Source organism: Ranitomeya variabilis, chromosome 3 (genome assembly GCF_051348905.1).
Source record: "Ranitomeya variabilis isolate aRanVar5 chromosome 3, aRanVar5.hap1, whole genome shotgun sequence".
In the NCBI taxonomy this organism is placed as follows: Eukaryota; Metazoa; Chordata; class Amphibia; order Anura; family Dendrobatidae; genus Ranitomeya; species Ranitomeya variabilis.
In genome coordinates, this window is record NC_135234.1 from 280,234,258 (window position 1) to 280,306,346 (window position 72,089).

The window sequence follows — 72,089 nt, forward strand, 5'->3', positions numbered from 1 at the left end:
TCTGCGCGGTATACTGCGCGGCTCTGCTCTTTATACTGTGCGGCTCTGCGCTCTGTACTGCGCGGCTCTGCGCTGTGTACTGCCCGGCTCTGCGCTGTGTACTGCGCGGCTCTGCGCTGTGTACTGCGCGGCTCTGCGCTGTGTACTGCGCGGCTCTGCGCTGTGTACTGCACGGCTCTGCGCGGCTCTGCGCTGTGTACTGCGCGGCTCTGCGCGGTATACTGCGCGGCTCTGCGCTGTGTACTGCACGGCTCTGCGCTTTATACTGCGCGGCTCTGCGCTGTGTACTGCGCGGCTCTGCGCTGTGTACTGCGCGGCTCTGCGCTTTGTACTGCGCGGCTCTGCGCTGTGTACTGCGCGGCTCTGCGCTGTGTACTGCGCGGCTCTGCGCTGTGTACTGCGCGGCTCTGCGCTGTATACTGCGTGGCTCTGCACTGTATACTGCGTGGCTGTGCAATATACTACGTGGACATGCATATTCTAGAATACCCGATGAGTTAGAATCGGGCCACAGTCTAATAATCATAAGACTACGGATAGTGGTTTGGAATTGTGCTGTACTGTCACTTTAAGAGCTGATATTATCTGACAAAACTTGTGACCTGGTGAGCTGATGTAGATTTCATAGGCGTTGGCATAGTAACTGTGTCTGACTGCGCATATCAATGAGCTAATCAGCCAGGTGGCAGTTATTTTTAGAAATTGCCTCAGAAACCAGCCCATTATAAACGTATTGGAAAATTTCTCTATTGAAATGCATTGAAACACTTTTTTCAAACACAAATTGCGCAAAAACTACAAATCCGATCGGCACGAAAAATACTTAGCACACCTCTCAGGAACGCTGGCTTCGAAATGACACCTCACTGGAGTCTGTGAGTGAAGCGGTTCGGGCCGCATTACGTGCGGACTGAATAATAATAATAATAAGAAGAAGAAGTTTACCACGGTGGAATAACAGTATAGTGCTTTGTTCCAAAGCACTATAACTAGATGGGTATTTCCTGAAGGAACTACAGATAGTGCTTTGGAATGGTGCCCGGGCTGCCCCTGCAAGACTTTCACACTTGGGTGCCCCTCAGGCGCTGGTTTGGTAGTTGTAGCCCCTCAGGGTTGAGGCCACTCTGGGTCCGATTTGGTGGGCCGGGTCACTCTGGGTCCGATTTGGTGGTCCGGGTCACTCTGGGTCCGATTTGGTGGCCCAAATACAATGAGGGGAAAAAACATTTTCAAACGCAAATTGCGCCAAAACTACAAATCCGATCGACACGAAAAATACTTAGCACACCTCTTGGGGACGCTGGCTTCGAAATGACACCTCACTGGAGTCTGTGAGTGAAGCGGTTCGGGCCGCATTACGTGCGGACTGAATAATAATAAGAATAAGAATAATAAGAAGAAGAAGTTATCCACGGTGGAATAACAGTATAGTGCTTTGTTCCAAAGCACTATAACTAGATGGGTATTTCCTGAAGGAACTACAGATAGTGCTTTGGAATGGTGCCCGGGCTGCCCCTGCAAGACTTTCACACTTGGGTGCCCCTCAGACGCTGGTTTGGTAGTTGAGGATTTGGTGGGCGGGGCCACCACCGGGGCACTCTGGGTCCGATTTGGTGGCCCGGGTCACTCTGGGTCCGATTTGGTGGCCCGGGTCACTCTGGGTCCGATTTGGTGGCCCGGGTCACTCTGGGTCCGATTTGGTGGCCCGGGTCACTCTGGGTCCGATTTGGTGGCCCGGGTCACTCTGGGTCCGATTTGGTGGCCCGGGTCACTCTGGGTCCGATTTGGTGGGCCGGGTCACTCTGGGTCCGATTTGGTGGCCCGGGTCACTCTGGGTCCGATTTGGTGGCCCGGGTCACTCTGGGTCCGATGTGGTGGCCCGGGTCACTCTGGGTCCGATGTGGTGGCCCGGGTCACTCTGGGTCCGATTTGGTGGCCCGGGTCACTCTGGGTCCGATTTGGTGGCCCGGGTCACTCTGGGTCCGATTTGGTGGCCCGGGTCACTCTGGGTCCGATTTGATGGCCCGGGTCACTCTGGGTCCGATTTGGTGGCCCGGGTCACTCTGGGTCCGATTTGGTGGGCCGGGTCACTCTGGGTCCGATTTGGTGGGCCGGGTCACTCTGGGTCCGATTTGATGGCCCGGGTCACTCTGGGTCCGATTTGGTGGCCCGGGTCACTCTGGGTCCGATTTGGTGGGCCGGGTCACTCTGGGTCCGATTTGGTGGGCCGGGTCACTCTGGGTCCGATTTGGTGGGCCGGGTCACTCTGGGTCCGATTTGGTGTCCCGGGTCACTCTGGGTCCGATTTGGTGGCCCGGGTCACTCTGGGTCCGATTTGGTGGCCCGGGTCACTCTGGGTCCGATTTGGTGGCCCGGGTCACTCTGGGTCCGATTTGGTGGCCCGGGTCACTCTGACTGACAGCAGGATAAGGGAATGGCTGATAACAGAGAATAAACTGACAGCAGGACAAGGGAATGGCTGATAACAGAGAGAATAGACTGACAGCACGACAGGGGAATAGCTGATAACAGAGAGAAATAGACTGACAGCAGGACAGGGGAATGGCTGATAACAGAGAAATAGACTGACAGCAGGACAGGGGAATGGCTGATAACAGAGAAAAAGACTGACATCAGGATGGGGGAATGGCTGATAACAGAGAGAATAGACTGACAGCAGGACGGGGAATGGCTGATAACAGGGAGAATAGACTGACAGCAGGACAGGGGAATGGCTGATAACAGAGAGAAATAGATGGGTATTTCCTGAATGAACTATAGATAGTGCTTTGGAATGGTGCCTGGGCTGCCCCTGCAAGACTTTCACACTTGGGTGCCCCTCAGGCGCTGGTTTGGTAGTTGTAGCCTCTCAGGGTTGAGGCCACTCTGGGTCCGATTTGGCGGGCGGCGCCGCTCTGGGTCCGATTTGGCGGGCGGCGCCGCTCTGGGTCCGATTTGGCGGGCGGCGCCGCTCTGGGTCCGTTTTGGCGGGCGGCGCCCCTCTGGGTCCGATTTTCGGGCGGCGCCACTCTGGGTCCGATTTGGCGGGCGGCGCCACTCTGGGTCCGATTTGGCAGGCGGTGCCACTCTGGGTCCGATTTGGCGGGCGGCGCCACTCTGGGTCCGATTTGGCGGGCGGCGCCACTCTGGGTCCGATTTGGCGGGCGGCGCCACACTGGGTCCGATTTGGCGGGCGGCGCCACTCTGGGTCCGATTTGGCGGGCGGCGCCACTCTGGGTCCGATTTGGCGGGCGGCGCCACTCTGGGTCCGATTTGGCGGCCGGCGCCACTCTGGGTCCGATTTGGCGGCCGGCGCCACTCTGGGTCCGATTTGGCGGCCGGCGCCACTCTGGGTCCGATTTGGCGGCCGGCGCCACTCTGGGTCCGATTTGGCGGGCGGCGCCACTCTGGGTCCGATTTGGCGGGCGGCGCCACTCTGGGTCCGATTTGGCGGGCGGCGCCACACTGGGTCCGATTTGGCGGGCGGCGCCACTCTGGGTCCGATTTGGCGGGCGGCGCCACTCTGGGTCCGATTTGGCGGGCGGCGCCACTCTGGGTCCGATTTGGCGGCCGGCGCCACTCTGGGTCCGATTTGGCGGCCGGCGCCACTCTGGGTCCGATTTGGCGGCCGGCGCCACTCTGGGTCCGATTTGGCGGCCGGCGCCACTCTGGGTCCGATTTGGCGGCCGGCGCCACTCTGGGTCCGATTTGGCGGGCTGGGTCCGATTTGGTGTGCGGGGCAATAATTATAAGACTACAGATAGTGTTTTGGAATTGTGCTCTACTGTCACTTTAAGAGCGGACATTATCTGACAAAACTTGTGACCTGGTGGGCTGATGTAGAGTTTATAGGCGTTGGCATAGTAACTGGGTCTCACTGCGCATATCAATGAGCTAATCAGCCAGGTGGCAGTTATTTTTAGAAATTGCCTCAGAAATCAGGCCCATTATAAACGTATTGGAAAATTTCCCTATTGAAACGCATTGAGACACTTTTTTCAAACGCAAATTGCGGCAAAACTACAAATCCGATCGACACGAAAAATACTTAGCACACCTCTCAGGAACGCTGGCTTCGAAATGACACCTCACTGGAGTCTGTGAGTTTAGCGGTTCGGGCCGCATTACGTGCGGACTGAATAATAAGAAGAATAATAAGAAGAAGAAGTTTACCACGGTGGAATAACAGTATAGTGCTTTGTTCCAAAGCACTATAATAATAAGAATAAGAAGAAGTTATCCACGATGGAATAACAGTATAGTGCTTTGTTCCAAAGCACTATAACTAGATGGGTATTTCCTGAAGGAACTACAGATAGTGCTTTGGAATGGTGCACGGGCTGCCCCTGCAAGACTATCACACTTGGGTGCCCCTCAGGCGGTCTGATTTGGTGGGTTGGGTCAATCTGGGTCTGATTTTGTGGGCGCGGTCACTCTGGGTCCGATTCGGTGGGCGGGGTCACTCTGGGTCCGATTCGGTGGGCGGGGCACCTCAGGGACCAATTTGGTGGGCTGGGCACCTCAGGGTCCGATTTGGTGGGTGGGGCCACTCGGGGTCCGATTTGGTGGGTGGGGCCACTCGGGGTCCGAATTGGTGAGCGGGGTAATCTACTATATAATTGCCTAAGGGCACTTCCGTCTTTCTGTCACCGTTATTCGTTCGCTGATTGGTCTCGGCAGCTGCCTGTCATAGCTGCCGCGACCAATCAGCGACGCGCACAGTACGGAAGAAAATGGCCGCTCCTTACTCCCCGCACTCACTGCCCGGCGCCCGCATACTCCCCCCCGGTCAGCGCTCACACAGGGTTAATGGCAGCGTTGACCGCGGTGTAACGCACTCAGTTAACGCTGCTATTAACCCTGTGTGACCACCTTTTTACTATTGATGCTGCTTATGCAGCATGAATAGTAAAAATATCTAATGTTAAAAATAATAAAAAAAATAAAAAATAGTTACATACTCATCCTCCGGTGGACCCTCCGGATCAGGAACCGGCTTTTCCCGCTCCGCGCGACGCCCCGGTCACCGCTGCATGCATTGCGGTCTCGCGAGATGATGACGTGTGGTCTCACGACACCGCTACGTCATCATCTCGTGAGACCGCAATGCACTCTTGGGACCGGAGCGAGCAACAAACATCGGGTACCGGCCGCTCCAGGAGGTGCAACAAGCATCGTGTACCGGCCGCTCTAGGAGGTGCAACAAGCATCAGGTACCGGCCGCTCCAGGAGGTGAGTATGTAACTATTTTTTATTTTAATTCTTTTTTTTTTTTAACAGGGATATGCAGTATACTATGTGACTGGACAATATACTACGTGACTGGGCAGTATATCTACGTGGCTCTGCGCTGTATACTGCGTGGCTCTGCGCTGTATACTGCGTGGCTCTGCGCTGTATACTGCGTGGCTCTGCGCTGTATACTGCGTGGCTCTGCGCTGTATAATGCGCGGCTCTGCGCTGTATGCTGCTCGGCTCTGCGCTATATGCTGCCCGGCTCTGCGCTGTATGCTGCGGGGCTCTGCGCTGTATACTGCGCGGCTCTGCGCTGTATACTCTGCGGCTCTGCGCTGTATACGCGCGGCTCTGCGCTGTATACTGGGCGGCTCTGCGATGTATACTGGGCGGCTCTGCGCTGTATAATGCGCGGCTCTGCGCTGTATAATGCGCGGCTCTGCGCTGTATGCTGCGCGGCTCTGCGCTGTATGCTGCGCGGCTCTACGCTGTATGCTGCGCGGCTCTGCGCTGTATGCTACGCGGCTCTGCGCTGTATGCTGCGCGGCTCTGCGCTGTATGCTACGCGGCTCTGCGCTGTATGCTGCGCGGCTCTGCGCTGTATGCTACGCGGCTCTTCGCTGTATGCTGCGCGGCTCTGCGCTGTATGCTACGTGGCTCTGCGCTGTATGCTGCGCGGCTCTGCGCTGTATGCTACGCGGCTCTGCGGTGTATGCTGCGTGGCTCTGCGCTGTATGCTACGCGGCTCTGCGCTGTATGCTGCGCGGCTCTGCGCTGTATGCTACGCGGCTCTGCGCTGTATGCTACGTGGCTCTGCGCTGTATGCTGCGCGGCTCTGCGCTGTATGCTGCGCGGCTCTGCGCTGTAGCGCGGCTCTGCGCTGTATGCTGCGCGGCTCTGCGCTGTATGCTGCGCGGCTCCGCGCTGTATGCTGCGCGGCTCCGCGCTGTATACTATGTGGCTGTGCAATATACTACGTGAACATGCATATTCTAGAATACCCAATGAGTTAGAATCGGGCCACCATCTAGTAATAATAATAAGACTACAGATAGTGCTTTGGAATTGTGCTGTCACTTTAAGAGCTGATATTATCTGACAAAACTGTGTCTTGGTACAGTTCGTAGGCGTTGGCATAGTAACTGTGTCTGACTGCGCATATCAATGAGCTAATCAGCCAGGTGGCAGTTGGCAGTTATTTTTAGAAATTGCCTCAGAAATCAGGCCCATTATAAACGTATGGGGAAATTTCCCTATTGAAATGCATTGAGACACTTTTTTCAAACGCAAGTTGCGCCAAAACTGCAAATCCGATCAACACGAAAAATACTTAGGCTGCTTTCACACTTGCGTTTTTGTCTGCAGCGTTTTTTGCACAAAAAACGCATGCGTTTTTTTTTCCTATATTTAACATTGAAAACGCATGCGTTTTTTTGCACATGCGTTTGGTCGCGTTTTCAAACGCATGCGTTTTTTGACTGCATGCGTTCATTTTCAAAAATGCTACCTGCAGTATTTTCTTGCGCGTTTTTTTGCCGCGAAAAAACGCATGCGTTTTTTCGCGGCAAAAAAATGCATTGCTGTCTATGTAAATGCATGCGTTTTTAAGCACATGCGTTTGTTTGCGCTAAAAACGCATGCGTTTTTATAGAAAAAAACCAGAAAACACATTAAAAAGTCACCCACCACCATCAAGGTGATAAAGGGATCCAAACCCTAACCCTAACTCTACCCCTAACCTCACCCCTAACTGTTTAATGAACATTTTCTGACAGTCATATTGCCACGTATTTAAGTGCCACGTATCACGTATTTCAGTGCCACGTATGCCACGTGCCACGTATTTAAGTGCCACGTGCCACATATATAAGTGCCACATATATAAGTGCCACGTGCCACATATATAAGTGCCACGTATTAAAGTGCCACGTGCCACGTATTTAAGTGCCACGTATCACGTATTTCAGTGCCACGTATGCCACGTGCCACGTATTTAAGTGCCACGTGCCACATATATAAGTGCCACATATATAAGTGCCACGTGCCACATATATAAGTGCCACGTGCCACGTATTAAAGTGCCACGTGCCACGTATTTAAGTGCCACGTGCCACGTATTTAAGTGCCACGTGCCACGTATTTAAGTGCCACGTGCCACATATATAAGTGCCACGTGCCACATATATAAGTGCCACGTGCCACATATATAAGTGCCACGTGCCACATATATAAGTGCCACGTGCCACATATATAAGTGCCACGTGCCACGTATTAAAGTGCCACGTGCCACGTATTTAAGTGCCACGTGCCACATATTTAAGTGCCACGTGCCACGTATTAAAGTGCCACGTATTTAAGTACCACGTATTTCAGTTGCACGTATTTCATTGCCACGTATTTCAGTCACGTTTAGGGTTAGGGTTAGGGGTAGGGTTAGGGTTAGGGTTTTCTTGTTTATTCTTGTGTTTTCTTGTGTTTTCTTGTGTTTTTCTATAAAAACGCATGCGTCTAAAAAACGCATGCGTTTTACCGCGTTTACATGCGTTTTTCACACATGCGTTTTTTTTAAAAAACGCATGCAGACAAAAACGCAAGTGTGAAACTAGCCTTAGCACACCTCTTGGGGACGCTGGCTTCGAAATGACACCTCACTGGAGTCTGTGAGTGAAGCGGTTCGGGCCGCATTAACTGCGGACTGAATAATAAGAAGAAGTTTACCACGATGGAATAACAATATAGTGCTTTGTGCCAAAGCACTATAATAAGAAGAAGTTATCCACGATGGAATAACAGTATAGTGCTTTGTTCCAAAGCACTATAATAAGAATAAGAAGTTATCCACGTTCGGATTACAATATAGTGCTTTGTTCCAAAGCACTATAATGATAATTGCAATTAGCTATTGCCACTGGGAAAAGTATAAGTACATATATAGCCTCAGTAAGGCGGATAAGTATATATATTGTAAAATAAAATAAATATGTATTGAAAATTTAAAATACTTTGCTGTTACGGTATTTATTTTAAATTTTAATTAGAATCAACTATGGTGGCATAAAAACATCAGAAAGCCACATTTATCCCACAAGGCAGAGTCATGATCAAGAAAAGAATTATTAACCATAACAGATGCATCAGATTGGCCCAAACACAAGTATATTATATGAAATAAGATAAATATATGTTGGAAAGTTCAAGTACTTTGCTATTATTTATTTCTCTTTTGGTTGAAATCCACAATGGTAAGATACAGACGTCAGAAAGCCACATTTATCCCATAAGGCAGAGTCCTGATCGAAGGAAAAATTGACCATTACAGATAGATGACTAAGCAAGAACTAATTTAAACAATATCTTTATTTCAAACTAGGATAAACAAACCAACACAACCCCTTAAAAAACCCTTCTATATGAGACAGGGTTAACTAACTGGCCTGCATGTTAATGGGCAGAAAAAAGTGGGATACCCGTCTAAAAACTGACACCTACACGTCCCTAGGGTAACCGCTACCTAACTGCGGAGGTTGGCACCCTCTTGAACGCAGTATGGCGCCCCCGCTCCTCGACGGCTGACCCTAAATGCCCTGTGGATCCCTAGTAAATGATTATTCGTGGACACCTCACACTTGCCCACACCTAGGGCCCAAACTTAACAAAACAGATGCCAGATGAAATTTCCACCAAAGTGCCATAATGACAACAAACAAACACGCTGCCTCTCAAGGCTCAGTTGGATAACATATGGCACATCTAGCCGTCTGCATAAAGCCTCCTTCACTGGCTATTACACCCTCATGCGTCCCTGCCCGGACTGCCCTGCCTGACAGCGGAGGTTGGCACCCTCTTGAACGCAAAGTGGAGCCCCCGCTCCTCGGCGGCTGTCCCTCGGATGCCCTAGGCAAGTCCCTACAGACAATTGAACCTGCTAAAGGAGAGTGCCTATGGGGCTATACTAGTGGGCTGCAGTATAAGCATAAGGTAGTGTTAAAAAATGCACAGTGAGTCAGACCCAGTATCCATATGACATATATCGACTCTGTTTGTGAACTTATCACAAAAAACAAAGGAGATACAATACTCTCTATATACTAAAGGCAAATAACTACAGTAGCAATATTAGCTTAGAGTATATACATGGTGGAAAAATCAAAGAAATAAATGGATAAAAATCTGGTGCACTTATCTGTGCCCAGATCTCGCCTCTACGCGTTTCCCCCCCATGATATGGTTCCTCAGGAGGCACATGGGAAAAAGAACCATGTGTTACAACATCGGTGATATGCTGTGCCTCTTTGCAACCTAGGGCATCCGAGGGACAGCCGCCGAGGAGCGGGGGCGCCACTTTGCGTTCAAGAGGGTGCCAACCTCCGCTGTCAGGCAGGGCTGTCTGGGCAGGGACGCATGAGGGTGTAATAGCCAGTGAAGGAGGCTTAGAGCAGACGGCTAGATGTGCCATATGTTATCCAACTGAGCCTTGAGAGGCAGCGTGTTTGTTTGTTGTCATTATGGCACTTTGGTGGAAATTTCATCTGGCATCTGTTTTGTTAAGTTTGGGCCCTAGGTGTGGGCAAGTGTGAGGTGTCCACGAATAATCATTTACTAGGGATCCACAGGGCAATTAGGGTCAGCCGTCGAGGAGCGGGGGCGCCATACTGCGTTCAAGAGGGTGCCAACCTCCGCAGTTAGGTAGGGGTTACCCTAGGGACGTGTAGGTGTCAGTTTTTAGACGGGTATGCCACTTTTTTCTGCCCATTAACATGCAGGCCAGTTAGTTAACCCTGTGTCATATAGAAGGGTTTTTTAAGGGGTTGTGTTGGTTTGTTTATCCTAGTTTGAAATAAAGATATTGTTTAAATTAGTTCTTGCTTAGTTTTCTGATAAATACTAATTTGGGTTATCATTTATTATATTTCCATTACAGATAGATCCAGTTAGCCCGAACACATATGTGAATACACCACAATACATAAGGTAACTCAATATTATGGGGGCCAAAAGTAGTCCCTCAAAATGGATTCAATATACTAGGGCTATGCACCAAGAATTGACTCAATGAATGGATGGTATGTCAGGTTCTTCAACGAAAAAAGGGAGAAGAATATGTCCAGAATATTTAAAAAAGAGATACCAAATATTTCTGGTGATTAACACATCAGAAAATCCCATAAACAGGGACACATCCATCTCATATATTAATTGTTTAAATTGCCGAGAAAAAGGGAACCTAGCTAAAGTATCCCTTTAGTGCATCAAGTCTGCGGCCATACACAATACAGCACCTGGTGAATCATCATGCCATATGTATAGAATACCTTAAAGAGGAGCCCCTTAAAGAGAGCCCCTTGGTATGTGAGCCAAGAGCCCGATTGTTCATTTAGTCCATGTCCATATTGGCATAAAGAGATGGTCCATTGAGAGGTCCAATCAATTGGATCAGACAGCTTGTCCAGTAATGATATAGAAGGAAATATTTGGATATAGGGGCGGATCAGTGGAAGCGCGGGTGCGCGCGAAACAGCTGTCATCCTACATGGACACGTTCTCCCTGATTTTACTGCATATGTTCTAATAAAGACTATTACTGTTCATCGGGCCTGGTGAGTGCAAGCCGTTTTCTTTTCTTTTTTTCATTGGATTTGGATATAGGGGCCCCTTGTTCTTGGTATGTAGATCCATTCATTATCCTTATCCATGTCCGTGTTGTCCTCAAAAGATGATATGCTGATGTACCCCATCAGATAAGACCAAAGCCATGCCCCATAATGAAGAAATTAGCACAGTCCCAAGAGATGATGAGTAGTCTTGGAATGGAATCCTAATAGAATCAAATCCAGTGTCATCTATTTTCAAAGGAGAGGGGACTTTGTTAAAGTCATATAGATCCAATATAGACAATCAACCCAAAAAGCCAGTAAAAAGGAGCTCCTCATTTAGTCCAGATGGTGCCACCGATTGTAGTTCAAAGATCCACCTAGACTCAATCTGCAATAAACGATTTGTCCCATAAGGGACTTTTTGTAATCCAATTATCTTGGTATTCGCAGTCGAACCCCCATGCACTGCTAGAAAATGAGCAGCTACAGGAGTAAAGGCCCCTTCTCACATAGCGAGATCGCTAGCGAGATCGCTGCTGAGTCACAAGTTTTGTGACGCAACAGCGACCTCAGTAGCGATCTCGCTATGTTTGACACGTACCAGCGATCAGGCCCCTGCTGTGAGATCGCTGGTCGTGTCAGAATGGCCTGGACCTTTTTTTGGTCGTTGAGGTCCCGCTGACATCGCTGAATCGGTGTGTGTGACACCAATCCAGCGATGTCTTCACTGGTAACCAGGGTAAACATCGGGTTACTAAGCGCAGGGCCGCGCTTAGTAACCCGATGTTTACCCAGGTTACCAGCGTAAATGTAAAAAAAAAAAAACAGTACATACTCACCATCTGTTGCCCGTCAGGTCCCCCGGCGTCTGCTTCCTGCTCTGACTGCCGCCGTAAAGTGAGAGCACAGCAGTGACGTCACCGCTGCGCTCTGCTCTCAGCTCTCACTGTACGGCGGCTCAGTCAGAGCAGGAAGCAGACGCCAAGGGACCTGACGGGCAACAGATGGTGAGTATGTACTGTTTGTTTTTTTTTACATTTACGCTGGTAACCAGGGTAAACATCGGGTTACTAAGCGCGGCCCTGCGCTTAGTAACCCGATGTTTACCCTGGTTACCCGGGTGCTGCAGGGGGACTTCGGCATCGTTGAAGACAGTTTCAACGATGCCGAAGTCGTTCCCCTGATCGTTGGTCGCTGGAGAGAGCTGTCTGTGTGACAGCTCCCCAGCGACCACACAGCGACGCTGCAGCGATCAGCATCGTTGTCTGTATCGCTGCAGCGTCGCTGTGTGAGACGGGGCCTTAAGGGGTTTGCCCTTCCTCTGGTCTGCTGCTGCCAGATGAATTGTTGATATATGCTTCTGGGCCCTCTTTCTCAATTCTTGGGATGTTTGTCCCAAATATAATTTATTACATGGACAGATTATAAGATATATCACATCTCTAGATTTACAGTTAATGTAAGTTTTTAGTAGGTGACTAATAAGGTCACCTGGGTTAACAAAAGTGTCACTTCTGGGTACCATAAAGGGGCAGATATTACAATCCCCACAGGGAAAAGACTCCTTGAGGACAATGCCCCTGTTCAATCTAATGGTAGGTCTAGAAAAGTGACTTAGTTAAGAGGTCACGTACACTTGGAGCTCCTCTCGCCGTGAGGAGTGGCCTGTCACTCATGACTTCAGCCGTCTGAGCATCGGTTCTGAGAACTGGCCAATGTCTAGATATGATAGCCCTCACCTGATGCCAACTGTTGTTAAAGTCTGTGATAAATCTAGTATGTTGACTTGAGCCCTGTGGTATAGAGGATAGGAGTGTCTGATCCTGCTGCGTGCGGTCCGTAAGTCCACGGGCCTGTGACAAAAAAAAATCGGCATCATGGGTACAGTTACATCTGACACGTAGAAACTGACTTATTGGCACACCCACCTTTGTATGTGTTGGGTGAAATCGGTTATATTCCAGTAGTGAGTTGGTTGCAGTTGATTTATGAAAGAGGTCAGTAGCCAGTTGATGATCTTGTACATATATCCTCAAGTCCAGGTAGGTGACGGAACTGGTGGAGATAAAGTGCGTGAGGAAAATGTTGTAGGAGTTAATATACAGATGGTTCAAAAATTTTATGCAATCAGCCTCCGTACCCATCCATAAAAAGAATATGTTATCAATATAACAATGCCAATGGCAAACCTTTTCTTGGGAAGCCATGGATGGGTACACAACTTTCTCCTCCCACCAGCCTAAAAAGATATTAGCATAGGCTGGTGCACATTTCACCCCATCGCCACTCCCGACACCTGAATATAAAATGTCCTGTCAAAGAGAAAAAAGTTGTGATGTTGAACAAACTTCAAGAGTTCAAGCAAAAAAGCATGACGGCCCCCCTGTTTGTTTTTGTCTAAGAAAAAAGATACCGCATTGATCACATCTGTGTGACTGATATTGGAATAAAGCGATCCTACGTCGCACGTTACCAGAAGGAATTCTGTAGGTAACATAATGCCCTGACAGATTTCAATAAAATGGGCAGAATCCCTGACAAACGAGGGTAGGGCCAATACAATCGGCTGCAAGAAAAAGTCAAGGTAGTCACTGGCCCTCTCACACAGGCTTCTTATGCTTGAGAATATAGGTCAACCAGGGGGCTTTTTGTCATCTTTGGCAGCATGTAAAATGTGGCAATAATAGGATGTTCCACCCACACGTATTTGTTCTCATTACTGGTGGTGATAATACCGTACTGATTGGCTTTACACAAAAGTGTGTGTAGTTTAGACAGAAATATTTGTGTAGGGTCTGATGGTAATTTATGATAAAACCGGGAGTTACTTAGCTGTCTGTTTGCCTCTTCTAGATACATGTGGGTGGGCCACAAGACGACATTGCCCCCTTGTCGGCCTCCTTGATTAGAAAGGCATTGTTGTTTTTCAAATCCATAATGGCTCGACTCTCTGCCAAGGAAATATTGGGTGATGTGCCCACCTGGGGGGACATGGCAATAATGTTCTGTTTTGCCAGTTCGAAGAAGATTTTTATTGCCAACACCAATGAGAATGAAGGAGCTCTCAATGATTTATTTCTGTGTGGAAATTTCCTTCTATTTGTAGCAGATTAATTTTCTTCCAGAAGATCCAATAGTAACAGAGTAACATAGTCATTATGGTTGAAGGAATACTTTAAGTCCATCTAGTTCAACCCATAGCCTAACCTAACATGCCCTAACATGTTGATCCAGAGGAAGGCAAAAAAAACCCATGTGGCAAAGGGTAAGCTCCACATTGGGGAAAGATGAAAAACCTGAAGTTCATCCAAGGGGATAGTCTGTATTATGTCAGGTTTCTTATAGATAACTTGGAAGGTGAGGTTTCTGCAAAAAAGATAAAGGTCTTTAATTGGGGTAAGTTTATCCACCTTATATGTAGGCACAAAGGTCAGACCCTTCTGGAGGACAGATAATTCAGCCTGGGATAAAGAATAATCAGAAAGGTTAATCACTTGAAAAGTGTCAGCCCGTACCTCCGAATCCGATGTATTTGGACCAGAGATTTCCTCACCACTTATTTCCATCTGGTTGGGTACTTGTTTCGGCATGGAGATACTTGGCCCCTGTAGTATGTTGGACATCTTTTTGCGGTTCTTGTTTCCTCTACCTCGTCTGGTCCACGATCTAGTTCGCTTCCCGTTGAAGATAAAAAAATCACTTGAACTAACTTCCCTCAGTGAGGGTTTGGTGGTAACAGGGGGAGCAATATTTCTATTGGGTTTGTTGGCCCGGGCATTGCCCTTGTGTTTCCATCTACACACCACAAATTTTTTTACGTTTACTCAATGTTATCTATGCTTCATATTTATCTAGAGTATCTTTAAGTTTGACCTTAAAGGCATTCACTTGTGCTTCCTCAAATTTGCTGAATTTAGTCTCTAGATCTTTAATATGTGTTTTGGTTGAGGAAAACAGATCTTTGTCATGCTCTATTAACAGATTGATAAGTATGTTAGAGCAGCATGTGAGACCTTGTTCCCAGGTTTGCTGAAAAGAGGTAGATGGTTCCCAAGCTGGGAAAATGGATATACAAGTGGCACAAAACCGGCCTTTAAGTACCCCTCTAAGCTCCTCATATTCCACCAAAGTCTGGCCCCTGTCTTATGAGCCTTGGTAAGATCTGAACATAATGCGGAAAAACCCGAATCTGGTGCCAGAGTATCTACTGTGTGAAATTCGCTAGAGGACTGTGCCGACCATGCAGCTTCCCTAGCATCCTAATCCATGATCCAAACACCATAGTATAGTATCAATCAAAATTACATACAGTACAGACCAATAGTTTGGACACACGTTCTCATTTAAAGATTTTTCTGTATTTTCCTGATGAAGGCAGACGCCGAAATGCGCGTCGGGGCAGGGCGCATATCGGGGACTCTGATATTCGCAGGCACAAGGTAATTTATATGGTGGCTTTTGGCTAACTATTGGACGTAACTAACTGCACTTTAAGCTATGGATGCATATATATGCTTGGCGACAAGGAGCCTTATTATAGCCTCCTCATACGACTAATTTTGTGAATGCCAATTTAACTCTTGAAATGCCTGTATACATTTGCACCTGATTTTGTCTCCATTCTTGTGGCTTAATGACTTTTTTTATATAAGTACATTATGATGTAATACTTTTGCCACATTGTATGTATTTATCTACAGCTCCAGACAATCAGTGTATCCTACGCTGCCCCCTTTTTTCCTTGGTACTTTCCCACCCCTCCTTATGGTTTATGTATCCTTAAATACATATTTTCTTTATTCAAAATATTGGATAGTTGTTCGGGTTCTTTTTTTCGCTGTAAATTATTTTAATTTCCGAGTTGTCCATCTCGCATTGTCCATTAGTGCACCCAGTACAATACTATTTTGTATTCTGGATTTTCTTATTTGCTTATATCTTATTTGTGTGCACTTTGCCTGGGAATTTTGTATTTAATGACTATGAAAATTGTACATTCACACTGAAGGCATCAAAACTATGAATTAACACATGTGGAATTATATACTTACCAAAAAAGTGTGAAACAACTGAAAATATGTCTTATATTCTATAGTAGGTTCTTCAAAGTAGCCACCTTTTGCATTGATGACTGTTTTGGCCACTCTTGACATTCTCTTGATGAGCTTCAAGAGTTATTCACCGGAAATGGTCTTCCAACAATCTTGAAGGAGTTCCCAGAGATGCTTAGCACTTGTTGGGCCTTTTGCCTTCACTCTGTGGTCCAGCTCACCCCAAACCATCTCGATTGGGTTCAGGTCTGGTGACTGTGGAGGCCAGGTCATCTGGCATAGCACCCCATCACTCTCCTTCTTGGTCAAATAGCCCTTACACAGCCTGGAGGTGTGTTTGGGGTCATTGTCCTGTTGAAAAATAAATGATGGTCCAACTAAACGCAAACCGGATGGAATAGCATGCCGCTGCAAGATGCTTTGGTAGCCATGCTGGTTCAGTATGCCTTCAATTTTGAATAAATCCCCAACAGTGTCACCAGCAAAGCACCCCCACACCATCATATTTCCTCCTCCATGCTCCATGGTGGGTACCAGGCAAGTAGAGTCCATCCGTTCACCTTTTCTGCGTCGCACAAAGACAGGTTGGAACCAAAGATCTCAAATTTGGACTCATCAGACCTAAGCACAGATTTCCACTGGTCTAATGTCCATTCCTTGTGTTCTTTAGCCCAAACAAGTCTCTTCTGCTTGTTGCCTTTCATTAGCAGTGGTTTCCTAGCAGTTATGAAGGCCTGCTGCACAAAGTCTCCTCTTAACAGTTGTTGTAGAGATGTGTCTGCTGCTAAAACTCTGTGTGGCATTGACCTGGTCTCTAATCTGAGCTGCTGTTAACCTGTGATTTCAGAGGCTGGTGACTCGGATAAACTTATCATCAGAAGCAGAGGTGACTCTTGGTCTTCCTTTCCTGGGGCGGTCCTCATGTGAGCCAGTTTCTTTGCAGCGCTTGATGGTTTTTGCCACTCCCAATTTTTCAGACTGACTGATCTGAGTTTCTTAAAGTAATGATGGTCACTCGTTTTTCTTTACTTAGCTGCTTTTTTCTTGCCATAATACAAATTCTAACAGTCCATTCAGTAGAACCAGCTGTGTATCCACCAGACTTCTGCACAACACAACTGATGGTCCCAACCCCATTTATAAAGCAAGAAATCCCACTTATTAAACCTGACAGGGCACACCTGTGAAGTGAAAACCATTCCCGGTGCCTACCTCTTGAAGCTCATGAAGAGAATGCCAAGAGTGTGCAAAGCAGTCATCAAAGCAAAAGGTGGCTACTTTGAAGAACCTAGAGTATAAGACGTAATTTCAGTTGTTTCACACTTTTTTGTTAAGTATATAATTCCACATGCGTTATTTCATAGTTTTGATGCCTTCAGTGTGAATGTACAATTTTCATAGTCATGAAAATACAGAAAAATCTTTAAATGAGAAGGTGTGTCCAAACTTTTGGTCTGTGCTGTATACTATTTAGAAATCAATATAACTTCAACAATGGTCTGATAGAATACGCCCCAATAGGCGTGTGCAACCCTAGAAAGATATCAGAATCTGTTCTGGTGACTGATGCAGTGTCGGGCATTTTCCTCCTTTAAATCAGATCAAACAGTAGAGTAAGTTCAGTTCAATGGTGGTGACAAACTAAAAAACAAAATGTGATGAGCCGACCAACTTTATGTAGATATTTCCCCAGAGATGACAGAGGCAGCTTGCATTTAGAACTGATTTTACTGGAGGTAATCTGGTAAATAACTATATACAGTTGTGAGGTAAATGGGTCAGCCTATTCCTTACAGGTGAACATTTGCAGACAGGCAGTTTCTCAGTGTGATATTGGCTGCTTTCAGGTTCTCTCTCTGTGGAGATCCTCACTCAGTTACACCTCAGTGTCTGAGCAGTTTTCTTCCCTCTGAGGTGACTTGACCTCCCAGAAATGCAGTGAAAATCCTCTCTCAATGGCGGCTGTCCGCTGCCTTCCCTTCTATCTCCCTGTGGCAGTGCTCAGATCCCTGTAGAGGCCTGTCTCCTGTCAGAGTCTCACATACCAGTCCTTGCTGCCATCACCATCCCTTGCTGACTGACTGAAATCTTACCGCCTCCTAACAGTTAGCTCCTCCATATAACAAGTGACTTTCTGAGAAGCAGTCATTGGTTGACTGCACTGTCAATACTCCTTCCCATAAAACGCACTAAAACCTTTACTGATGTTGTCCCTGTAAGAAAATTCAGAATTAATGAAGACAAGCAAAGAAATAGGAATAACATAGGAAAAACTACATACATTGAAAATGCAGAAAAAACAGAATAACAAATATACTTCTATATCAGAAACTTTATGTGATAGAGCAAAACTAAGCATATTTTTTAAATCAGCACATCAAACTCCGTAAAACAGACATATTACCTTCAATGATGATTTTTATATTTTGGCCAGTGTAAGGCCGGCGTCACACTTGGCGTAAGACAATACGGAACGTATTATACGTCCGTACTACGCGTTCAATACGCCAAAATGTCTCCGTAATCGACTTCCGTAGTTAATGCGTTCCTTAGGTGTGGTCGCGTATTTTGCGCATGTGCTTGTGCGTGTGTAATCCGTATGTGATCCGTATGGCGTATTTTCCACGCACCCTCACAAAATGGACATTTAACGGTTTTCAGGCCTGCAAATCATTTAAACCATCATTAACCACACTATTTAAGCCCTCTACAACAGGTGTAGCCCTCCCATCTGCCCTATATGTTCTCTAGCATATTTTGGCTGTGTTGCTTTGAGCTTACAAACATGTCTGACCCTGTGTATTTAAGCACAACTCAGCGGGTGTTGCTTCACTGGGTGTTGTCTCGTCGCTTTGGCCAGCCATATCAGGTCAATGTCGATCCGCGAAGGAGGAGACGAAGATTGTGGGTACATCCTTTATTGACCCAACGCCAGAGTACAGGCCATTTCGAGAGACTATATTCAGCTTTGAGGGCACATCCAGACAAGTTTTACCTGTATACTCGCATGTCCATCAGGACTTTTGACATGTTGTTGGAGATCTTACGTCCTGGGATCACCTTTCAGGACACCTGGATGAGAAAAGCCATCTCTGCTGAGGAGCGTCTGCTCCTAACCTTACGGTATGTATTCCACATTCGCACATACTGTTTTGTTATTTTGTTTTTTGTCAAACTGTGTGGTGTCCTACTATGTTTCATTTACTTAACTTGGACATGAAGCCACAAGCACATATAAAAGAATGGTGTAAATATTCTAGTATATTAAGATTTTCAAATGAAACTGTTTAAATTGTAAATATTGTAATAGTAAATGAAATATACACTTGTGCTTATTCCTTTTTTCGTACTCATCATGTTTTTTTTTTTCCCCTTTTTCTTGTATTTCAGCTTCCTGTCCACAGGCTTGTCCTATGCGGGTCTACACCTGGAGTTTCTGATTGGCCGGTCGACCATTTCAGACATTGTTAGGACAACCTGTTCCCAAATCTGGCAGAAACTTCATGAAGTTGTGTTGCCTGAGCCAAAACAGGCCGATTGGCTCAAAATCGCCACTGGTTTAAAAAATAATAGTGTCTTCCCTAACTGCATTGGAGCTGTGGATGGGAAACATATCAGGGTGCGTAAGCCGCCGAACTCTGGTTCCCAATTCTACAATTACAAGCAGTTTTTCTCTGTAGTTCTGTTAGCAGTTGCTGACAGTAACTACAGGTTTATAATTGTAGACATTGGGGCCTATGGGCGAACTGGAGACTTTAGGGTCTTCAATTCGTCCATAATGGGTCGGCGGCTACGTGACAACCAGTTGAACCTCCCACCACCACAACAACTCCCAGGCTCCAATGCAGAAGCAGTGCCTTTTGTTTTGGTTGGAGATGAGGCCTTCCAACTGTCGAGGCACGACATGAGGCCTTACCCCAGGCGCACCCTTGACCACCGGCGGAGGGTGTTTAATTTGAGACTTGCAAGGGCACGGAGACTGGTTGAGTGCGCCTTTGGGATTCTTGTTGCCAAATGGTGTGTTCTTCAGTCTGCCATACAGCTGAGTGAGGCTACAATCAATGAGGTGATCCAAGCCTGTGTAATTCTACATAATTTCACAAGAATACATGATTGTTCCTCTCCAAATTTTGAAGATAACCTCATGACCAATGTTAGTAGGCCTACCCCATATGTCCCTCCTCCGCGTCGTCCACTTTCTGGTCTTAAAGTTCGTGATTAGTGTTGAGCATTCCGATACCGCAAGTATCGGGTATCGGCCGATACTTGCGGTATCGGAATTCCGATACCGGGATTCCGATACTTGCCGCGTATCGGATACCGGAATCGGAAGTTCACAGATTCAAACTGCACAAATTCAGCCAATGAGAATGATTCCAAGTGTGGGCACATCCTGTTCAGCATGGAGGGCATGAAACTACTGGCATGGCTGTGATTGGCTGCTGAAATGATGTCATGATGCAGTTTAAAAGTCGCTGGCGCCATTTTGCGCTCACTCTGCTGTGAATTCAGTTAGTGACAGGACGCTGTTTGCTGACTGAGGGCCAGTTTAGAGATAGCGATTTGCTTCTTTGTGCTTTTCAAAGGCTAATTTAGCAACCGCTGTGTTCACCTACTATTCACCTTGCTTTTGCCTTGTAGCGCTGTTTTCACAGCGATCTGCAAGGTCTGTGTGTGTGTGTGTGTGTGTGTGTGAGTGCAGCCCACTCTCTAGTCTGAGTGCAGCCACATAGGCCATCCATAGCTGGTTGTATTCAGTTCAGGGAGGGTGGTTCATTGCCTCATACTGTTTTTTTTTTTTTTTTTTTCAAAGTAGTGTAGTCTGCTGCTAATTTTTTCAAAAAAATCCTATTAGTGTCTTTCCACCCGTCTCCAGCTAATTTGTGGAAAAACACTACATAGGATAACGTAGAGGAGGGTTTTTGGGCCTTGCAGCGCCGTTTTCGGCTGTCTGCACGGTCTCCGTGTGACTGCAGCTTGCCCTGTAGTCTGTGAGCAGCCATAGCCTGGTTGTCTCCAGCTCAGGGTTCTTCACTGCGTCATACCGCAAAATCAATTTTCATTTTGTTTTAAGTAGTGCAGGCTGCTGCACATTTTTTCAAAAAATTCCTATTAGTGTCTTTCCACCCGTCTCCAGCTAATTTGTGGGAAAACACTACATGGGATAACGTAGAGGAGGGTTTTTGGGCCTTGCAGCGCCGTTTACGGCTGTCTGCACGGTCTCCGTGTGACTGCAGCTCGCCCTGTAGTCTGTGAGCAGCCATAGCCTGGTTGTCTCCAGCTCAGGGTTCTTCCCTGCGTCATACCGCAAAATCAATTTTCATTTTGTTTTAAGTAGTGCAGGCTGCTGCACATTTTTTCAAAAAATTCCTATTAGTGTCTTTCCACCCGTCTCCAGCTAACTTGTGGAAAAACACTACATAGGATAACGTAGAGGAGGGTTTTTGGGCCTTGCAGCGCCGTTTACGGCTGTCTGCACGGTCTCCGTGTGACTGCAGCTCTATCTGTTGTCAGTTCAGCCCCCAAAAAATAAATAAATAATAAAGTTCACCAAACACACCAGTGACACCACTTTACATTTGTGTAGGCCACATTAGCTCATATTAAAGTCTAGTCCACACTTTAGAAAATTAGTGTTTCTTATACCTGTTAGGACTCGGAGTTGTTCAGGAATAAGCACACAAAGCCGTTAGTACTATTCTGCTTATCTTTATCAGTCAACCAAGATGAAGAAGGCAGTGAGTAAGGCACGTGGGCGTGGGCGTGGGCGCAGAGCAGGGAGGGGACGTGGGGATTCTGTGCCTGCTGCGGGCACCGGTGACTCATCAGCACCCACTTTCACCAGGGAACAGTCATTCATGCGCAGCTTTGTCGCAGAGCGCCGCACACCGCTGCTGCGTGAACAACAAATTGAAGCCGTTGTCGGATGGATGGCAGCTAATGCATCAACTTCAATTAGTGCCACATCCTCTCAGACACAGAGCACTGGAGAGCAGCCATCTGTCTCTTCACCACCTGCCAAATTGCCCAGGCAGACAGAGAGCCCAGGACAGGAGCCGTCTCTACTTCTGTTCTCTGAATCTCTTGGCTTGGAAACAGGGGGCCAGCCAAGCAGCATTGGAGAAATGGAAGAAGAGGCAGGGTGCAGTGATGCCCAACAGCTTTTTCTCTCTTCCTCTGAAGAGGCAGGTGGGCCAGTGGCTCCGTTCACCACATCGCAGGCCGCATCAGCTGATGATGACACTCAGGTGCCACTTACTGGTGCGTGCTCTGCTGCTGAGACTACCCAGGAGGAGCAGTTGGGGGCAGAGGGTAGTGTAGATGATGAGGTCCTTGACCCATCTTGGCATGAGGGACAGGAAGGTGGTGGGAGCAGCTCTGAGGATGTTATGACCCCAATGGCGAGGGTCTCAGAGGAACGTGGAAGTCTGCAGAGTACAAAAATCCAGCTCATAGGGCAGTGGTAACTGGGTTGACCATATATCTACTCCTAACGCCAACACTAGCAGTAGCCGGGGATCATTCCTACGTTGATTCTAGATGACACGCGCCAGCCGGAGAATCTAGCTACCCCTAGTAGAGGAAAACAAAGACCTTTCTTGCCTCCAGAGAAGGGGACCCCAAAGCTGGATAGAAGCCCCCCACAAATAATAACGGTGAGGTAAGAGGAAATGACAAACACAGAAATGAACCAGGTTTAGCACAGAGAGGCCCGCTTACTGATAGCAGAATAAAGAAAGGTAACTTATATGGTCAACAAAAACCCTATCAAAATCCACACTGGAAATTCAAGAACCCCCGAACCGTCTAACGGTCCGGGGGGAGAACACCAGCCCCCTAGAGCTTCCAGCAAAGGTCAGGATATAGATTAGGAACAAGCTGGACAAAAATACAAAACCAAAACAAATAGCAAAAAGCAAAAGGCAGACTTAGCTGAAATAACTGGAACCAGGATCAGTAGACAAGAGCACAGCAGACTAGCTCTGATAACTACGTTGCCAGGCATAGAACTGAAGGTCCAGGGAGCTTATATAGCAACACCCCTAACTAACGACCCAGGTGCGGATAAAAGGAATGACAGAAAAACCAGAGTCAAAAAACTAGTAACCACTAGAGGGAGCAAAAAGCAAATTCACAACAGTACCCCCCCCTTAGTGAGGGGTCACCGAACCCTCACCACGACCACCAGGGCGATCAGGATGAGCGGCATGAAAGGCACGAACTAAATCGGCCGCATGAACATCAGAGGCGACCACCCAGGAATTATCCTCCTGACCATAGCCCTTCCACTTGACCAGGTACTGAAGCCTCCGCCTGGAGAGGCGAGAATCCAAGATCTTCTCCACCACGTACTCCAACTCGCCCTCAACCAACACCGGAGCAGGAGGCTCAGCAGAAGGAACTACAGGCACAATGTACCGCCGCAACAAGGACCTATGAAATACATTGTGAATAGCAAACGACACAGGAAGATCCAGACGAAAAGATACAGGATTAAGGATTTCCAATATCTTGTAAGGCCCAATAAAACGAGGTTTAAATTTGGGAGAGGAGACCTTCATAGGAACAAAGCGGGAAGAAAGCCATACCAAATCCCCAACGCGTAGTCGGGGACCCACACCGCGGCGGCGGTTGGCAAAGCGCTGAGCCCTCTCCTGTGACAACTTCAAGTTGTCCACCACATGATTCCAGATCCGCTGCAACCTATCCACCACAGAATCCACCCCAGGACAGTCAGGAGGCTCCACATGACCCGAAGAAAAGCGAGGATGGAAACCAGAGTTGCAGAAAAAAGGCGAAACCAAGGTGGCGGAACTAGCCCGATTATTAAGGGCAAACTCAGCCAACGGCAAGAATGTCACCCAATCGTCCTGATCAGCAGAGACAAAACACCTCAAATAAGCCTCCAAAGTCTGATTGGTTCGCTCCGTCTGTCCATTAGTCTGAGGATGGAAAGCAGACGAAAACGACAAATCAATGCCCATCCTACTACAAAAGGATCGCCAGAACCTGGAAACGAACTGGGATCCTCTGTCTGACACAATATTCTCAGGGATGCCGTGCAAACGAACCACGTTCTGGAAAAACACAGGAACCAGATCGGAAGAGGAAGGCAGCTTAGGCAAAGGAACCAAATGGACCATCTTGGAGAAGCGATCACATATCACCCAGATAACGGACATGCCCTGAGATAGCGGGAGATCAGAAATGAAATCCATGGAGATATGTGTCCAAGGTCTCTTCGGGACAGGCAAGGGCAAGAGCAAACCGCTGGCACGAGAACAGCAAGGCTTGGCTCGAGCACAAGTCCCACAGGACTGCACAAATGACCGCACATCCCTTGACAAGGAAGGCCACCAAAAGGACCTGGCCACCAGATCTCTGGTGCCAAAAATTCCCGGGTGACCTGCCAACACCGAGGAATGAACCTCGGAAATGACTCTGCTAGTCCACTTATCCGGGACAAACAGTCTGTCAGGTGGACAAGACTCAGGCCTATCAGCCTGAAATCTCTGCAACACACGTCGCAGATCCGGAGAAATAGCTGACAAGATAACTCCATCTTTAAGAATACCAACAGGATCAGCGACTTCAGGAGCATCAGGCACAAAGCTCCTAGAAAGAGCATCGGCCTTCACATTCTTTGAACCTGGTAAATACGAGACAACAAAATCAAAGCGGGAGAAAAACAATGACCAGCGGGCCTGTCTCGGATTAAGGCGTTTAGCAGACTCGAGATACATCAGATTTTTGTGATCAGTCAAGACCACCACACGATGCTTAGCACCCTCGAGCCAATGACGCCACTCCTCAAATGCCCATTTCATGGCCAACAACTCCCGATTGCCCACATCATAATTTCGCTCGGCAGGCGAAAACTTCCTAGAGAAAAAGGCACAAGGTTTCATAACAGAGCAACCAGGGCCTCTCTGCGACAAAACGGCCCCTGCTCCAATCTCTGAAGCATCCACCTCAACCTGAAAGGGAAGTGAGACATCGGGCTGGCACAAAACAGGCGCTGAAGTAAACCGGCGTTTCAACTCCTGGAAAGCCTCCACGGCAGCAGGAGCCCAGTTAGCTACATCGGAGCCCTTCTTGGTCATATCCGTCAAAGGTTTCACAATGCTAGAAAAATTAGCGATAAAACGACGGTAGAAGTTAGCGAAACCCAAGAACTTCTGAAGACTCTTAACTGACGAGGGCTGAGTCCAATCAAGAATAGCTCGGACCTTGACTGGGTCCATCTCCACAGCAGAAGGGGAAAAAATGAACCCCAAAAAGGGAACCTTCTGTACACCAAAGAGACATTTTGAGCCCTTGACAAATAACGAATTTTCACGCAAAATTTTAAAGACCAACCTGACCTGCTCCACATGCGAATCCCAATTCTCAGAAAAAACCAAAATATCATCCAGATAAACAATCAAAAATTTATCCAGATACTTCCGGAAAATGTCATGCATAAAGGACTGAAAAACTGAAGGCGCATTGGAGAGCCCAAAAGGCATCACCAAGTACTCAAAATGACCTTCGGGCGTATTGAATGCGGTTTTCCATTCATCACCTTGCTTAATGCGCACAAGGTTGTACGCACCACGAAGGTCTATCTTGGTGAACCACTTGGCACCTTTAATCCGGGCAAACAAGTCAGACAACAGCGGTAAAGGATACTGAAATTTGACAGTGATCTTATTTAAAAGCCGATAATCAATACAAGGCCTCAAAGATCCGTCCTTTTTTGCCACAAAAAAGAATCCCGCACCAAGAGGGGAAGAAGACGGACGAATATGTCCTTTCTCCAGAGACTCCTTGATATATGAACGCATAGCGGTATGTTCAGGTACCGACAGATTAAACAGTCTTCCCTTAGGAAATTTACTGCCTGGGATCAAATCTATAGCACAGTCACAGTCCCTATGAGGAGGCAGTGCACTGGACTCAGACTCACTGAAGACATCCTGATAATCAGACAAATACTCAGGAACTTCCGAAGGCGTAGAAGAAGCAATAGACACAGGCAGGGAATCCCCATGAATACCACGACAGCCCCAACTTGAGACTGACATAGCCTTCCAGTCCAGGACTGGATTATGGGTCTGTAACCATGGCAGCCCTAAAACAACCAAATCATGCATTTTATGTAAAACCAGGAAACGTATCACCTCGCGGTGTTCAGGAGTCATGCACATGGTAACCTGTGTCCAATACTGCGGTTTATTTACTGCCAATGGTGTAGCATCAATACCCCTAAGAGGAATAGGATTTACTAATGGTTCAAGAGTAAAACCACAGCGCTTAGCAAATGACAGATCCATAAGACTCAGGGCAGCACCTGAATCTACAAACGCCATGACAGGATAAGACGACAGTGAGCAAATCAAAGTTACAGACAGAATAAATTTAGGTTGCAAATTACCAACGGTGACAGGACTAACAACCTTAGCTATACGTTTAGAGCATGCTGAGATAACATGTGTAGAATCACCACAGTAGTAGCACAAGCCATTCCGGCGTCTATGAATTTTCCGCTCATTTCTAGTCAGGATTCTATCACATTGCATTAAATCAGGTGTCTGTTCAGACAACACCATGAGGGAATTTGCGGTTTTGCGTTCCCGCAACCGCCGGTCAATTTGAATAGCCAGTGCCATAGTATCATTCAGACCTGTGGGAATGGGAAAACCCACCATAACATTCTTAATGGCTTCAGAAAGGCCATTTCTAAAATTAGCGGCCAGTGCACACTCGTTCCAATGTGTCAGCACGGACCATTTCCGAAATTTTTGGCAATACACTTCAGCCTCGTCCTGCCCCTGAGACATAGCCAGCAAGGCCTTTTCTGCCTGAATCTCAAGATTGGGTTCCTCATAAAGTAAACCGAGCGCCAGAAAAAACGCATCAATATCAGCCAATGCCGGATCTCCTGGCGCCAGCGAAAAAGCCCAATCCTGAGGGTCGCCCCGTAAGAACGAAATAACAATTTTTACTTGCTGAGCAGAGTCTCCAGATGAACAGGGTCTCAGGGACAAAAACAATTTACAATTATTCATGAAATTCCTAAACTTAAACCTGTCTCCGGAAAACAGTTCAGGAATCGGTATTTTAGGTTCTGACCTAGGATTTCTGATAACATAGTCTTGTATGCCCTGCACACGAGTAGCCAGCTGGTCCACACTTGTAATCAAGGTCTGGACATTCATGTCTGCAGCAAGCATAGCCACTCTGAGGTAAAGGGGAAGAAGAAAAAAACTCAGAATCTTCTTTCTTATAATCCCTCTTCTGCAATGCATTAAACATTTAATACTGGCCTGGCAAACTGTTATGACCCCAATGGCGAGGGTCTCAGAGGAACGTGGAAGTCTGCAGAGTACAAAAATCCAGCTCATAGGGCAGTGGTAACTGGGTTGACCATATATCTACTCCTAACGCCAACACTAGCAGTAGCCGGGGATCATTCCTACGTTGATTCTAGATGACACGCGCCAGCCGGAGAATCTAGCTACCCCTAGTAGAGGAAAACAAAGACCTTTCTTGCCTCCAGAGAAGGGGACCCCAAAGCTGGATAGAAGCCCCCCACAAATAATAACGGTGAGGTAAGAGGAAATGACAAACACAGAAATGAACCAGGTTTAGCACAGAGAGGCCCGCTTACTGATAGCAGAATAAAGAAAGGTAACTTATATGGTCAACAAAAACCCTATCAAAATCCACACTGGAAATTCAAGAACCCCCGAACCGTCTAACGGTCCGGGGGGAGAACACCAGCCCCCTAGAGCTTCCAGCAAAGGTCAGGATATAGATTAGGAACAAGCTGGACAAAAATACAAAACCAAAACAAATAGCAAAAAGCAAATTCACAACAGAGGAAGAGATTCCCCGTACGGCCCAAAGAGGGAGAGGGAGGGGGAAGACTGCGGATCTTGCAGCCTCCGCTTTGGCACCCGTTAGGAGCATGTCTCTTCCAAAAGCCAAAAAGGGCGCTCCCAAGACTTGCAGTGCCTGGTCCTTTTTTGACACAGTTGCAGATGACATTTACTATGTCAAATGCAAGGTGTGTCATCAAAAAGTCAAAAGAGGGAAAAATGTCAGCAACCTCAATACCTCCAACATGTGGAAACATGTGCGCACCAGGCACGTGGCGGAGTTAGAAAAACACACTGAAGAGCTAGGCCAACCAACAGCGGCAGCTACCACCTCTTCAGCTCGTGTTGCCTCTTCCTCCAGCTCACACGCAGCTGGTTCGGCTTCCTCCCAGGATCGCCGTGGAAGAACCTCTGGCCCTGTTGTCCAGAGACCCGCTGTAATTCCACCCGCAGCACCACTTTCCCAGTCATCCACACACTCCCAGCCCAGTCTACAGCCATCGGTAGTACAGGCATGGGAGAAAAGGCGGCCTTTCTCGTCAAACCACCCACGAGCACAGGCTCTGACTGCAGGCATTGCCAAACTTCTGTCACTGGAAATGCTGTCATTCAGGCTGGTGGAGACTGACAGCTTCCGTGACTTGATGTCATTGGCAGTCCCACAGTACAATGTGCCCAGCCGCTTTTACTTCAGCAGGCAAGCCGTCCCTGCCCTGCACAAGCATGTGGAGGGACACATAATACACGCGCTACTGAACGCCGTCAGTAGCAAGGTCCACCTCACGTGGACCAGTCAACATGGACAGGGGCGATACCTTTCCCTCACTGCCCATTGGGTTAATGTCGTTGAGCCGGGTACAGATCGTGCGAGTGGCGCAGGACGTGTCCTGCCCACTCCAAGGATTGCAGGAATCCATTCTGTACGCATTGACTCCTCCTCTTACACCAGTTCCTCAGAATCATCGCTGCAGGAGCCGTCACAGTCCACCTCCACATGGACCCGTGATGAACGTTTACCTGTTACGACCGACATGAGCACAGCCGTGGCCAAACGTCAACAGGCCGTCTTGAAATTAATTTATTTGGGGAATCGAAGCCACACAGCGCAGGAGCTCTGGAATGCCATCAAGCAGGAGAGCGATGTGTGGTTTGTGCCAGCGAATCTCCAGCCAGGCATCGTAGTGTGTGATAATGGCCGAAATCTGGTGGCAGCTCTGGGCCTCGGCAACCTCACTCACATCCCATGTCTGGCACATGTGCTCAATTTGGTCATGCAGAGTTTTTTGAGGGACTATCCGGATCTTGATGCACTGCTGCACAAGGTCCGCCTAGAGTGTGCTCACTTGCGGCGTTCCAGCACGGCAAAAGCGCGCATTGCGGCTCTGCAGCGCCGACACCGCCTGCCGGAACATCGCATCATATGTGACCTACCTACCAGGTGGAATTCCACGTTACATATGTTGGAGCGGTTGTGTGAGCAGCAGCAAGCTGTAATGGAGTACCAGCTGCTTCAGGCGCAAAGAAGTCGCACTCAGCGCCGTACAGACTTCACAACCACAGAGTGGGCCACTATGAATGACGTCTGCCAGGTTTTGCGTCCCTTTGATTATTCCACGCGGATGGCGAGTGCAGATGATGCACTAGTCAGCATGACTGTCCCCCTTATCTGCCTGCTTGAAAAATCTCTGCAAGCGCTAAGGGATGATGTTGTGGAAGAGGTGGAGGATGAGGATTCAGCATTTCCATCATCTTCTGGACAGTCAGCACCACGTGGTTCCTCACAAACGCGTAGGCAGGGGACAGTTTGTGAGGATGATAAGGAGGAGTCAATGGAGGAGGAAGACATCCGTCCAGAGGAGGGAGTTACACAATTGTCCAGTACTCAGTGTGTACAGCGAGGGTGGGGTGATGACGAGCGGGCAGAGATCACACCTCCAGCAGGGGACAGCGTTTCTTGGGCAGTTGGCAGTCTGCAGCACATGGTGGATTACATGCTGCAGTGCCTGAGAAACGACCGCCGCATCGCCCACATTCTCAACATGTCTGATTATTGGGTGTTCACCCTCCTCGATCCTCGCTACCGGGACAACGTAGAAAGCCTCATCACACCATTGAACCGGGAGCGAAAAATGCGGGAGTACCAAGACACACTGGTGAATTCCATCATCTTCTCCATTCCAACTGAGAGAAGTGCTGCTAGTGCATTCCAAAGCAGCTCAGTGCGTCCAGGCAGTGGTGGAGGCTCTGCACAAAGAGGGAGCAGAAGCAGTGCCTCTGCCCAAGGCAAGACCAGTATGGCCCAACTGTGGCACAGTTTTCTGTGCCCGCCACAAAAGTCTACACCATCACAGACGGCTCCAGTCAGCAGGAGGCAACGGTTCCGTCAGATGGTGACAGACTACATGTCTTGCCCTCTTGCTGTACTCCCAGACGGCTCTTCACCTTTCAAGTTTTGGGTCTCAAAGCTGGATACATGGCCAGAGCTAAGCCAGTATGCATTGGAGGTGCTGTCTTGCCCTGCGGCCAGTGTATTATCGGAACGTGTCTTTAGTGCTGCAGGTGGTGTACTAACTGACCGTCGCATGCGACTATCCTCCGATAACGTTGACCGGCTTACTTTCCTGAAAATGAACAAGGCCTGGATCTCGCAGGAATTTGCCACTCCTCTTCCTGATTAAATAATTAGGTGACTGTCTACAGTATCCAGGTCTCCTGTTGTGTTCATCTTTCTACCACCTGAACTTTAATTCCTGGGCTCCAACACCGCCAGTTGAGGCTCAGAAGTGCCGTCTGCACAGTCAAAACATACGATCCAGTGTTATTGGGTTTCAGTAACGTCAGCTGATCCCCAGCTGTGTAGCCGGCAATGTGTCCTGCGACCGCCACGCTGACACAACAACTGAAATGTAAGGGAACCTGTCCCCCCCCCCCAAGGCGTTTGTTACTGAAAGAGCCACCTTGTGCAGCAGTAATGCTGCACAAGGAAAAGGTAGCTATTTTTGTTTAGCTCCTTGCACACGCAGAACTTAACACTTATAAAATGTGTCCACTGATACCGTAAAACCGTCCCGGAGGTGGGACTTTCCTTCGTAATATGACGCAGCACAGCCGTCATTCCTACCCCCTTGGCGCCGTGCCCCGGCTCCTCAGTGTTGTTTGATTCCGTCCCGGAGCCTGCGCTGTTATGTTATCCCTTGGCCAGGCACACTTAACGCTGCCCATCTTCTGACATCATTTGGTGTCAGGCTGGCTGCGCCTGTGCGGCCGCGCTGGCCGAGATCCCGCCTCGCAGTGTCTTCTGATTTAATCCCACTGGGGGCCTGAGATCCATGGACATGCACAGTGCATATCTGAACCTCCGACTCTCACTCATCTCCCTACGCCTTCTTCAGACTGTGCGCCGTCAGATGATCCCTAATAGCATGCCACGGCCGTGACGCCGCACAGTCTGAAGAAGCTGTAGGGAGGGGAGTGAGAGGCGAGGATATGCACTGCGCATGGCCACGGATCCCAGGCCCGCGGTGGGATTACATTAGACGACACTGCGAGGCGGGCTCTCGGCCAGCGCGGCCGCACAGGCGCAGCCAGCCTGACTCCAAATGATGTCAGAAGATGGGCAGCGCTAAGTGTGCCTGGCCAAGGGATAACATAACAGCGCATGCTCCGGGACGGAATCAAACAACGCTGAGGAGCCGGGGAACGGTGCCAAGGAGGTAGGAATGACAGCTGTGCTGCGTCATATTATGAAGGAAAGTCCCACCTCCGGGACGGTCTCACGGTTTCAGGGGACACATTTTATAAGTGTTTAGTTCTGTGTTTGCAAGGAGCGTGATGAAAAGAGCCACCTTTTCCTTTTGCATCTTTTGTGCTGCACAAGCTGGCTCTTTCAGCTACAAACGCCTTGGGGGGGGGTTTAAAGGTTCCCTTTCGACTTTCTCCAATCAGGCTTCGGCCTACATTGTGTTCCTCTGCTTCTCCTGCTGTCCCTGGGCTCCAACACCGCTAGTTGTTGCCTGGTAGTGCTGTACGCACAGTCCCAACAGTCGCTCCTCTGTTATTGGGGTTCAGTAACGTCAGCTGTTCCCCTGCTGTGTGTGTGGCAATCCCTCCTATCTCCTCCACCTCCTCCTCCTCCACCTGTCCCTGGGCTCCAACACCGCTAGTTGCCGTCCAGAAGTGCTGTCCGCACAGTCCCAACAGTCCCTCCTCTGTTATTGGGGTTCAGTAACGTCAGCTGTTCCCCTGCTGTGTGTGTGTCAATCCCTCCTATCTCCTCCACCTCCTCCTCCTCCACCTGTCCCTGGGCTCCAACACCGCTAGTTGCCGTCCAGAAGTGCTGTCCGCACAGTCCCAACAGTCGCTCCTCTGTTATTGGGGTTCAGTAACGTCAGCTGTTCCCCTGCTGTGTGTGTGGCAATCCCTCCTATCTCCTCCACCTCCTCCTCCTCCTCCTGTCCCTGGGCTCCAACACCGCTAGTTGCCGTCCAGAAGTGCTGTCCGCACAGTCCCAACAGTCCCTCCTCTGTTATTGGGGTTCAGTAACGTCAGCTGTTCCCCTGCTGTGTGTGTGGCAATCCCTCCTATCTCCTCCACCTCCTCCTCCTCCACCTGTCCCTGGGCTCCAACACCGCTAGTTGCCGTCCAGAAGTGCTGTCCGCACAGTCCCAACAGTCGCTCCTCTGTTATTGGGGTTCAGTAACGTCAGCTGTTCCACAGCTGTGTGTGTGGCAATCCCTCCTATCTCCTCCACCTCCTCCTCCTCCACCTGTCCCTGGGCTCCAACACCGCTAGTTGCCGTCCAGAAGTGCTGTCCGCACAGTCCCAACAGTCGCTCCTCTGTTATTGGGGTTCAGTAACGTCAGCTGTTCCCCTGCTGTGTGTGTGGCAATCCCTCCTATCTCCTCCACCTCCTCCTCCTACTCCTGTCTCTGGGCTCCAACACCGCTAGTTGCCGTCCAGAAGTGCTGTCCGCACAGTCCCAACAGTCCCTCCTCTGTTATTGGGGTTCAGTAACGTCAGCTGTTCCCCTGCTGTGTGTGTGGCAATCCCTCCTATCTCCTCCACCTCCTCCTCCTCCACCTGTCCCTGGGCTCCAACACCGCTAGTTGCCATCCAGAAGTGCTGTCCGCACAGTCCCAACAGTCGCTCCTCTGTTATTGGGGTTCAGTAACGTCAGCTGTTCCCCAGCTGTGTGTGTGGCAATCCCTCCTATCTCCTCCACCTCCTCCTCCACCTGTCCCTGGGCTCCAACACCCCTAGTTGCCGTCCAGAAGTGCTGTCCGCACAGTCCCAACAGTCCCTCCTCTGTTATTGGGGTTCAGTAACGTCAGCTGTTCCCCTGCTGTGTGTGTGGCAATCCCTCCTATCTCCTCCACCTCCTCCTCCTCCACCTGTCCCTGGGCTCCAACACCGCTAGTTGCGGTCCAGAAGTGCTGTCCGCACAGTCCCAACAGTCCCTCTTCTGTTATTGGGGTTCAGTAATGTCAGCTGTTCCCCTGCTGTGTGTGTGGCAATCCCTCCTATCTCCTCCACCTCCTCCTCCTCCACCTGTCCCTGGGCTCCAACACCGCTAGTTGCCATCCAGAAGTGCTGTCCGCACAGTCCCAACAGTCCCTCCTCTGTTATTGGGGTTCAGTAACGTCAGCTGTTCCCTTGCTGTGTGTGTGGCAATCCCTGCTATCTCCTCCACCTCCTCCTCCTCCTCCTGTCCCTGGGCTCCAACACCGCTAGTTGCCGTCCAGAAGTGCTGTCCGCACAGTCCCAACAGTCCCTCCTTTGTTAGTGGGGTTCAGCACCGCCAGCTGTTCCCCTGCTGTGTATACGGCAACATGTACTGCGACCGCCACGCAGGCACAACAAGTTAAATTTAAGGGAACCTGTCCCCCCCCCAGGCGTTTGTTACTGAAGGAGCCACCTTGTGCAGCAGTAATGATGCAAAGGGAAAAAGTGCCTCTTTTCGTGGTGCTCCTTGCACATGCTGAACCTAACACTTATGAAAGGTGTCCCCTCCTACCGTGATACCGTCCAGTTGGTGGAAATTTCCTTTGTGATGTGACGCAGCACAGCCGTCATTCTTACCACCTTGGCGCCGTGCGCCGCCTCCTCAGCGTTGTTTGAATCAGTCCCGGAGCCTGCGCTGTTAGGTTAGCCCTTGGCCATGCACACATTTTGCGCTGCCCGTCTTCTGACATCATTTGGTGTCAGGCTGGCTGCGCCTGTGCGGCCGCGCTGGACGAGATCCCGCCTCGTACTGTCTTCTGATTTAATCCCACTGGGGGCCTGAGATCCATGGACATGCGCAGTGCATATCTGAACCTCCACCTCTCACTCATCTCCCTACGGCTTCTTCAGACTGTGCGGTGTCAGCTGGTCCCTAATTGCATGCCATGGCCGTGACACCGCACAGTCTGAAGAAGCCGTAGGGAGGGGAGTGAGAGGTGAGGATTTGCACTGCGCATGGCCACGGATCCCAGGCCCGCGGTGGGATTACATTAGACGACACTGCGAGGCGGGATCTCGGGCAGCGCAGCCGCACAGGTGCAGCCAGTCTGACACCAAATGATGTCAGAAGACCTGCAGCGCAAAATGTGTGCATGGCCAAGGGCTAACCTAACAGCGCAGGCTCCGGGACTGATTCAAACAACTCTGAGGAGGCGATGCACGGCGCCAAGGGGGTAAGAATGACGGCTGTGCTGCGTCACATCACAAAGGAAAGTTCCACCAACCGGACGGTATCACGGTAGGAGGGGACACTTTTCATAAGTGTTAGGTTCAGCATGTGCAAGGACCATAATTAAAAGAGCTAAGTTTACCTTTTCCAGCATTAGTGCTGTACACGATGGCTCTTTGAGCTACAAACGCTTGGGGGGGGGGGGGGTTAAAGTTTCCCTTTCAACTTGCTCCAGTGCAGGCTTCGGCCTACACTCTAATCCCTCCCCTCCTCCTGCTGACCCTGGGCTCTAACACCGCCAGTTGGGGCCCAGATGTGCTGGCTGCACAGAGCCAAACACCAGCCAATGTGTCAGTGTGGGTTCAGCACCGCCAGCTGTTCCCCTGCTGTGTAGCCAGCAACGTGTCCTGCAACTGCCACGCAGACACAAGAACTGAAATTGAAGGGAACCTGTCCCCCCTCCCCCAAGCGTTTGTATGTTTTACAGCCACCTTGTACAGCAGTAATGCTGCATGTGTGCAAGGTGGCTCATAAACGTATTCTCCTCGCACATGTGGAACTGAAAACACGTCTAAAATGTGTCCTCTGTGTGACCATTTAACCGTCCCGGAGGTGTGACTTTCCTTTGTAATGACACGCTGCAACCCCCTTGGTAGCGCTGCCTTTCTTCTGGCATCATTGTTTGGCTGCCTGCGCCTCTGCGGCCGCCCTGACCCACACAACGCCCCTCGGTGTCTTATTTATTGGGACTGCGAGGGTGTGATTGATGGGCATGAGCAGTGCATCAGTTCGCCTGTCCCTCATCTCCTTCCGCCTTCTTCAGACTGTGCGGCTTCATGGCCGTGGCATGCGATAAGGGATCAGCTGACGCCGCCCAGTCTGAAGCGGGTGTAAGGACCCGAGTGTGAAAGGCGAACATATGTGCTGCGCCAGGCCATGAATCCCAGCCCCGCAGTGTTTTAACAATGTTAAGACACTGCGGGGCTGGGATTCATGGTCATCGCGAACCGCACCGGCCGACATTACATGATGTCAGAAGATGGGCAGCGCTAACAGCGCTAGACCAGGGGATAACACGACAGCGCAGACTCCTGTACAGCAAATATCAACGCTCAGGAGGCTGCACCCAGCACCAAGGTGGGATTCTTGACATCTGTGCTGCGTCTCATTACGAAGGGAACTCGCGCCTCCAACACAGTTTGACTGTATAAAGGGCTAAATGTTATACGTGTTTCATTCAGTGTGTGCAAGGAGAAAAATTAAAAGAGCAACCTTTGACTTGTGCAGCACTACTGCTGCATAAGCTGTGGCTCTTCTACTTTGTAACACCTGAGGGGGGGTTAAAGGTTACCTTTGAAATTGGTTCAATTAGGCTTCGGCCTACACTCGGCTCCCCCTGCAGAGCCCGGGCTCCAACACCGCCAGTTGGGGCCCGGTACTGCTAGCTGCACAGAGAAAAACACCAGCCAATGTGTCAGTGGGGTTCAGCACCGCCAGCTGTTCCCCTGCTGTGTAGCCGGCATCGTGTCCTGCAAATGCCACGCAGACACAAGAACTGAAATTGAAGGGAACCTGTCCCCCCTCCCCCACGCGTTTGTATGTTTTACAGCCACCTTGTACAGCAGTAATGCTGCATGTGTGCAAGGTGGCTCATAAACGTATTCTCCTCGCACATGTGGAACTGAAAACACGTCTAAAATGTGTCCTCTGTGTGACCATTTAACCGTCCCGGAGGTGTGACTTTCCTTTGTAATGACACACTGCAACCCCCTTGGTAGCGCTGCCCGTCTTCTGGCATCATTGTTTGGCTGCATGCGCCTCTGTGGCCGCCCTGACCCACACAACGCCCCTCGGGGTCTTATTTATTGGGACTGCGAGGGTGTGATTGATGGGCATGAGCAGTGCATCAGTTCGCCTGTCCCTCATCTCCTTCCGCCTTCTTCAGACTGTGCGGCTTCATGGCCGTGGCATGCGATAAGGGATCAGCTGACGCCGCCCAGTCTGAAGCGGGTGTAAGGACCCGAGTGTGAGAGGCGAACATATGTGCTGCGCCAGGCCATGAATCCCAGCCCCGCAGTGTTTTAACAATGTTAAGACACTGCGGGGCTGGGATTTATGGTCATCGCGAACCGCACCGGCCGACATTAAATGATGTCAGAAGATGGGAAGCGCTAACAGCGCTAGGCCAGGGGATAACACGACAGCGCAGACTCCTGTACAGCAAATAACAACGCTCAGGAGGCTGCACCAAGCACCAAGGTGGGATTCTTGACATCTGTGCTGCGTCTCATTATGAAGGGAATTTGCGCCTCCAACACAGTTTGACTGTATAAAGGGCTAAATGTTATACGTGTTTCATTCAGCGTGTGCAAGGAGAAAAATTAAAAGAGCAACCTTTGACTTGTGCAGCACTACTGCTGCATAAGCTGTGGCTCTTCTACTTTGTAACACCTGAGGGGGGGTTAAAGGTTACCTTTGAAATTGGTTCAATTAGGCTTCGGCCTACACTCTGCTCCCCCTGCAGAGCCCGGGCTCCAACACCGCCAGTTGGGGCCTGGTACTGCTAGCTGCACAGAGAAAAACACCAGCCAATGTGTCAGTGGGGTTCAGCACCGCCAGCTGTTCCCCTGCTGTGCAGCCGGCAACGTGTCCTGCAACTGCCACGCAGACACAACAGACCCAAAGCTGCCGCCAGTGCAGGCTTCGGCCTACACTCTGCTCCCTCTCCTCCTCCTGCTGACCCTTTGCTCCAACACTGCTAGTTGGGGCTCTAGGAAGACAAGCTTGAATAGGTCCCCATCCTGGTTCCAGCACCGTCAGCTGGTTCCGGGCAGAGCCTTTGGCTTAGGTGCCTCCCTCTGGGTATCTGAGTTCCACCAACGTCAGGTGGTCCTTGGTACTGCTTTCAGGCACGGGTACCTCCTGCTTAGTAACCGGGTTCCAGTAACGTCAGCTGGTCCTCGGTCGTTCCATTGGCTCTTGGACCTTCGGCTACCCATCCGGGTTCCAGTACCGTCAGCTGATTCTCAGCAGTGTCTTTTGCTCTTGTACCTTCTGCTCCCCATCCTGGTTCCAGTACCGTCAGCTGGTTCCGGGCAGAGCCTTTGGCTTAGGTGCCTCCCTCTGGGTATCCGAGTTCCACCAACGTCAGGTGGTCCTTGGTAGTGCTTTCAGGCACGGGTACCTCCTGCTTAGTAACCGGGTTCCAGTAACGTCAGCTGGTCCTCGGTAGTTCCATTGGCTCTTGGACCTTCGGGTAGCCATCCGAGTTCCAGTTCCATCAGCTGTTTCTCGGCATTTTCTCAGCCTTCTTGTACCTTCTGCTACATTTCCAAGTTCAAGAGACTAAACACGATGACCCGGAAGACCACCCCTAAGATGACGACGACACCAGAGACGACAACCACCGTGATGACGACGACCCTGGAGACGATGACCCTGAAGACCACCCCGATGACGACGACCCCGGAGACGACGACCCTGGAGACGACGACGACCTGGAAGACCGAGAAGCAGAAGAACAAGAGGCTGCAGAACAAAGAGCAGAAGAACATTAAGCATAACACTAAATATCAGAGCAAAAGATATTATCTAAATTATAAGCAGAAGAAGACTAAGCAGTGTATGGGGGTGAGTCCGTTCCTCCTCGTGGTGCCCCTGGATAAAGCCTGATGCTGCAGGCCAAACTGAACGCGGACAAATGTAACTGTTTTGTGACAGGCAGAACGGAAGGTGTAATCTTCAAACTTTTATAGATAACAACTACGGGAATGCCTGTCACAAATAAGAATATGATGAAGAAGTAGAATATGAAGAAGATAATAGTAAAATAAAAAGAATATGAACAATGTAACAAATAAAATAATAGGTAGAAGATGAAGAAGAAAATGAATAAGGTGAAGAAGTTGATGTCAAAGAAGCTGATGATGAGGATAATGAAGAAGAAAGTGTGGGAGAAGTAAAAAAGAAGGTGAAGGGCGTGGAAGTAGTGAAACATCAATATCTGACAAAATAAAAAAAATAAAAAATAACATAGTCAAAATCTTTCTAACGCCGAACGTCATAAAAAAAAATAAAAATCCTGCTATTCTATTTGATTGGGCTAAACCTCTGTGCCTTTAATGTCTCCGCCACCTCCCCCAATACATCCTACATTATTCTTAGTTGTTTTCCTTCATGTAGAATGAACCTACAAGTTAAGAAAGGGTTTATTTTAATTCCGATATTTTCGTCCCATTGACTTGCATTGGGATCGGGTATCGGTATCGGATTAGATCCGATACTTTGACGGTATCGGCCGATACTTTCCGATACCGATACTTTCCGATATCGGAAGGTATCACTCAACACTATTCGTGATATCTTTACAAATTATTTTTTGACTCCTCAAGGTGCTACTCCCTGGCAAGACTATGCATTTTTGCATGTGTAATTATTTTGATCTATAAAGTATGTGTTATCCATTTTAAAAACTTGGTCTGTTGTATTTTATTATTTCACATATGGTTATCAGCATATCATGTGTGTGTGATGGAAGAATGAATAGAGCGCATCCAGACGTTGATTGTTAGTAATATAACGTTTTACTGTATAACATTTTTTATGTTCTTGGTTATTTTTTGGCCATACCAAAATGGCCTTTTTTGTGTGGCCCAACAAATTCTTAACAACATCCACAATAAAGCCTGCTATGTAGGCACAATACAAAAGAATATTGTGGATACAAATCATATAAAAAAAATAAAAAAAAGGGAAAAAGAAACATAAACAAACCAAACAAAATGAACATAAAAATATTACAAGTCCTGGTAGGTTGGTGCAGGAGATGTAGCTTGCTCAGGGTCAGCATCAGGTGGCCTTTGTAGGCCCAATTGTCCACCACCCTGTGCAGATGTTGTAGTGGCCTGAGGGACATTAGCCCAGCTATGATGCTGGGAACTTTGAAGAGTGGGGCGAGGATTTGGGATATACCCCTGCTGTTGATGACCATATGGCCGGGAATCATAACCCAACCCAAAATGACCATATTGTCCATACCCAGGTTGGGACCAGCCTCCAGCACTGGGTGTGGACAAGTGGCCATATTGGGATGGTTGATGATATCCCGCCATATGTTGCTGAGGTTGCCATTGTGTGTTCGTTGTGGGTTGGGGTTGAGGTGTTGGCTGACGTGGAGGGGGTGCTTCAGATCCTTGTTGAGCAGCCAGGCCTTGTAATCTCTGAGGCCGCAGAATATTTTCAGGTGACATCTGCCACTATTCAATCATCTGCATGAGATTGTATGGGTTATTTTGGGGGGTGCAGGCGTCAACAAGGATCTGAAAACACCCTCTCACACGAAGCCTTAACTCCCGCTCTATGGACCTTAAGTACTGGGCAAGGCTCCTGGTAAAGCCCTCCTCCCCATCATCCTCTCGAACCCGTGCCAAATAGCTCATGACCCCAGCATCCATGTTTCGCCTGCTTTGGATAAGCTCTCTTCTGCGGCGTGCACGCTGTGGTCTGACTGCAGCCTGTGGGGATTGATCCAGGGCAACAGTTGGGCTGCTGCTATTTCCAGGGTCATCCTGGCTAGGTGGTGGTGCTGCTGCTGCTGATGATGCTGCGGCGGAAGATGCAAACTGTGGGGCCTCTTGTTGTGGTTCGGATGCAGATGGAGCTGCCTGGCCAGATGAGGATGATCCAGGAGGGATGGAGCCTGAGGGAGCAGCAGATGGACCAGCCACCTCTTCACCTTCCCCAACTGGGTCAATGACCAGTTCAGAGTCAGACCCTGTCTCCCTGTCAGTGAGGTTAGACTGAGTTCTGAAAAAGAACAATGTTTTATGTTACAAATTTCAAAGCACAAATTTGCTCAAAAATAGAAAATAAAAAAAGGTATTGATGTTTTTACTTACGGCCTGAGGTCCATGCTGGGATTAAGAAAGTTTAGGCGGTCAAAATATATATATATATTTTTTTTTGGAGGTGCCCCGGCTCCACTTCTCTCCCGCTGCTGCCTCTCCCTCCTATATTGGTCACGGATACTCCGCCACCTTGTTGTAACATCACCCACTGAAAGAACAAAAATTAAACACATTCATTATCCCATTAAGCAGAGTGCTCACAAAAGGTGTAATTGACTACACAGATTTAAGTGTAGCAGCGAAATAGGCATTTGTGGAGCCAATTTAATATTAAATTTAAAAAACACACACAATTATCAAGCAAGGCCACAAGGACAGAGTCCCCTAACCTCTATCACAGAAAGGACAATTAATGGGAAAGACTGTTTTAGTAAAAGGGACACCGATTCTAATCATTAATGAAATCCGTTTATCAGGTACAACACCATGTATCTACTGGTGTGCTTTCTAGTTCCTTCATGAATATTTAAGAAATTCTGGATGAGAACTTCAAAGTAGTAAGGGCCTGATGATTCACAATAACATTACATTTCAAACATGGGTGTACTTACTTATCTGTCGCTGTGCCTGACATGGCTGCTGGTCATAATGTGGGAAGAGGGCCCCACACACGCTCCTCCATGCTGCCTCTTTTTGTGCCCTGTTGGCATAATTTGGGTCTCTTTGGTCCCAGATGACAGGCCTCTCTTGGACCAAAATTATCAGCATGTCCGCATTGACAATGTTTGCCATGATGAATATCACTCCGTGGAGGCGTGCAGCAGACTTCCGGGTTCACTGTCTGGCTTTTTCAGCTAATTAGCATGTCTCACCTGCCTGATTGAGGCCTTTGGACATTTCAGGACATCTGCCAGTAAGTTGCGTATTTCTCGCAAGGCACACGCATGATCCGTATGCATTCCGTATTATACGCTCTCCCATAGACTTGCATTGGCGTATTTTTTGCGCGATACGCTGACAAACACAGCATGCTGCGATTTTCTGCGGCTGTAGAACGCCGTATATTACGGATCCGTAATATACGGCTGATAGGACTAGACCCATTGAGAATCATTGCGCCGTATGTTATGCGAGTTTTACGCATGTAGTTTCTGCGCTCTTACATCCGTAAAACTCGCATGTGTGACGGCAGCCTAATGGGAACGTTTTGTTCATGAGGCCCTCCTGTACGTCTCGTCAATGGGGTGTTGGGGTGCGTCCTAATTTTTGGCAGCCCAGCCACTCACTGCATAGGCAATAACAGTATAGGAGACCAACTGTTTAATAATGGGAACAACAATGCATAGCCGGCTGATGGCCCTTTAAGAATATTAATGCCGCCTGATGCCCATATAAAAATAAGCTTTGTGACTTTCAGAGTCCCTCCTTCATAAATGAAACAGGATGTGTATGGTGATTTGTCACACACCACATGGCCAGATAAGGTTTTTAAATGTTAAAATGACATTTCCCAGTGAATGCATTTGTATTGGTTGAAAGCAAAGCTAAAGTTGAAAAACGCATCAAAAAACTCTACGTGTGAACGTAGCCCAAGTGGTGGAGGTACATTTTTTTGGGGGATTAATAATTTTGCCTTACATACAAATCGTTACCCTGGAAAGGATGTTCCTTAACCCATACCTCCCAACTTTTGAAGATGGGAAAGAGGGACACAGTTTGCGGTGCGCGAAGCGCGCCGCGGCAAATTTTAGGCCACTCCTCTGACCTCACCCATTCATAATTAGTCACACCCATATCCATGTCCCAACCACACCCATTTAGCACTGCTGATCACACTGTTTCATATACAATAATTCTAAACAAAAAAATATGGCCACACAGTGCCCCATACTGTATAATGGCCACACATGATTCTCCATACTGTACGATGACCACACATGACGCTCCATACTGTATAATGAACACACAGGATGCTGCATACTGTATAATGGCCGCACATGATGCTCCATACTGTATGATGACTGCACATGATGCTCCATACTGTATAATGGCCACACAGTGGTCCATACTGTATAATGGCCACACAGTGCTCCATACTGTATAATGGCCCCACGTGATTCTCTATACTGTATAATGACCACACATGATGCTGCATACTGTATAATGACCGCACATGATGCTGCATACTGTATAATGCCCGCACATGATGCTGCATACTGTATAATGACTGCACATGATGCTCCATACTGTATACTGGCTGCACATGATGCTCCATACTGTATACTGGCTGCACATGATGCTCCATACTGTATAATGGCCACACAGTTATGCATACTGTTTAATGATCCCACATGATGCTTAATACTGTATAATGACCCCCCTCCTGTATGCATGGCTCATATTCCCCCCTATGCATGGCTCATATCCCCCCTCCTGTATGTATGGCTCACAAACACATGCAGCTTTGACACAAATGCATCACACACGCAGCCATCACACACACACGCAGCCATCACACACATGCAGCCATCACACACACACGCAGCCATCACACACACATGCAGCCATCACACACACACGCAGCCATCACACACACATGCAGCCATCACACACACGCAGCCATCACACACACACGCAGCCATCACACACACGCAGCCATCACACACACAAGCAGCCATCACACACACACGCAGCCATCACACACACACACGCAGCCATCACACACACACACGCAGCCATCACACACACGCAGCCATCACACACACACACGCAGCCATCACACACACACACGTAGCCATCACACACACACACGCAGCCATCACATACACACAGCCATCACACACACGCAGCCATCACACACACACACAGCCATCACACACACGCAGCCATCACACACACACGCAGCCATCACACACACAGCCATCACACACGCAGCCATCACACACACGCAGCCATCACACACACACAAAGCCATCACACATACGGAGCCATCACACACACACGCAGCCATCACACACACGCAGCCATCACACACACGCAGCCATCACACACACGCAGCCATCACACACGCAGCCATCACACACACACGCAGCCATCACACACGCAGCCATCACACACACGCAGCCATCACACACACGCAGCCATCACACACACGCAGCCATCACACACGAGCCAGATACCTCATACGCACATGACACACATGCAGCAGCATCTCACACACACATACATGCAGCATCACACACACAATCTCCTCTGTGGTGCAGGGGCGGCTGATGTCCATGTGCAGCTCTTCAGTTTCTCCTGCTCACAGCTCTGCACTGTCCCGGCACCTCCCCCGTCTCTCCTTCTCTGGCGGGATACCAGATAAGAGCAGGAGAAGCCGGAGCTCCGTGCACACACAGGAGGTATGCTGAGTCACTGACCTTTCATCTTCATTGCTGCTGGCTCTCTCCCTCAGCGTGGCAGCGCCGCACAGGGGGCGGGGGCAGTCGGGAGGTGACCCCCTGCATTGTCCCCGCCCTAGGCATGTAGTGTGGGACAACTAATGTCCCGCCTGGGATCGCGGGGCTGACTGTCAAAATCAGGACAGTCCCGCAGGATCCGGGACGGTTGGGATGTATGCTTAACCCCTTCATGACCCAGCCTATTTTAACCTTAATGACCTGGCCATTTTTTGTAATTCTGACCAGTGTCCATTTTTGAGGTAATAACTCAGGAACACTTCAACGGATCCTAGCGGTTCTCAGATTGTCTTTTCGTGACATGACATATTGGGCTTCACATTAGTGGTAAAGTTAGGTCTATAATTTTTGCGTTTATTTGTGAAAAAAATGGAAATTTCGCAAAAATTTTGAAAATTTCGCAATTTTCAAATTTTGAATTTTTATTCTGGTAAACGAGTTATGTGACACAAAATAGTTAATAAATAACATTAGCCACATGTCTACTTTACATCAGGAAATTTTGTAAACAAAATTTTTTTTTGCTAGGAAGTTATAAGGGTTAAAATTTGACCAGCGATTTCTCATTTTTACAACGAAATTTACAAAACCATTTTTTTAGGGAAAACCTCTCATTTGAAGTCAGTTTGAGGGGTCTATATGGCTGAAAATACCAAAAAGTGACACCATTCTGAAAACTGCACCCTCAAGGTACTCAAAACCACATTCAAGAAGTTTATTATCCCTTCAGGTGCTTCACAACAGCAGAAGCAACATGGAAGGAAAAAATTAACATTTAACTTTTTAGTCACAAAAATGATTTTTAGCAACAATTTTTTTATTTTCCCAAGGGTAAAAAGAGAAACTGGACCCCAAAAGTTATTGTAAATTTTCTCCTGAGTACGACGATACCCCATATGTGGGGGGGCAACCACTGTTTGGGCACACGACAGGGCTCGGAAGGGAAGGAGCGCGATTTGACTTTTTCAATGAAAAATTGGCTCCAATCTTTAGCGGACACCATGTCGCCTTTGGAGAGCCCCTGTGTGCCTAAACATTGGAGATCCCCCACAAGTGACCACATTTTGGAAACTAGACCCCCCAAGGAACCTATCTAGATGCATAGTGAGCACATTAAACCCCTAGGTGTTTCACAAATTGATCCGTAAAAATGAAAAAGTACTTTTTTTTTCACCAAAAATTTATTTTAGCCTCAATTTGTTCATTTCCACATGGGCAAAAGGATAAAATGGATCCTAAAATGTGTTGGACAATTTCTCCTGAGTACACCTATACCTTACATGTGTGGGTAAACCACTGTTTGTGCACACGGCAGGGCTCGGAAGGGACCGAGCGCCATTTGACTTTTGAATGAAAAATTAGCTCCAATCGTTAGCGGACACCACATCGCGTTATGAAAGCCCCTGTGTGCCTAAACATTGGAGCTCCCCCACATGTGACCCCATTTTGGAAACTAGACCCCCAAAGAGATTATCTAGATGCATAGTGAGCACTTTGAACCCCCAGGTGCTTCACAAATTGATCCGTAAAAATGAAAAAGTACTTTTTTTCGCAAAAAAATTATTTTAGCCTCAATTTGTTCATTTCCACATGAGAAGCAGGATAAAATAGATCCTAAAATGTATTGGGCAATTTTTTCTGAGTGCACTGATACCTCACATGTGGGGTTAAACCACTGTTTTGGCACACGGCAGGGCTCAGAAGGGAAGGAGCGCCATTTGACTTTCTGAATGAAAAATTAGCTCCAATCGTTAGCAGACACCATGTCGCGTTTGGAGAGCCCCTGTGTGCCTAAACATTGGAACTCCCCCACATGTGACCCCATTTTGGAAACTAGACCTCCCGTGGAACTAATCTAGATGTGCGGTGACCACTTTGAACCCCCAAGTGCTTCACAGAAGTTTATAACGCAGAGCCATGAAAATAAAAAAATAATTTTTCTTTCCTCAAAAATGATTTTTTAGTCCACTATTTTTTATTTTCACAAGGGTAACTGGAGAAATTGGACCCCAAAAGTTGTTGTCCAGTTTGTCCTGAGTACGCTGATACCCAATATGTGGGGGGGAACCACTGTTTGGGTACACGTCGGGGCTCGGAAGGGAAGTAGTGACATTTTGGAATGCAGACTTTGATGGAATGGTCGGCGGGCATCATGTTACGTTTGCAGAGTCCCTGATGTGCCTAAACAGTAGAAACCCCCCCCACAAGTGACCCTATTTTGGAAACTAGACCCCCCAAGGAACTTATCTAGATATGTGCTGAGCACTTTGAACCCCCAAGTGCTTCACAGAAGTTTACAACGCAGAGCCGTGAAAATAAAAAATAATTTTCCTTTCTTCAAAAATGATGTTTTAGCAAGCTATTTTTTATTTTCACAAGGGTAACAGGAGAAATTGGACCCCAACAGTTGTTGCGCAGTTTGTCGTGAGTATGCTGGTACCCCATATGTGGGGGGGAAACCACTGATTGGGCACACGTCGGGGCTCGGAAGGGAAGTAGTGACGTTTTGAAATGCAGACTTTGATGGAATGGTCTGCGGGCGTCACGTTGCAGTTGCAAAGCCCCTGATGTGCCTAAACAGTAGAAACCCCCCACAAGTGACCCCATTTTGGAAACTAGACCCCCCAAGGAACTTATCTAGATGTGTGGTGAGCACTTTGAACCCCCAAGTGCTTCACAGAAGTTTACAACGCAGAGCCGTGAAAATAAAAAAAATATTTTTCTTTCCTCAAAAATGATGTTTTAGCAAGCAATTTTTTATTTTCGCAAGGGTAACAGGAGAATTTGGACCCCAGTAGTTGTTGCCCAGTTTGTCCTGAGTATGCTGGTACCTGATATGTGGGGGAAAACCACTGTTTGGGTGCACTTCGGGGCTCGGAAGGGAGGGAGCACCATTTGACTTTTTGAACGCAAGATTGGCTGGAATCAATGGTGGCGCCATGTTGCGTTTGGAGACCCCTGATGTGCCTAAACAGTGGAAACACCTCAATTCTAACTCCAACACTAACCCCAACACACCCCTAACTCTAATCCCAACTCTAGGCATAACCCTAATCACAACCCTAACCCCAACACACCCCTAACCACAACCCTAACCCCAGCACACCCCTAACCCTAATCCCAACCTTAACCCTAATCCTAATCCCAACCCTAACCCCAACACACCCCTAACCCTAACCACAACCCTAACCCAAACACACCCCTAACCACAACCCTAACCCCAACATACCCCTAACCATAACCCGAACCACAAGCCTAATCTTAACCCTATTTCCAACCTTAGCCCTAAATCCAACCCTAACTCTAATTCCAACCCTAACCCTAATGCTATGTGCCCACGTTGCAGATTCGTGTGAGATTTTTCCAAAGCATTTTTGAAAAAGGCACTGCGTTTTACCTGTGGATTTCCAGTGTTTTTTGGGCAGATTTCACCTGCGGATTCCTATTGAGGAACAGGTGTAAAATGCTGCGGAATCCGCACAAAGAATTGACATGCTGCGGAAAATACAATGCAGCGATTCCGCGTAGTATTTTCCACACCATGGGCACAGCGAATTTGGTTTTCCATAGGTTTACATGGTACTGTAAACCTGATGGAAAACTGCTATGAATCCGCAGCGGTCAATCCGCTGCGGATCCGCAGCCAAATCCGCACCGTGTGCACATAGCCTAATTCTAAGGGTATGTGCACATGCTGCGGCGTTCCGCAGCTGCGGGTCCGCAGCAGTTTCCCATGAGTTTACAGTTCAATGTAAACCTATGGAAAACAAAAAACACTGTGCACATGCTGCGGAAAAAACTGCACGGAAACGCAGCGGTTTACATTCCGCAGCATGTCATTTCTTTCTGTGGATTCCGCAGCAGTTTTACAGCTGCTCCCATAGAAAACCGCAGTGAAATCCGCAGAAAAACCATGGTAAATCGGCAATAAATCCACAGCGGTTTTGCACTGCAGATTTATCAAATCCACTGTGGAAACATCCGCAGAGGACCAGAATACGTGTGCACACCGCCTTACCCTAACCCTAATTCTAAATCTAGCCCTAACCCTAACCCTAACCCTAGCCCTAACCCTAGTTCTAACCCTAGTTCTAACCCTAATTCTAACCCTAACCCTAGTGGAAAAATAAAAGTAAATATATTTTCTTCATTTTATTATTGTCCCTACCTATGGGGGTGATAAAGGGGGGGTTCATTTACTATTTTTTTTTATTTTGATCACTGTGATAGGTTATCACAGTGATCAAAATATACATGGAACGAATCTGCCGGACGGCAGATTCAGTGGGCGCACTGCGCATGCGCCTGCCATTTTGGAAGATGGTGGCGCCCATGGAACAGATGGATGGACACCAGGAGGCTCGGTAAGTATGAGGGGGGATCAGAGCACAGGGGGGTGGGATTGGAGCATGGGGGGAGTGGACAGGAGGACGGGGGAGTGGACAGGCGGACGGAGGGGAGAGGAGCACAGGAAGGAGAACTGGGGAGGAGATCGGTGGGGGGGGGGCAGATCAGGGTTTCCAGCCATGGTGGATGATATTGCATCATCGGCCATGGCTGGATTGTAATATTTCACCACTATTCATAGATGATATATTACAAATTGCTCTGATTGGCTGTTGCACTTTCAACAGCCAATCAGAGGGATCGTAGCCACGTGGGGGCAAAGCCACCCCCCCTGGGCTAAAGTACCACTCCCCCTGTCCCTGCAGATCGGGTGAAATTGGAGTTAACCCTTTCACCCGATCTGTAGGGACGCGATCCCTCCATGACGCCACATAGGCGTCACAGGTCGGATTGGCACCGACTTTCATGACGCCTACGTGGCTTCACAGGTCGGGAAGGGGTTAACATATTTCCCAGGAAAATCCATTTTGGTTTTGTTTTTGTATGTTTTAGTGTGCCTTTGTAAAAGTGGCATAACACTCTGACAACATTGTTCACAGCAGTGACCTAGGAGTCAGAAATGCTTCCAGGGGTCTCCCCCATGATGTTCCCATGTAATTTGAGCACTGTCCCCATAGATTTCCAACATTTTGATACCTTAAAAAGACCTCCGGGGGGGGGATCACCGCAAAAAAAGGTCTGGTTTTCCATAGACTTACATTGGGCTCGTGGCTCAAGTCGAGCACCCGAGTATTCCAAATTGCTCGCCGCGAGCATTTTAGTGCTTGCCCATCACTAATGCTCACCTCACCAATCTCCCACCGCTGACCCTTGGTCTCCACTTCATGACACACATTAAATGCAAGCAAGTGATGCTCAGCCAACTACTAGCTGGGGCTAGGGTTGAGCGAAACGGGTCGTTCATTTTCAAAAGTCGCCGACTTTTGGCAAAGTCGACGTCTCATGAAACCGAGCCGATCCCAGCGTTGCATCGGCCATGCGGTACGCGACTTTCGCGCCAAAGTTGCGTTTCAATGACGCGAAAAGCGCCATTTCTCAGCCAATGAAGGTGAACGCAGAGTGTGGGCAGCGTGATGACATGGTGCCTGGTCCCCACCATCTTAGAGAAGGGCATTGCAGTGATTGGCTTGCTGTCTGCGGCGTCACAGGGGCTATAAAGGGGCGTTCCCACCGACCGCCATCTCACTGCTGCTGATCTGAGCTTAGGGAGAGGTTGCTGCCGCTTCGTCACAAGCAGGGAGAGCGTTAGGCAGGGTCCATAAACCACCAAACCGCTTGTGCTGTAGCGATTTCCACTGTCCAACACCACCTTCGGTGTGCAGGGACAGTGGAAGCTACATTTTTTTATTTTTTCTCTCAGCGCTGTAGCTCATTGGGCTGCCCTAGAAGGCTCCCTGATAGCTGTATTGCTGTGTGTACGCCACTGTGGAAACCAACTGCTTTTTTCAAAGCACATATCCTCTTGTTCCTTCCTTTCTGCACAGCTATCTTTTTTGTTTGTCCACACTTTTTATTTAATTTGTGCATCAGTCCACTCCTATTGCTGCCTGCCATACCTGGCTGAGATTACTGCAGGGAGATAGTAATTGTAGGACAGTCCCTGTTTTTTTTTTTTTTGTGGGAGATTAAGATTGGCATTTCTGCTAGAGTGCCATCCCTGTGTGTGCCATCTCTCACTGAGTGGGCCATAGAAAGCCTATTTATTTTTTTCCTTGATTTGGGTTTTAAAATCTACCTTAACAAAAAAACACTACATCAATCAGTGGGAGAAAAATATTGGCCTCAGTCAGGGCTTGTGTGCCACTCCTGTGTGTGCCATCTCTCACTCAGTGGGCCATAGAAAGCCTATTTATTTTTTTGCTTGATTTGGGTTCTAAAATCTACCTAAAAAAAACACTACATCAATCAGTGGGAGAAAAATATTGGCCTCAGTCAGGGCTTGTGTGCCACTCCTGTGTGTGCCATCTCTCACTCAGTGGGCCATAGAAAGCCTATTTATTTTTTTGCTTGATTTGGGTTCTAAAATCTACCTTAAAAAAAAACACTACATCAATCAGTGGGAGAAAAATATTGGCCTCAGTCAGGGCTTGTGTGCCACTCCTGTGTGTGCCATCTCTCATTCATTGGGCCATAGAAAGCCTATTTATTTTTTTTTAATTTTATTATTTGGTTTCTAAAGTCTCCCTGAAAAAAATAAAAATAAAAAAAAAAACAGTGGGAGATTAATATTGCCCTTTCAGCTTGTGTGCCAGTCTTGACTCCTGGGTGTGCCACCTCTCTCTCTCAAATTGTGGGCCATAGAAAGCCTATTTATTTTTTTCCTTGATTTGGGTTCGAAAATCTACCTTAAAAAAAAAAAAACTCCATCAATCAGTGGGAGAAAAATATTGGCCTCAGTCAGGACTTGTGTGCCACTCCTGTGTGTGCCATCTCTCACTCAGTGGGCCATAGAAAGCCTATTTATTTTTTTGCTTGATTTGGGTTCTAAAATCTACCTTAAAAAAAAAACACTACATCAATCAGTGGGAGAAAAATATTGGCCTCAGTCAGGGCTTGTGTGCCACTCCTGTGTGTGCCATCTCTCACTCAGTGGGCCATAGAAAGCCTATTTATTTTTTTCCTTGATTTGGGTTTGAAAATCTACCTTAACAAAAAAAACACTACATCAATCAGTGGGAGAAAAATATTGGCCTCAGTCAGGGCTTGTGTGCCACTCCTGTGTGTGCCATCTCTCACTCAGTGGGCCATAGAAAGCCTATTTATTTTTTTGCTTGATTTGGGTTCTAAAATCTACCTTAAAAAAAAACACTACATTAATCAGTGGGAGAAAAATATTGGCCTCAGTCAGGGCTTGTGTGCCACTCCTGTGTGTGCCATCTCTCACTCAGTGGGCCATAGAAAGCCTATTTATTTTTTTCCTTGATCTGGGTTCGAAAATCTACCTTAACAAAAAAACACTACATCAATCAGTGGGAGAAAAATATTGGCCTCAGTCAGGGCTTGTGTGCCACTCCTGTGTGTGCCATCTCTCACTCAGTGGGCCATAGAAAGCCTATTTATTTTTTTGCTTGATTTGGGTTCTAAAATCTACCTTAAAAAAAAACACTACATCAATCAGTGGGAGAAAAATATTGGCCTCAGTCAGGGCTTGTGTGCCACTCCTGTGTGTGCCATCTCTCACTCAGTGGGCCATAGAAAGCCTATTTATTTTTTTGTTTGATTTGGGTTCTAAAATCTACCTTAACCCCTTCCTGACATCTGACGTACTATCCCGTCGAGGTGGGGTGGGCCCGTATGACCACCGACGGGATAGTACGTCATACGCGATCGGCCGTGCTCACGGGGGGAGCGCGGCCGATCGCGGCCGGGTGTCAGCTGCATATCGCAGCTGACATCCGGCACTATGTGCCAGGAGCGGTCACGGACCGCCCCCGGCACATTAACCCCCAGCACACCGCGATCAAACATGATCGCGATGTGCCGGCGGTGCAGGGAAGCATCGCGCAGGGAGGGGGCTCCCTGCGGGCTTCCCTGAGCCCCCCGCAGCAACGCGATGTGATCGCGTTGCTGCGAGGGTCGTACCTCCCTCCCTCCCTGCTCCAGACCCGGATCCAAGATGGCCGCGGATCTGGGTCCTGCAGGGAGGGAGGTGGCTTCACAGAAGCCTGCTCAGAGCAGGCACTGTGAAGCAGCCTGCACTTCTCGTAGATCGGTGATCTGTCAGAGTGCTATGCAAACTGACAGATCACCGATCTGTATTGTCCCCCCTGGGGCAAAGTAAAAAAAGTAAAAAAAAATTTTTCCAAATGTGTAAAAAAAAAAAAAAAAAAATATTCTAAAATAATGAAAAAAAAAAAATATTATTCCCATAAATACTTTTCTTTATCTAAATAAAATTAAAAAAACAATAAAAGTACACATATTTAGTATTGCCGCGTCCATAACGACCCGACCTATAAAACTGGCCCACTAGTTAACCCCTTCAGTAAACACCGTAAGAAAAAAAAAAAAAAACGAGGCAAAAAACAACGCTTTATTATCATACTGCCGAACAAAAAGTGGAATAACACGCGATCAAAAAGACTGATATAAATAACCATGGTACCGCTGAAAACGTCATCTTGTCCCGCAAAAAACGAGCCGCCATACAGCATCATCAGCAAAAAAATAAAAAAGTTATAGTCCTGAGAATAAAGCGATACCAAAATAATTATTTTTTCTATAAAATAGTTTTTATCGTATAAAAGCGCCAAAACATAAAAAAAAATGATATAAATGAGATATCGCTGTAATCGTACTGACCCGACAAATAAAACTGCTTTATCAATTTTACCAAACGCGGAACGGTATAAACGCCTCCCCAAAAAGAAATTCATGAATAGCTGGTTTTTGATCACTCTGCCTCACAAAAATCGGAATAAAAAGCGATCAAAAAATGTCACGTGTCCGAAAATGTTACCAATAAAAACGTCAACGCATCTCACAAAAAACAAGATCTCACATGACTCTGTGGACTCAAATATGGAAAAATTACAGCTCTCAAAATGTGGTAACGCAAAAAATATTTTTTGCAATGAAAAGCGTCTTTCAGTGTGTGACGGCTGCCAATCATAAAAATCCGCTAAAAAACCCACTATAAAAGTAAATCAAACCCCCCTTCATCACCCCCTTAGTTAGGGAAAAATTAAAAATTAAAAAATGTATTTATTTCCATTTTCCCATTAGGGTTAGGGTTAGGGCTAGAGTTAGGACTAGAGTTAGGGCTAGGGTTAGGGTTAGGGCAAGGGTTAGGGTTAGGGCTAGGTTTAGGGCTAGGGTTAGGGCTAGGGTTAGGGCTAGGGTTGGGGCTAGTGTTAGGGTTAGGGCTAGGGTTATGGTCAGGGCTAGTGTTACGGCTAGTGTTACGGCTAGTGTTACGGCTAGTGTTACGGCTAGTGTTAGGGCTAGGGTTATGGCTAGGGTTGGGGATAGGGTTGGGGCTAGGGTTGGGGCTAGGGTTGGGGCTAGGGTTAGGGCTAGGGTTGGGGCTAGGGTTATGGCTAGGGTTGGGGATAGGGTTGGGGCTAGGGTTATGGCTAGGGTTGGGGATAGGGTTGGGGCTAGGGTTGGGGCTAGGGTTAGGGCTACAGTTAGGGTTGGTGCTAAAGATAGGGTTAGGGTTTGGATTACATTTACGGTTGGGAATAGGGTTGGGTGTGTCTGGGTTAGAGGAGTGGTTAGGGTTACTGTTGGGATTAGGGTAAGGGGTGTGTTTGGATTAGGGTTTCAGTTATAATTGGGGGTTTCCACTGTTAGGGCACATCAGGGGCTTTCCAAACGGGATATGGCATCCGATCTGAATTCCAGCCAATTCTGAGTTGAAAAAGGAAAACAGTGCTCCTTCCCTTCCGAGCTCTCCCGTGTGCCCAAACAGGGGTTTACCCCAACATATGAGGTATCAGCATACTCAGGACAAATTGGACATCATCTTTTGGGGTCAAATTTCTCCTGCTACCCTTGGGAAAATACAAAACTGGGGGCCAAAAAATAAGTTTTGTGGGAAAAAAAAGATTTTTTATTTTCACGGCTCTGCGTTGTAAACTGTAGTGAAACACTTGGGGGTTCAAAGTTCTCACAACACATCTAGATAAGTTCCTTGGGGGGTCTAGTTTCCAATATGGGGTCACTTGTGGGGGGTTTGTACTGTTTGGGTACATCAGGGGCTCTGCAAATGCAACGTGATGCCTGCAGACCAATCCATTTAAGTCTGCATTCCAAATGGCGCTCCTTCCCTTCCAAGCTCTGTCATGCGCCCAAACAGTGGTTCCCCCCACATATGGGGTATCAGCATACTCAGGACAAATTGGACAACAACTTGTGAGGTCCAATTTATCCTGATACCCTTGTGAAAATACAAAACTGGGGGCTAAAAAATCATTTTTGTGAAAAAAAAAGGATTTTTATTTTCACGGCTCTGCGTTATAAACTGTAGTGAAACACTTGGGGGTTCAAAGCTCTCAAAACACATCTAGATAAGTTCCTTAGGGGGTCTACTTTCCAAAATGCTGTCACTTGTGGGGGTTTTTAATGTTTAGGCACATCAGGGGCTCTGCAAACGCAACATGGCATCCCATCTTAATTCCAGTCAATTTTGCATTGAAAAGTAAAATAGCGCTCCTTCCCTTCCGAGCTCTGCTATGCGCCCAAACAGTGGTTTACCCCCACATATGGGGTATCGTCGTACTCAGGACAAATTGCACAACAACTTTTGTGCTCTAATTTCTTCTCTTACCCTTGGGGAAATAAAAAAATGGGGGCGAAAAGATCATTTTTGTGAAAAAATATGATTTTTTATTTTTACGGCTCTGCATTATAAACTTCTGTGAAGCACTTGTTGGGTCAAAGTGCTCACCACACATCTAGATAAGTTCCTTAGGGGGTCTACTTTCCAAAATGGTGTCACTTGTGGGGGGTTTCAATGTTTAGGCACATCAGGGGCTCTCCAAATGCAACATGGCGTCCCATCTCAATTCCAGTCAATTTTGCATTGAAAAGTCAAATGGCGCTCCTTCCCTTCCGAGCTCTGCCCTGCGCACAAACAATGGTTTACACCCACATATGGGGTATCAGCGTACTCAGGACAAATTGCACAACAATTTTTGGGGTCTAATTTCTTCTCTTACCCTTGGGAAAATAAAAAATTGGGGGCGAAAATATCATTTTTGTGAAAAAATATGATTTTTTATTTTTACCGCTCTGCATTATAAACTTCTGTGAAGCACTTGTTGGGTCAAAGTGCTCACCACACATCTAGATAAATTCCTTAGGGGGTCTACTTTCCAAAATGGTGTCACTTGTGGGGGGTTTCAATGTTTAGGCACATCAGGGGCTCTCCAAATGCAACATGGCGTCCCATCTCAATTCCAGTCAATTTTGCATTGAAAAGTCAAATGGCACTCCTTTCCTTCCGAGCTCTGCCATGCACCCAAACAGTGGATTACCCCCACATATGGGGTATCAGCGTACTCAAGACAAATTGTACAACAAATTTTGCGGTCTATTTTCTCCTGTTACCCTTGGTAAAATAAAACAAATTGGATCTGAAATAAATTTTGTGTGAAAAAAAGTTAAATGTTCATTTTTATTTAAACATTCCAAAAATTCCTGTGAAACACCTGAAGGGTTAATAAACTTCTTGAAAGTGGTTTTGAGTACCTTGAGGGGTGCAGTTTTTAGAATGGTGTCACACTTTGGTATTTTCTATCATATAGACCCCTCAAAATGACTTCAAATGAGATGTGGTCCCTAAAAAAAAATGGTGTTGTAAAAATGAGAAATTGCTGGTCAACTTTTAACCCTTATAACTCCGTCACAAAAAAAAAATTTGGTTCCAAAATTGTGCTGATGTAAAGTAGACATGTGGGAAATGTTACTTATTAAGTATTTTGCGTGACATATGTCTGTGATTTAAGGGCATAAAAATTCAAAGTTGGAAAATTGCGAAATTTTCTAAATTTTCGCCAAATATTCGTTTTTTTCACAAATAAACGCAACTTATATCGAACAAATTTTACCACTATCATGAAGTACAATATGTCACGAGAAAAAAATGTCATAATCGCCAAGATCCGTTGAAGCGTTCCAGAGTTATAACCTCATAAAGGGACAGTGGTCAGAATTGTAAAAATTGGCCCGGTCATTAACGTGCAAACCACCCTTGGGGGTGAAGGGGTTAAAAAAAAACACTACATCAATCAGTGGAAGAAAAATATTGGCCTCAGTCAGGGCTTGTGTGCCACTCCTGTGTGTGCCATCTCTCATTCATTGGGCCATAGAAAGCCTATTTATTTTTTATTTTTTTTTATTATTTGGTTTCTAAAGTCTCCCTGAAAAAAATAAAAAAAAAAAAAAAAAAACAGTGGGAGATTAATATTGCCCTTTCAGCTTGTGTGCCAGTCTTGACTCCTGGGTGTGCCACCTCTCTCTCTCAAATTGTGGGCCATAGAAAGCCTATTTATTTTTTTCCTTGATTTGGGTTCGAAAATCTACCTTAAAAAAAAAAAAACTCCATCAATCAGTGGGAGAAAAATAATGGCCTCAGTCAGGGCTTGTGTGCCACTCCTGTGTGTGCCATCTCTCACTCAGTGGGTCATAGAAAGCCTATTTATTTTTTTGCTTGATTTGGGTTCTAAAATCTACCTTAAAAAAAAACTCCATCAATCAGTGGGAGAAAAATATTGGCCTCAGTCAGGGCTTGTGTGCCACTCCTGTGTGTGCCATCTCTCACTCAGTGGGCCATAGAAAGCCTATTTATTTTTTTGCTTGATTTGGGTTCTAAAATCTACCTTAAAAAAAAACACTACATCAATCAGTGGGAGAAAAATATTGGCCTCAGTCAGGGCTTGTGTGCCACTCCTGTGTGTGCCATCTCTCACTCAGTGGGCCATAGAAAGCCTATTTATTTTTTTCCTTGATTTGGGTTTGAAAATCTACCTTAACAAAAAACCACTACATCAATCAGTGGGAGAAAAATATTGGCCTCAGTCAGGGCTTGTGTGCCACTCCTGTGTGTGCCATCTCTCACTCAGTGGGCCATAGAAAGCCTATTTATTTTTTTGCTTGATTTGGGTTCTAAAATCTACCTTAAAAAAAACACTACATTAATCAGTGGGAGAAAAATATTGGCCTCAGTCAGGGCTTGTGTGCCACTCCTGTGTGTGCCATCTCTCACTCAGTGGGCCATAGAAAGCCTATTTATTTTTTTCCTTGATTTGGGTTCGAAAATCTACCTTAACAAAAAAACACTACATCAATCAGTGGGAGAAAAATATTGGCCTCAGTCAGGGCTTGTGTGCCACTCCTGTGTGTGCCATCTCTCACTCAGTGGGCCATAGAAAGCCTATTTATTTTTTTGCTTGATTTGGGTTCTAAAATCTACCTAAAAAAAAAACACTACATCAATCAGTGGGAGAAAAATATTGGCCTCAGTCAGGGCTTGTGTGCCACTCCTGTGTGTGCCATCTCTCACTCAGTGGGCCATAGAAAGCCTATTTATTTTTTTGTTTGATTTGGGTTCTAAAATCTACCTTAAAAAAAAACACTACATCAATCAGTGGGAGAAAAATATTGGCCTCAGTCAGGGCTTGTGTGCCACTCCTGTGTGTGCCATCTCTCATTCATTGGGCCATAGAAAGCCTATTTATTTTTTATTTTTTTTTATTATTTGGTTTCTAAAGTCTCCCTGAAAAAAATAAAAATAAAAAAAAAAACAGTGGGAGATTAATATTGCCCTTTCAGCTTGTGTGCCAGTCTTGACTCCTGGGTGTGCCACCTCTCTCTCTCAAATTGTGGGCCATAGAAAGCCTATTTATTTTTTTGCTTGATTTGGGTTCTAAAATCTACCTTTAAAAAAATCACTACATCTATCAGTGGGAGAAAAATATTGGCCTCAGTCAATGCTTGTGTGCCACTTCTGACTCCTGTGTGTGCCATCTCTCACTCAGTGGGCCATAGAAAGCTTATTAATTTTTTTTTATTATTATTTGGTTTCTTAAGTCTCCCTGAAAAAAAAATTTAAAAAAAATCAGTGGGAGATTAATATTGCCCTTTCAGCTTGTGTGCCAGTCTTGACTCCTGGGTGTGCCACCTCTCTCTCTCAAATTGTGGGCCATAGAAAGCCTATTTATTTTTTTGCTTGATTTGGGTTCTAAAATCTACCTTTAAAAAAATCACTACATCAATCAGTGGGAGAAAAATATTGGCCTCAGTCAGGGCTTGTGTGCCACTCCTGACTCCTGTGTGTGCCATCTCTCACTCAGTGGGCCATAGAAAGCCTATTTATTTTTTTGCTTGATTTGGGTTCTAAAATCTACCAGAAAAAAAAATAAAACATCAATCAGTGGGAGATTAATATTGGCCTCAGGGCTTGTGTGCCACTCCTGACTCCTGTGTGTGCCATCTCTCACTCAGTGGGCCCTAGAAAGTCTTTTTATTTTTTTAGTACTTGGTTTCTAAATTGTCCCTGAAAGAAATCATTTGATCTTATTTGGTTTCTAAAGTCTCCCTGAGAAAAAAAAAAAATAGGTGGGAGATTAATATTGACATTTGTGCTTGAGTGACAGTCCTGCGTGTGTGTCATCTCTGTGATTTGGTGCCACAGAAAACAGAGTGTGTAACATTGTGCCTGATTTTCCTTGTGGTCTCACCAACCTGTTAAGGGATATTGAAATCATACTGAAGTTATAGCTCACCGTGTAAGTTGTTTGACAGCAACAAATAAAGTTAATTTGGTTAAGTTTTTCAAACAATGAGGAAGTCTGGTGCAAGAGGTCGTGGCCGTGGGCGTTCATTGTCAGCTGGTAATGATGGTAGTGGTAGTGGAGCATCAGGTGGTCGTGGGGATAAACATATTCCACCTAAGTCTGGAGCTGTGGAGCCTGTTTCGTCGTCTGGCTACACAAGGCCTCGAAATCTTTCTTTTCTGGGAGTAGGAAAACCGCTTTTAAAGGCGGAGCAGCAACAGCAAGTTTTGGCTTACATTGCAGACTCATCCTCTAGCTCTTTTGCCTCCTCTTCTGAAACTGGTAAATGTAAAAGCAGCGCGTCGCTTGTGGATGTTCACGGTCAGGGACAAGTCGCTTCCTTGTCCTCCTCAGCAAAAACAACAACAAGAGAGAAGGATGCAGCAGGCGACACAACGGGTTACTCCATGGAGCTCTTTACACATACCGTCCCTGGCTTAGAAAGTGAAACACTTAACAGGCCATGCCCATTACAAGTAGATTCTGACATGGAGTGCACTGATGCACAGCCACAGCCAGAGTACTATGCTGCTCCTTTGACTGAGACCACAACATTGCCCTCTCAGGGTACTGATCCGCAATCAGACCCTGATGAGACTATGTTGCCCCGCCACGAACGCTATACCACCGACCGACACAGTGACACAGACGAAGTTGCACACGAGCTCGAAGAGGAGGTAATAGATGACCCAGTTGTTGACCCCGATTGGCAGCCATTGGGGGAACAGGGTGCAGGTGGCAGTAGTTCAGAAGCGGAGGTGGAGGAGGGGCCGCAGCAGGCATCAACATCGCAACAGGTTCCATCTGCCGGGCCCGTATCTGGCCCAAAACGCGTGTCAAAGCCAAAACCTGTTGGAGGACAGCGTGGCCATCCGGTTAAAGCTCAGTCTGCAATCCCTGAAAAGGGATCCGATGCTAGGAAGAGTGCAGTCTGGCATTTTTTTAAACAACATCCAATTGATCAGCGCAAAGTCATCTGTCAAAAATGTTCAACTAGCTTAAGCAGAGGTCAGAATCTGAAAAGTCTCAATACTAGTTGCATGCATAGACACTTAACCACCATGCATTTTCAAGCCTGGACTAACTACCAAACGTCCCTTAAGGTTGTAGCACCCTCGGCCAATGAAGCTAGTCAGCAACGCAACATCCCTTCCGTCACTGTAAGGCCACCATTTTCCGCACCACCGGCAGTATCTGTGCAGGTTTCTTTGACAGCCAAAAGCAGTCAGGGTCAGGGAATCACCAGTTTTGTAGGAGGAAATATTGCATCTAGGGCACCGGCGGAAACAATACCGTCTCCAACCGTCTCTCAGTCTGCCAGGTCCACCGGCACACCCGCAAGTTCCACGATCTCCATCTCTCCAGTTCAGCTCACACTACATGAGACTCTGGTTAGAAAAAGGAAGTACTTATCCTCGCATCCGCGTACACAGGGTTTTAACGCCCACATAGCTAAACTAATCTCGTTAGAGATGATGCCCTACCGGTTAGTTGAAAGCGAAGCTTTCAAAGCCCTGATGGAGTACGCTGAACCACGATACGAGCTACCCAGTCGACACTTTTTTTCAAGAAAAGCCATCCCAGCCCTGCACCAGCACGTTAAACAGCGCATCGTCCATGCACTCAGGCAATCTGTGAGTACAAAGGTGCACCTGACTACAGATGCATGGACCAGTAGGCATGGCCAGCGACGTTATGTGTCCATCACGGCACACTGGGTGAATGTGGTGGATGCAGGGTCCACAGGGGACATCAATTTCGGGACAGTTGTGCCTAGCCCACGGTCTAGGAAACAGTTGGCTGTAGGCGTTCGCACCCCCTCCTCCTCCTCCTCCTCGTCCTCCTGCAGAAGCTACAGCTCTTCCACAGACTGCAGTCGGCCAACCACTCCATCGGCAGATGACACTGTTGCACACCAGTTGTCCCATTATGGGCCAGCTACTGGCAAGCGTCAGCAGGCTGTATTGGCTATGAAGTGTTTGGGCGACAACAGACACACCGCGGAAGTTCTGTCCGAGTTCTTGCAACAAGAAACGCAGTCGTGGCTGGGCACAGTAGATCTTGAGGCAGGCAAGGTAGTGAGTGATAACGGAAGGAATTTCATGGCTGCCATCTCCCTTTCCCAACTGAAACACATTCCTTGCCTGGCTCACACCTTAAACCTGGTGGTGCAGTGCTTATTGAAAACTTATCCTGGGTTCTCCGACCTGCTCCTCAAAGTGCGTGGACTTTGCTCACATATCCGACGTTCGCCTGTACACGCCAGCCGTATGCAGACCTATCAGCGGTCTTTGAACCTTCCCCAGCATCGCCTAATCATAGATGTTGCAACAAGGTGGAACTCAACACTGCACATGCTTCAGAGACTGTGCCAACAGAGGTGGGCTGTTATGTTTTTGTGGGAGGATACACATACACGGGCAGGCAGTAGGATGGCAGACATGGAGTTGTCAGGTGTGCAGTGGTCCAGGATACAAGACATGTGTCAAGTCCTTCAGTGTTTTGAGGAATGCACACGGCTGGTTAGTGCAGACAACGCCGTAATGAGCATGAGCATCCCCCTAATGCGTCTGCTGATGCAAAGTTTGACGCACATAAAGGAGCAGGCGTCTGCACCAGAGGAAGAGGAAAGCCTTGATGACAGTCAGCCATTGTCTGGTCAGGGCAGTGTACAGGATGAGGTAGCGGGCGAAGAGGAGGTGGAGGACGAGGAGGATGATGGGGATGAGTATATTTTTAATGCGGAAGCTTTCCCGGGGGCACTGGAAATTGGTTGCGTGGCAAGGCCGGGTTCTGGATTTTTGAGGGACACAAGTGACGTAGATTTGCCTGAAACTGCCCCTCAACCAATCACAACCGGAGATTTGACAACTGGAACTTTGGCCCACATGGCGGATTATGCCTTACGTATCCTAAAAAGGGACACACGCATTACGAAAATGATGAACGATGACGATTACTGGTTGGCCTGCCTCCTTGATCCACGCTATAAAGGCAAATTGCAAAATATTATGCCACATGAGAACTTGGAACTAATATTAGCAACCAAACAATCAACTCTTGTTGACCGTTTGCTTCAGGCATTCCCAGCACACAGCGCACGTGATCGTTCTCACACGAGCTCCAGGGGGCAGCAGACTAGGAGTGTTAGGGGTGCACACATCAGAAGTGGCGTTGGACAGAGGGGTTTTCTGACCAGGTTGTGGAGTGATTTTGCTATGACCGCAGACAGGACAGGTACTGCTGCATCAATTGAAAGTGACAGGAGACAACATTTGTCCAGTATGGTTACTAACTATTTTTCATCCCTTATCGATGTTCTCCCTCAACCGTCATTCCCATTTGATTACTGGGCATCAAAATTAGACACCTGGCCAGAATTGGCAGAATATGCATTGCAGGAGCTTGCTTGCCCGGCAGCAAGTGTCCTATCAGAAAGAGTATTCAGTGCTGCAGGTTCAATATTAACTAAAAAAAGGACTCGTCTGGCTACCCAAAATGTTGACGATCTAACATTCATTAAAATGAACCACAACTGGATTTCGAAATCTTTTGCCCCACCTTGCCCGGCCGACACCTAGCTTTTCTATGAAAAGCTCTTGCCTGTGGACTACTGTGAATTACTTTTCTAATGTATAATTTGCTGCAGCTGATTGTCCAGCATTAGTGTTGAGCATTCCGATACCGCAAGTATCGGGTATCGGCCGATATTTGCTGTATCGGAATTCCGATACCGAGATCCGATACTTTTGTGGTATCGGGTATCGGTATCGAAACAACATTAATGTGTAAAATAAAGAATTAAAATAAAAAATATTGCTATACTCACCTCTCCGACGCAGCCTGGACCTCACCGAGGGAACCGGCAGCGTTGTTTGCTTAAAATTCGCGCTTTAACTTCCTTACGTGAAGTCCCGGCTTGTGATTGGTCGCGCGCCGCCCATGTGGCCGCGACGCGACCAATCACAGCAAGCCGTGACGTAATTTCAGGTCCTTCAGGATTTTAAAATTACGTTCCGGCTTTGTGATTGGTCGCGTCGCGGTCACATGGGCGACGCGACCAATCACAAGCCGTGACGTCACGAAAGGCTGGACACGCGCGCATTTTAAAATGCGCGCGTGTCCTGCCTCCCGTGACGTCCCGGCTTGTGATTGGTCGCGTCGCCCATGTGGCCGCGACGCGACCAATCACAGCAAGCCGTGACGTAATTTTAGGTCCTTCAGGATTTTAAAATTACGAAATTACGTTCTGGCTTGTGATTGGTCGCGTCGCGGTCACATGGGCGACGTGACCAATCACAAGCCGTGACGTCACGGGAGGCAGGACATGCGCGCATTTTAAAATGCGCGCGTGTCCAGCCTCCCGTGACGTCACGGCTTGTGATTGGTCGCGTCGCCCATGTGACCGCGACGCGACCAATCACAAAGCCGGAACGTAATTTTAAAATCCTGAAGGACCTGAAATTACTTCACGGCTTGCTGTGATTGGTCGCGTCGCGGCCACATGGGCGGCGCGCGACCAATCACAAGCCGGGACTTCACGTAAGGAAGTTAAAGCGCGAATTTTAAGCAAACAACGCTGCCGGTTCCCTCGGTAAGCTGCAGGCTGCGTCGGAGAGGTGAGTATAGCAATATTTTTTTATTTTAATTCTTTATTTTACACATTAATATGGTTCCCAGGGCCTGAAGGAGAGTTTCCTCTCCTTCAGACCCTGGGAACCATCAGGAATACCGTCCGATACATGAGTCCCATTGACTTGTTTTGGTATCGGGTATCGGTATCGGATTAGATCCGATACTTTGCCGGTATCGGCCGATACTTTCCGATACCGATACTTTCAAGTATCGGACGGTATCGCTCAACACTATCCAGCATACGACATGTTTACACCTCCCTAAATGGCCAAACTCCCCACACGGGGCTGTGGTATCGCGACTTGGCGCAAGCACCCGTGAGACTGCTGTTTGTCTGAAGAGGTGGGTGTGGCCGCTTTTGGTCGACGGCACTGCCACTGGGTCTCTCATAGTACAATGTAGTGTCTCTGGCGGTGGTGGTGCGCACCCAACGTCAGACACACCGTTGTAACATGAGGGGCCCTGGGGCGGTCCTGCCGGCCTAAAGAGAGTTCCCCCCTCCCCCAGCTCAAACTGTGCTCTACCACGTGCAAAATTATGTCGCACAGCTCCACCAATCTTTAGTCTATTCGCTGACATCATTCAATGTCTGGCACTGACAATACAAATTTGTAGACATCTATGATGCAACTTAAAGTAGTCTGTGTCTGTGCCCTATATTGGCACCATTAAATAGTTACTGCCAAATTACTATGTCAGAAACTCAGCAGATGAGCCCACCCCTGTACCTAAGTATGCCACCTTTTTTTTGTTTGGTTGTTTTGCGAGACATTAACATCTATTTATATTTTGGGAGTACTGGGACATACACTCCTTGCAATACTCCTCCACTGACCACCAAGCTGCCTGCCCGTGTATCCATGTAACCGATGTAAAACTGCCATGAGCCTATTGTTTGTTATTTTAGGCCTTTGATAGCCTGTCTGTGGTCCCTACTTTAAATACTCCTCCACTGACCACCAAGCTGCCTGTGTATCCATGTAACCGATGTAAAACTGCCTTGAGCCTATTGTTTGTTATTTTAGGCCTTTGATAGCCTGTCTGCGGTCCCTACTTTAAATACTCCTCCACTGACCACCAAGCTGCCTGTGTATCCATGTAACCGATGTAAAACTGCCATGAGCCTATTGTTTGTTATTTTAGGCCTTTGATAGCCTGTCTGCGGTCCCTACTTTAAATACTCCTCCACTGACCACCAAGCTGCCTGTGTATCCATGTAACCGATGGAAAACTGCCATGAGCCTATTGTTTGTTATTTTAGGCCTTTGATAGCCTGTCTGCGGTCCCTACTTTAAATACTCCTCCACTGACCACCAAGCTGCCTGTGTATCCATGTAACCGATGTAAAACTGCCATGAGCCTATTGTTTGTTATTTTAGGCCTTTGATAGCCTGTCTGCGGTCCCTACTTTAAATACTCCTCCACTGACCACCAAGCTGCCTGCCCGTGTATCCATGTAACCGATGTAAAACTGCCATGAGCATATTGTTTGTTATTTTAGGCCTTTGATAGCCTGTCTGCGGTCCCTACTTTAAATACTCCTCCACTGACCACCAAGCTGCCTGCCTGTGTATCCATGTAACCGATGTAAAACTGCCTTGAGCCTATTGCTTGTTATTTTAGGCCTTTGAAAGCCTGTCTGCGGTCCCTACTTTAAATACTCCTCCACTGACCACCAAGCTGCCTGTGTATCCATGTAACTGATGTAAAACTGCCTTGAGCCTATTGTTTGTTATTTTAGGCCTTTGATAGCCTGTCTGCGGTCCCTACTTTAAATACTCCTCCACTGACCACCAAGCTGCCTGCCCGTGTATCCATGTAACCGATGTAAAACTGCCATGAGCCTATTGTTTGTTATTTTAGGCCTTTGATAGCCTGTCTGCGGTCCCTACTTTAAATACTCCTCCACTGACCACCAAGCTGCCTGTGTATCCATGTAACTGATGTAAAACTGCCATGAGCCTATTGTTTGTTATTTTAGGCCTTTGATAGCCTGTCTGCGGTCCCTACTTTAAATACTCCTCCACTGACCACCAAGCTGCCTGTGTATCCATGTAACCGATGTAAAACTGCCATGAGCCTATTGTTTGTTATTTTAGGCCTTTGATAGCCTGTCTGCGGTCCCTACTTTAAATACTCCTCCACTGACCACCAAGCTGCCTGCCCGTCTATCCATGTAACCGATGTAAAACTGCCATGAGCCTATTGTTTGTTATTTTAGGCCTTTGATAGCCTGTCTGCGGTCCCTACTTTAAATACTCCTCCACTGACCACCAAGCTGCCTGTGTATCCATGTAACCGATGTAAAACTGCCTTGAGCCTATTGTTTGTTATTTTAGGCCTTTGATAGCCTGTCTGCGGTCCCTACTTTAAATACTCCTCCACTGACCACCAAGCTGCCTGTGTATCCATGTAACCGATGTAAAACTGCCATGAGCCTATTGTTTGTTATTTTAGGCCTTTGATAGCCTGTCTGAGGTCCCTACTTTAAATACTCCTCCACTGACCACCAAGCTGCCTGTGTATCCATGTAACCGATGTAAAACTGCCATGAGCCTATTGTTTGTTATTTTAGGCCTTTGATAGCCTGTCTGCGGTCCCTACTTTAAATACTCCTCCACTGACCACCAAGCTGCCTGTGTATCCATGTAACCGATGTAAAACTGCAGTATTTTGCTTATAAAAAAGAAAATACTGGAGAGATATCAAATGCAGACATTTTAACATTAAAAACAAAAACACATACAACAAAAAACTGGTACAGTACAAAAATTGGCCACCAGCTACAAAAACTTTCTCCTGCAAGTAGTTAACTGAAAGGTTTTTTTCCATTGAAAACACAGATATGGCATCCACCGAGTGTTGTCCTGTCGCGTCTTCTTTATATTATTGCCAAGAAGCTGCAACTGAATAAAGCTGAGCTTCTACCTTCTGCCTCTTATTAACTGCTGTTTTTTTAAAAAATTGGCTGTTCGGCCTACTAAAGGTGTCTGCCCCTGCCTGGTGTTGTCCTCAACTGAATAAAGCTGAGCTTCTACCTTCGGCCTCTTATTAACTGCTGTTTTTTTAAAAAAAATGGCTGTTCCGGCCTACTAAAGGTGTCTGCCCCTGCCTGGTGTTGTCCTCAACTGAATAAAGCTGTGCTTCAACCTTCTGTTCCAAATTACGATTTTTAAAAATGAAATTGGCTGTTCTGGCCTACTAAAGGTGTCTGCCCCTGCCTGGTGTTGTCCTCAACTGAATAAAGCTGAGCTTCTACCTTCTGCCTCTTATTAACTGCTGTTTTTTTAAAAAAATTGGCTGTTCCGGCCTACTAAAGGTGTCTGCCCCTGCCTGGTGTTGTCCTCAACTGAATAAAGCTGTGCTTCAACCTTCTGTTCCAAATTACGATTTTTAAAAATGAAATTGGCTGTTCCGGCCTACTAAAGGTGTCTGCCCCTGCCTGGTGTTTTCCTCAACTGAATAAAGCTGAGCTTCTACCTTCTGCCTCTTATTAACTGCTGTTTTTTAAAAAAATTGGCTGTTCCGGCCTACTAAAGGTGTCTGCCCCTGCCTGGTGTTGTCCTCAACTGAATAAAGCTGTGCTTCAACCTTCTGTTCCAAATTACGATTTTTAAAAATGAAATTGGCTGTTCCGGCCTACTAAAGGTGTATGCCCCTGCCTGGTGTTGTCCTCAACTGAATAAAGCTGGGCTTCAACCTTCTGTTCCAAATTACGATTTTTAAAAATGAAATTGGCTGTTCCGGCCTACTAAAGGTGTCTGCCCCTGCCTGGTGTTGTCCTCAACTGAATAAAGCTGAGCTTCTACCTTCTGCCTCTTATTAACTGCTGTTTTTTTAAAAAATTGGCTGTTCCGGCCTACTAAAGGTGTCTGCCCCTGCCTGGTGTTGTCCTCAACTGAATAAAGCTGAGCTTCTACCTTCGGCCTCTTATTAACTGCTGTTTTTTTAAAAAAATTGGCTGTTCCGGCCTACTAAAGGTGTCTGCCCCTGCCTGGTGTTGTCCTCAACTGAATAAAGCTGTGCTTCAACCTTCTGTTCCAAATTACGATTTTTAAAAATGAAATTGGCTGTTCCGGCCTACTAAAGGTCTATGCCCCTGCCTGGTGTTGTCCTCAACTGAATAAAGCTGGGCTTCAACCTTCTGTTCCAAATTACGATTTTTAAAAATGAAATTGGCTGTTCCGGCCTACTAAAGGTGTCTGCCCCTGCCTGGTGTTGTCCTCAACTGAATAAAGCTGAGCTTCTACCTTCTGCCTCTTATTAACTGCTGTTTTTTAAAAAAATTGGCTGTTCCGGCCTACTAAAGGTGTCTGCCCCTGCCTGGTGTTGTCCTCAACTGAATAAAGCTGTGCTTCAACCTTCTGTTCCAAATTACGATTTTTAAAAATGAAATTGGCTGTTCCGGCCTACTAAAGGTGTCTGCCCCTGCCTGGTGTTGTCCTCAACTGAATAAAGCTGGGCTTCAACCTTCTGTTCCAAATTACGATTTTTAAAAATGAAATTGGCTGTTCCGGCCTACTAAAGGTGTCTGCCCCTGCCTGGTGTTGTCCTCAACTGAATAAAGCTGAGCTTCTACCTTCTGCCTCTTATTAACTGCTGTTTTTTAAAAAAATTGGCTGTTCCGGCCTACTAAAGGTGTCTGCCCCTGCCTGGTGTTGTCCTCAACTGAATAAAGCTGTGCTTCAACCTTCTGTTCCAAATTACGATTTTTAAAAATGAAATTGGCTGTTCCGGCCTACTAAAGGTGTCTGCCCCTGCCTGGTGTTGTCCTCAACTGAATAAAGCTGAGCTTCTACCTTCTGCCTCTTATTAACTGCTGTTTTTTTAAAAAATTGGCTGTTCCGGCCTACTAAAGGTGTCTGCCCCTGCCTGGTGTTGTCCTCAACTGAATAAAGCTGTGCTTCAACCTTCTGTTCCAAATTACGATTTTTAAAAATGAAATTGGCTGTTCCGGCCTACTAAAGGTGTCTGCCCCTGCCTGGTGTTGTCCTCAACTGAATAAAGCTGAGCTTCAACCTTCTTTTCCAAATTACGATTTTTAAAAATGAAATTGGCTGTTCCGGCCTACTAAAGGTGTCTGCCCCTGCCTGATGTTGTCCTCAACTGAATAAAGCTGTGCTTCAACCTTCTGTTCCAAATTACGATTTTTGAAAATGAAATTGGCTGTTCCGGCCTACTAAAGGTGTCTGCCCCTGCCTGGTGTTGTCCTCAACTGAATAAAGCTGAGCTTCTACCTTCTGCCTCTTATTAACTGCTGTTTTTTTTTAAATTTGGCTGTTCCGGCCTACTAAAGGTGTCTGCCCCTGCCTGGTGTTGTCCTCAACTGAATAAAGCTGAGCTTCTACCTTCTGCCTCTTATTAACTGCTGTTTTTTTAAAAAAATTGGCTGTTCCGGCCTACTAAAGGTGTCTGCCCCTGCCTGGTGTTGTCCTCAACTGAATAAAGCTGAGCTTCTACCTTCGGCCTCTTATTAACTGCTGTTTTTTTTAAAAATTGGCTGTTCCGGCCTACTAAAGGTGTCTGCCCCTGCCTGGTGTTGTCCTCAACTGAATAAAGCTGTGCTTCAACATTCTGTTCCAAATTACGATTTTTAAAAATGAAATTGGCTGTTCCGGCCTACTAAAGGTGTCTGCCCCTGTCTGGTGTTGTCCTCAACTGAATAAAGCTGTGCTTCAACCTTCTGTTCCAAATTACGATTTTTAAAAATGAAATTGGCTGTTCCGGCCTACTAAAGGTGTCTGCCCCTGCCTGGTGTTCTCCTCAACTGAATAAAGCTGAGCTTCTACCTTCGGCCTCTTATTAACTGCTGTTTTTTTAAAAAATTGGCTGTTCCGGCCTACTAAAGGTGTCTGCCCCTGCCTGGTGTTGTCCTCAACTGAATAAAGCTGTGCTTCAACCTTCTGTTCCAAATTACGATTTTTAAAAATGAAATTGGCTGTTCCGGCCTACTAAAGGTGTCTGCCCCTGCCTGGTGTTGTCCTCAACTGAATAAAGCTGTGCTTCAACCTTCTGTTCCAAATTACGATTTTTAAAAATGAAATTGGCTGTTCCTGCCTACTAAAGGTGTCTGCCCCTGCCTGGTGTTGTCCTCAACTGAATAAAGCTGAGCTTCTACCTTCTGCCTCTTATTAACTGCTGTTTTTTTAAAAAATTGGCTGTTCCGGCCTACTAAAGGTGTCTGCCCCTGCCTGGTGTTGTCCTCAACTGAATAAAGCTGAGCTTCTGCTGTCGGCCTCTTATTAACTGCTGTTTTTTAAAAAAATTGGCTGCTCCGGCCTACTAAAGGTGTCTGCCCCTGCCTGGTGTTGTCTTCAACTGAATAAAGCTGAGCTTCTACCTGCGGCCTCTTATTAACTGCTGTTTTTTTAAAAAAATTGGCTGTTCCGGCCTACTAAAGGTGTCTGCCCCTGCCTGGTGTTGTCCTCAACTGAATAAAGCTGTGCTTCAACCTTCTGTTCCAAATTACGATTTTTAAAAATGAAATTGGCTGTTCCGGCCTACTAAAGGTGTCTGCCCCTGCCTGGTGTTGTCCTCAACTGAATAAAGCTGTGCTTCAACCTTCTGTTCCAAATTACGATTTTTAAAAATGAAATTGGCTGTTCCGGCCTACTAAAGGTGTCTGCCCCTGCCTGGTGTTGTCCTCAACTGATTAAAGCTGAGCTTCTACCTTCTGCCTCTTATTAACTGCTGTTTTTTTAAAAAATTGGCTGTTCCGGCCTACTAAAGGTGTCTGCCCCTGCCTGGTGTTGTCCTCAACTGAATAAAGCTGTGCTTCAACCTTCTGTTCCAAATTACGATTTTTAAAAATGAAATTGGCTGTTCCGGCCTACTAAAGGTGTCTGCCCCTGCCTGGTGTTGTCCTCAACTGATTAAAGCTGAGCTTCTACCTTCTGCCTCTTATTAACTGCTGTTTTTTTAAAAAATTGGCTGTTCCGGCCTACTAAAGGTGTCTGCCCCTGCCTGGTGTTGTCCTCAACTGAATAAAGCTGTGCTTCAACCTTCTGTTCCAAATTACGATTTTTAAAAATGAAATTGGCTGTTCCGGCCTACTAAAGGTGTCTGCCCCTGCCTGGTGTTGTCCTCAACTGAATAAAGCTGTGCTTCAACCTTCTGTTCCAAATTACGATTTTTAAAAATGAAATTGGCTGTTCCGGCCTACTAAAGGTGTCTGCCCCTGCCTGGTGTTGTCCTCAACTGATTAAAGCTGAGCTTCTACCTTCTGCCTCTTATTAACTGCTGTTTTTTTAAAAAATTGGCTGTTCCGGCCTACTAAAGGTGTCTGCCCCTGCCTGGTGTTGTCCTCAACTGAATAAAGCTGTGCTTCAACCTTCTGTTCCAAATTACGATTTTTAAAAATGAAATTGGCTGTTCCGGCCTACTAAAGGTGTCTGCCCCTGCCTGGTGTTGTCCTCAACTGATTAAAGCTGAGCTTCTACCTTCTGCCTCTTATTAACTGCTGTTTTTTTAAAAAATTGGCTGTTCCGGCCTACTAAAGGTGTCTGCCCCTGCCTGGTGTTGTCCTCAACTGAATAAAGCTGTGCTTCAACCTTCTGTTCCAAATTACGATTTTTAAAAATGAAATTGGCTGTTCCGGCCTACTAAAGGTGTCTGCCCCTGCCTGGTGTTGTCCTCAACTGAATAAAGCTGTGCTTCAACCTTCTGTTCCAAATTACGATTTTTAAAAATGAAATTGGCTGTTCCGGCCTACTAAAGGTGTCTGCCCCTGCCTGGTGTTGTCCTCAACTGAATAAAGCTGAGCTTCTACCTTCTGCCTCTTATTAACTGCTGTTTTTTTAAAAAATTGGCTGTTCCGGCCTACTAAAGGTGTCTGCCCCTGCCTGGTGTTGTCCTCAACTGAATAAAGCTGAGCTTCTGCCTTCGGCCTCTTATTAACTGCTGTTTTTTAAAAAAATTGGGTGCTCCGGCCTACTAAAGGTGTCTGCCCCTGCCTGGTGTTGTCTTCAACTGAATAAAGCTGAGCTTCTACCTGCGGCCTCTTATTAACTGCTGTTTTTTTAAAAAAATTGGCTGTTCCGGCCTACTAAAGGTGTCTGCCCCTGCCTGGTGTTGTCCTCAACTGAATAAAGCTGTGCTTCAACCTTCTGTTCCAAATTACGATTTTTAAAAATGAAATTGGCTGTTCCGGCCTACTAAAGGTGTCTGCCCCTGCCTGGTGTTGTCCTCAACTGAATAAAGCTGTGCTTCAACCTTCTGTTCCAAATTACGATTTTTAAAAATGAAATTGGCTGTTCCGGCCTACTAAAGGTGTCTGCCCCTGCCTGGTGTTGTCCTCAACTGAATAAAGCTGAGCTTCTACCTTCTGCCTCTTATTAACTGCTGTTTTTTTTAAAAATTGGCTGTTCCGGCCTACTAAAGGTGTCTGCCCCTGCCTGGTGTTGTCCTCAACTGAATAAAGCTGAGCTTCTACCTTCGGCCTCTTATTAACTGCTGTTTTTTAAAAAAATTGGCTGTTCCGGCCTACTAAAGGTGTCTGCCCCTGCCTGGTGTTGTCCTCAACTGAATAAAGCTGTGCTTCAACCTTCTGTTCCAAATTACGATTTTTAAAAATGAAATTGGCTGTTCCGGCCTACTAAAGGTGTCTGCCCCTGCCTGGTGTTGTCCTCAACTGAATAAAGCTGAGCTTCTACCTTCTGCCTCTTATCAACTGCTGTTTTTTAAAAAAATTGGCTGTTCCTGCCTACTAAAGGTGTCTGCCCCTGCCTGGTGTTGTCCTCAACTGAAGAAAGCTGAGCTTCTACCTTCGGCCTCTTATTAACTGCTGTTTTTTTAAAAAATTGGCTGTTCCGGCCTACTAAAGGTGTCTGCCCCTGCCTGGTGTTGTCCTCAACTGAATAAAGCTGTGCTTCAACCTTCTGTTCCAAATTACGATTTTTAAAAATGAAATTGGCTGTTCCGGCCTACTAAAGGTGTCTGCCCCTGCCTGGTGTTGTCCTCAACTGATTAAAGCTGAGCTTCTACCTTCTGCCTCTTATTAACTGCTGTTTTTTTAAAAAATTGGCTGTTCCGGCCTACTAAAGGTGTC

General features: G+C 47.2%; 1 long non-coding RNA gene across 1 annotated transcript; it reads right to left on the reverse strand.

Annotated features, from left to right (window-relative positions):
• Positions 1-10,105: 10,105 nt before the first annotated feature.
• Positions 10,106-13,232, reverse strand: LOC143818167 (uncharacterized). Its single transcript, XR_013224356.1, has 4 exons — positions 13,019-13,232; positions 12,758-12,884; positions 12,569-12,682; positions 10,106-11,075 (listed from the first exon to the last, which is right to left on the reverse strand). It is a non-coding gene; the product is annotated as an uncharacterized LOC143818167 (long non-coding RNA).
• Positions 13,233-72,089: the final 58,857 nt, after the last annotated feature.